This window comes from Eleutherodactylus coqui, unplaced genomic scaffold, assembly GCF_035609145.1.
Source record: "Eleutherodactylus coqui strain aEleCoq1 unplaced genomic scaffold, aEleCoq1.hap1 HAP1_SCAFFOLD_34, whole genome shotgun sequence".
In the NCBI taxonomy this organism is placed as follows: domain Eukaryota; kingdom Metazoa; phylum Chordata; class Amphibia; order Anura; family Eleutherodactylidae; genus Eleutherodactylus; species Eleutherodactylus coqui.
Genome location: NW_027101931.1, coordinates 498,267 through 570,355, shown reverse-complemented (window position 1 = coordinate 570,355; position 72,089 = coordinate 498,267). Strand labels below are relative to the sequence as shown.

At 42.9% G+C, this 72,089-nt stretch overlaps 1 protein-coding gene across 1 annotated transcript; it reads left to right on the top strand.

Annotated features, from left to right (window-relative positions):
- The first annotated feature begins 34,729 nt into the window (after positions 1–34,729).
- LOC136593668 (hormonally up-regulated neu tumor-associated kinase-like) lies at positions 34,730–70,995 on the top strand. Its single transcript, XM_066588657.1, has 10 exons — positions 34,730–34,851; positions 38,020–38,168; positions 57,580–57,650; positions 59,838–60,130; positions 61,011–61,066; positions 61,251–61,389; positions 61,491–61,604; positions 61,662–61,786; positions 70,503–70,698; positions 70,839–70,995. The coding sequence occupies exons 1-10, from the start codon at positions 34,730–34,732 to the stop codon at positions 70,993–70,995; spliced, it is 1,422 nt and encodes a 473-aa protein (XP_066444754.1).
- The last annotated feature ends 1,094 nt before the right edge of the window (positions 70,996–72,089 follow it).

Genomic DNA, 72,089 nt, shown 5'->3' with positions numbered 1-72,089 from the left:
GTAAGCCTATAACTGGAGCGCGTTGAAGGTTCGTTTTAGAGTCTTCAAGGGGGTGTAGGACTTGTCCACTCCTTCTGGGGATGCATCCAGCAAACTCATGGTGGGAACGGCTTTTCCAGCATCAGTTTCACAGGTCTCTCTGACACAGGGGATAACACAGCAGACTAGAACAGAAAAGGTAATCATCAGTTCACATACAACAGCAACGCCCGTCTGTGCCAGGATCCTTTACCACCCGCTCATCCATGGCGAGTGCTGGTCCCAAAAGTTAGCTCTTTTTAGTTAGCGCGGTCAGCTTCTTAATGGCAACTGCGTCTTTACCCGCGGGTCACGTGTCGTCTAGGATGTAGGTACCACAAGTCTCCCCTATCATCTTACAGACACTCCCCTTTTTAGCTAAAGTCATATCTAAGGCCATTCTAATTTTTAAAAAAAGTCATAGTCGAGGTAGGTCCTATTGGTTGACTAGTCCCTATAAGGCATCTCTAGTATAATTTATAAACCACTGCTAATTATAATAAAGCATAATTAATCCAGTCAACATTTATTTACCATAATGATCAGGAAAATGGACTTGAATCTAGTTTTAACTTCGTCTCTAATTTTTAAAATTTGTCAGGTACCCCCCTTGGCTATCCTATGACGTCAATGTATACGTGTAGATCAAAACTACCACCAGGGGTCTCTCTTCTCGCTCTAGTATAATGTTACAATACTAGTAGTGTGCACAGGTACGCACGGTGTGGGACTCCCTAATCTTCACCCACACCAATGGCCCTCCTGGAGATAGTCCTAATGGTGAACACGTCCAGGTCGCCTCACCCTGACCCTACACTACCTAGTGACAAGACTGGAAGGAACCGCCGTACCTATGCGGAAAACAAGGATAGACCAACATGACAGGATAACCACAGAACACAGACTGAGTTGGATCAAGATAAATTAACTATTGGGGGTAACCTCATTATCCTCAATGCTGTCTGACAGGATGTGGAGGAGCATAAGGGCTTTACTAAGGCACACTCCCTGTCCAATTACCCTCCAGGCGGGTCCTCTACCTCATGTCTCCACAAAGCCAGTAAACGTCTCCTAAGGACTGGACCTGATTCTGCATCCATTCCCCTCCTATCGTACTGTAGGAGGAGCAATACCCGTTGGTTAGTTCCCCCCAAAAAAATCTCCCTCCACCCTGCCTATTTGCCTGGCAGGTGTAGTTTCCAGGGTAGTCAGTAATACTCTCTCCGGTGCAAAACACTTAAGTAGTTATAGAGTATTCCTTCTTCCATTTCTCACGGACAGTGTAATTAGCGGAAATGTTCGTGAAGAGACTAATAAACCACTCTTCAGCATCTACAGGGAGATTTAGGGGGACCATCCCCGAGTGTAGTCGGGCACTACCGCACACGCAACAGTTAGACTTGTTGCTCCTGTTAGCATTGTACCTCATCAACTCCAACCAGAGATTCTGGTCAGAGTAGCCAGTCGCTACTGTCAAGGTGTCCACTAAAGGTAGGGTCAGCTATGATCATCATGTTCCTCAAGGTCTTTATCTTACGGCGGAGGGGGTTAATTATGGGCACGGGACTAAGTGAAGGCTTCCATTCGGGTGCATCTACCATACCCCTTATTTTAAACTTCCCTAAGGGATCTGTCCTCCCGTACCGGTATGTCCACAGACTATAAGTCCCTCCGTCCCCCGGGCTTGGATCTCCCATGGTTAGTGTAAAAACCGCATTAAAACCAAGCAGCATACTAAGTTCAGCCTTCCAATACCCGCTGTCCTTATTATTCTCAAGGAGGATTATACGACTAATTAGGGATTTCCCGCTCTTGTCTTTCTTATTTAAGGCACTTTGTTGTTTATAGGACCAGTCTATTCCTGCGTTACATCCCACTAATCCCCGATAACGGCAGTCTTCTCCCCAGGCGTTATCAGTGGCGCAAACATATTGTATTCCCCGGGTATATAAGTCCTATAACCAGCTGGACTGAGCTAAATCTGGCCTGCGGTGGGATCTTGCGCCTAGACACGGGACCACAGTACAATAGTCGAAGGAATATGCAGCTACTTGAGCATTGGACGAGTTATACTAGAAGGTAACCATACCCTCATATTCTTCCGACTAAGGATTCCAGTTGCCACCCCCCTCTCTCACTAGCCCTAACCAGAGTAATGTCTTTGTCACAACTAAGACTGGTCTCCCGGATCTGAAGCTTTCTTACAGTATGAAGCATGGATCCATGTAAGTCTTTCGGCTAGTTTCACAGCTGTGGCAGTAGTCAGAAGCACCTGGTAGGGGCCATTAAATCGGGGCTCAAGAGGGTGCTTCCTGAGGAACTTCTTGACGCACACCCAATCCCCAGGCTGCAAGATATGTGTCCCAGTGTCTGCCTCTGAGTCTGGAAGAGAACACCTGTGCATAGGCTTTGGTTAGTTCTTTAACAACGGAAATCACATACTCAGTCAACACATCAGATTGTAATTGTAACTACTGAGGATAGTAACGACCTAGCCTTGGGGCTAGCCCAAACAATTTCATAGGGAGATAATGTATAATCCCCCCTGGGTTCATATCTAACACTGTATAAGGCTATTGGATGACAGTCTTTCCAAAGTGGCGTCATTTTTAAGTATCTTACTTTTTGCGTGCCACTATGTCTCTCCACCTTTCCATTACTCTAAAGATGGTACAGTATGTAAAAGGCCTGGGATACACCCAGAGCAGACATGACATGTTACATTCACCTGCGAAGTTTGTACCTCTGTCTGACTCTGAATCACTTCTGGTACCCCATATTCACAGTTTACCTCGTTCATGAGCTTCTTTGGGGTTACCTACTTGTACGCCTTGGTAACAGGGTCAGCCTCTAACCTGCAAAGACATCAACAACAACAAGCACATATTCATACTTCCCAACAAGTGGGAGCTGAACGTAGTCAATTTGCAATCCCTGAAAATGGGTAGAGTGGTCTAGGCAAGTGTGATGTGGCAAATTTACTTCTGCCCTGACTCACCCATGGCATAGATCATGCTAAACCGGACAAATGATGCAGCAGCTACAGAGAACCTAGAAGTCGCCCAACCTCTTTCAAGCGTTGTCGTCATTGCTGCTTTACTAGGTGGGTCTTTCCGTCCATCAGCTGGGCCATCATGGGATACAGGAACTGTGGTAGGCAAGTGCTGTTGACTGTTCACCACACGCTGTCCTGTTTCTGCTGCTCCCATATTAGTCCATTTATCCTTTCCTTCCTTGCTGGCTTGTAACTGTAAAAGTCTTTAGCATATCAAAGTCCAAATTTTTGTCAATGTCCAAAGTTTTTACCACTGACTCATGCCGTCAGTATCTTTTTCTTCTTTCTTCCACGGCTTAAGGGCCGCTGCCTTTGCTGCGCTGTCAGCGAGGGTGTCGTCTCTCGCCTCTCCAGTGTAGGAATCGGTGCGAACTCTCAACTTTGTCAGGTAGCAGTAGGGCCTCCATGCGACTCTGTACCGCTGCACCATTCTCAATTGGTTGTCCTGCTAAGGTAAAAAACTGTCTGGCCTTCCATATTGGGCCGTAATCATGAGCTATGCCAAATGCATACCAGGAGTCACTGTAAAGGGTTGCCGGTCTTACCTCTCGCCACTCTACTCGCCTCAGTGAGGGCCTTCAATTCCGCTTCTTGTGCTGAGACATGCGGAGGCAGAACTTCTGCTTCTAGGACATCTTGTTGTGTGACCACTGCATATCCGATGTGGAGTCATCAATCCTCACCCTGGTACCATCTGCAAAAAGCTCAACATATGCATTATCAACAGAGGTTCTGATAACTGTTTGCATACCTGCAGTTTCTTACTGAATTAGTACTAAATAATCGTACTGATGTTCTATTTCACATGGCTCGGAATCTTGTTATCTTATTCCATTTATTTTTTTAAAAACCCAACAGCTGATCTACAACACCTAGATCATCTATGACCCAGATCATCTATGCCTCCCCCCTTTTGAACCGGAATACTCAATGGAAAAAAAGAGTAATTGCGTTCAAACTAGTAAACCAAGAGGCACAAAAACAAACACTTTGTAGGTCAAGGTGACATTGTATGCAGCGAAGTCTGAGCGAAAATCTCCTTACAAAAAAAAAAAAAATTTTTCTTTTCAGGTCGCAGTTAGCATTTTTTAACACAAGGGGGCGCAACACAAGTCAAATTTTACGTCACCCAGTGTAATAGTATTTCAGGGTATGGCCAGCGTTTAGCTTTTACTCTCCTGTCGGAATATAATTATAGCTTCAGTGTAGACTGACACTAGAATATACAAAAGACTTAAAGAAAAACTAAAGAATACGGATGAATTAACATCCTACTCTGGGCAATTCAGTCCCTCTTTCTTCACATAAAAAGTAAAATTACTTCATCAAATTGCGTGAAAAAGTTTGCTGGGTGACTATAGGGAAATTATTTCATCTGTAGGAGCCTTCCATAACATCATTGGTCTGAGTATCCATTGGAGAAGCAGGCAGTGGAAAACAGAGCCCCTGGGAACATGAGAGAGCGTCCCCTGTCATGTATTCCCGGCCTCTGCCCCCCCATGCATCAACTCCAATCTTCCATGCACTATAAATCAGCTTAGTCATCTACTATGTCCCAAGCTGCATCTTCACAAAGGTTTGTTTCCCTGAACTTATCACGCATCCAAAGTGGCCACATCTTGGAGCGTAACAAAGTCTGGTCAAACAAAACCTTACTTCAGACAATCATGATGTTAGCACTGGATACAGTGGCATTGGGGAATATAGGCCTCCCAAGTGCAGCAAAATGGCCGCCAGAGGCAGAAAAGGGGCGGGGCTACAGATCTCCCAGGTGAGGCAAAATGGCTCCCGGAAGAAGGGGCGGGGCCAGGGGCAGCAGCACTTCCAGGTGAGGCAAAATGGCCGCTGGAGGAGGAAGGGGCGGGGCCAGGTCCTGTCCCGGATGGGGAGGGACCGGAAGTAACATCACACACCCTGAAAGTGAGAACATGGGGGGAAGTAACTTCAGGGTGGGGGCAGGCCTCACTACATTTACTGCAGAGTCACACTATGTGGGGTTGTAAACATTGCAAGTGCGGCCGCCATTACAGGGAGGGGCTGTAGTCAACACAAAGGCATTACATTGTTCATAAGCAATACACATACCCCCCTACATGCTTTCTCCTCTTGAATCTCTTAACTACGTTATACCAAAAAACTAGCTAAAAACGCCTTTCTTTCTGCTAGGCTTCCTGCTCATCTTCTGAAAACTTTCTACAATCTATCTTACCATATTCATTTCTGCTTATCTGTCCATGACCTGACATTTCTTTCTGCAACTTTTCCTGGTCCTTTCCCATTGTTCAGTAAACTCTGCTCAACTCTATTCTCTAAACAACCTGCGTCTACGCCTAACCTTCTCATTCTATCCTATTCAAAGTTTCTGGACACAGTAGTGTTTCTCTTGTAAAATCTGCTTTCTTCAAATCCTTCCAATATAACCTCTCTTTCCCACTCACATTACAATGCACATTAATTCTACAAAACACAGGGAAAGACAAAGGAAACAGAAAGGGTTAATTGAGAAATGCTCTCAGTGGCTTAACTTCAGTCCACTCTCTTATCAGCACCCTCCCCCCCAATAATAAACACTGCACATTCTTTCTATAATACCAAACAGACGGGATTACTGGAGAATACCCACAACGGCTCAAGGTATATATCTCATCTACCTTTATATCAACCCTACTAGTAATCCGTCTGGACAGGACATTTTAGCTATACACAGAGACTGACGATTATTTTCAATGACCAAGAGTTTCTGGAGTCAGCCGTCACAAAGCACGGCTATACTTCACACGTATATACCTTTTCACATATGAGAACATAACACGCTCAATCATAAAAGGTAAATATACGTATCATAAATTTTCCTAACCTCACACTAGTTTACCTAGGAGCAAGTGTCTGGCGTGTTCCCTCAGACCTAAACAGCCGAGTCCGCCCTTCCGACACATTAACCCTCACAGAATTTATTTTTCTCCAGCAGGTTTCGGGGTATTTTGTAGCTTCCTAATTGTGTAGAAGCAGTATGCGCACACTGACCAGGTCAAACACGAGGTATCAGTCTCATGCTCAAAATGGCTCTCTGCCTAGAAACAGCCAGACAGGGCCTTTTATTGAAAAGGATAACACCTGCCCTTTATGGGCGTTTAACAGATTACATCAGTAACATTTATGATTCTCATTTGTCGGATCATATAGAATCCCCCCTCCTTCCTGCCCACCTTCTCTCAAGTCCAATGTATAAGCAAGTCTTTGTCTCACAAACATGTGCTCGAATCTGAAACTGAAAGTAGATATCTCTTTGTTCAAGAAGATTCTGTGTGGGGGATGGGGAGGACTGGGAAGACCCTCAAGCAATAACATATAACACTGTGATTTAACCCTTTCCTTATGCAGCAGAGTTTCACATTAGGCTGAAGTCACAAAACACACATAATGCGTCTAGTTTAGTGCAAATCGATAGACATTTTATACTAATTAATTATCATGTCTACTACACTATATTAAAAGAAAATGTACGTCATGACCGAACTTTTGTACAGTTCGCATTTGCTAGTTCACCGAATTTAAGCAAACGGTTTGGTTCAGTCCAAATTAGTTTAACTGAACCCAAATTTCACCAATACTACTAAAGCAGCTGTATATCTAATACTTTTGAGCTGCTTTTAAGGCAAAGTTAGTCGAGAGAAAGAAACAAAGGAAAAAAAGAGAAAGAAAGCAAAAAAGATTCCATCCTTTTTCCTTCTTTCTCCTCATTTTTTTGATTTTTTTGTTTCTTTTAGTGGGTGCAGCCAAGACGAATCACCCGAGGTTCAGGTTCTTACCTAACTGAACTTTTTGCTGAAACGGTTCAAATGTTTAGTTTGTGCAGCACTAATGTTTAATATATATGTTTTTCTGGGCTCAGTGCTGCATTAGGCACAGTACTGTGTCAATTTTAAGTAGAACATCGTTTTTAAAGAATGAGTCTATTTGATGCATTTGGCAGTGTGTTCTTCTGGGGCGAGGCAGAGAAATACTTTGCACAGGAAGCCTGTAAATGTTTTTTCCTCATGCATATAACACACTTCCATACTGATCTTCTCATTAAACAGAATTTTTAATGAAATGTATTATTATATTGAATACATTTTTAACCAAATGCAAGTACAGCATGAGAGTCCATTGGAAAATAATACAGTCTTTTTTGTGTATGTTCAACACCTTTTTCTTACAGCCCACAGTAACTCTTTCAACAATTTGCACTACAATAGCTCTTTGGTGGGATCAGACTAGATGGGCTAGCCTTTGTGCATCAATGAGCCCTGGTTGCCCATTCCCCTTTTGGTGGGTTCTATCCACTGTACACCAGGAACACCCCAAAAGACCCACCATTTTGGAGATGCTCTAGCGATCAGAATTTGGCCATTTGCAAAGTTGCACAGATCCTTATACTTGCCCAGCTTTTCTCCTTCCAACAAGCAAACATCAAAAAGTGACAGTATATTACTGCTTAAAGGGGTTGTCTCGCGAAATGAAGTGGGGTTATACCCTTCTGTATGGCCATATTAATGCACTTTGTAATGTACATCGTGCATTAAATATGAGCCATACAGAAGTTATTCACTTACCTGCTCCATTGCTAGCGTCCTCGTCTCCATGGTTCCGTCTAAATTCGCTGGCAGCTTGCTTTTTTAGACGCGCTTGCGCAGTCCGGTCTTCTCCTTTCAGCACGAGCCGCTTCAGTGTGCTCTCCGCTACAGGTCTTCTGCGCATGCGCAGACGAGCTGTCACTGCTCGGGAGCGCGCTGGAGCGGCCATTCTGTACCATCCTCTGTTAGAGGAAGGTGCAGAGCCGCCCAGCTGTCCCAAGAAGCCGCCCAGCTGTCCCGCCGTCCTGCCGCCTAGGTAAGTGATGGGCCAGGGGGGCTGCCGCTGCGCCGGGGGGGCTGCCACTGCGATGGGGGGGCTGCCACTGCGCCGGGGGGGGCTGTCGTCGCTGTGCCGGGGGGGCTACTGCTGCGATGAGGGGGCTGTCGCTGCGATGGGGGGGGGGCTGTCGCTGCGATGGGGGGGGCTGCCGCTGCGATGGGGGGGCTGTCGCTGCGATGGGGGGGCTGTCGCTGTGCCGGGGGGGCTGCCGCTGTGATGGGGGGGTTGCCGCTGTGATGGGGGGGCTGCCGCTGTGATGGGGGGGCTGCCGCTGTGATGGGGGGGGGCTGCCGCTGTGATGGGGGGGCTGTCGCTGCGATGGGGGGCTGTCGCTGTGCCGGGGGGGGCTGCCGCTGTGATGGGGGGGCTGTCGCTGCGATGGGGGGGCTGTCGCTGCGATGGGGGGGGCTGCGCCGGTTACCTGCTGCCTGGCGGTGGGTGACTGGTCGGCCGTGTTCACTCCAGGGGTCCGGTCGGCGGCTGCGGGGCGTCTGGTTGTAATGGAGACACAGCTGGTAGCGTCTCGGCAGCGCGCACGTCGGGCTACAGCAAGCGACGGGAAAAGAGCCGGCGGCCATCTTGGGAAAATTTTTATAAGTTGCTGAAACGCTGGAACGGTAAGTACAAACCAGCTAGAAAAGTCATTTACAGGGGGGCTTAGTAATGTATGCTTAATTAGGGGGACTGGGCAATAAAAAAAAATCCACTCCTGCCTCGAGACATCTCCTTTAAGGCTGGGACTACACGGTGAGTTTGGTGACTTTGAGCAGGATATCTTCTTGTCCATCTCTGTAGCACATCCTCATAGGTAACAGCATCATGGATGACATTACACAGCAGTACTGAGCAGTGCAGATGTGAATCCAGCTTTGGGGTGAGATTGAAAACACTTACTAAAATCTGCAGCTGCATCTCTGTATACGTTTCTCTTTCCCTCCCCCTCCTTATAGACTTCTGTGGGCAGCAAAAGGTGACATCAAGCAAAGACCCCCCACCACCATTACTTGCAATCCATCTTAGTGTCTCTGTCTCTAGAGATGGACTTTACATGACAAAAGACAGTTCTTAAAGGGGTTGTCTCGCGAAAGCAAGTGGGGTTAAGCACTTCTGTATGGCCATATTAATGCACTTTGTAATATACATCGTGCATTAAATATGAGCCATACAGAAGTTATTCACTTACCCACTCCGTTGCTGGCGTCCCCGTCTCCATGGCTCCGTCTAATTTTGGTGTCTTCTGGCTTTTTTAGACGGGTCTTCTGCTCTGAGGACGAGCCGCTTCAGCGTGCTCGCGCGATACAGCTTTCTATCTATTTCTCTCTCTCTGTCTCTCTCTTTCTCTCTCTATGTCTCTAACTTTTTCTCTATCTGTCTCTCTTTCTCTATCTATAAAACTGTCTCTCTCTTTTTCTCTATCGGTCTCTCTCACTCTCTTTGTCTCTCTCTCTCTCTTTGTGTCTCTTTCTCTCTCTTTGTGTCTCTATCTCTTTCTCTTTCTATCTGTCTCTATATTTTTCTCTTTCTATCTGTCTCTATCTCTCTCTCTCTCTCTATCTATTTCTCTCTCTCTGTCTCTCTCTTTTTCTCTATCTGTCTCTCTCTTTCTCTATCTATAAAACTGTCTCTCTTTTTCTCTATCGGTCTCTCTCACTCTCTTTGTCTCTCTCGTTTTGTGTCTCTCTCTCTTTGTGTCTCTTTCTCTCTCTTTGTGTCTCTATCTGTCTCTATCTCTTTCTCTCTCTCTATCTGTCTCTTTTTCTCTCTCTATATATATATATTTCTCTCTCTCTGTCTCTCTCTTTCTCTCTCTCTCTGTCTCTCTCTTTCTCTCTCTGTCTCTCTCTTTTTCTCTATCTGTCTCTCTTTATCTATAAAACTGTCTCTCTCTTTTTCTCTATCGGTCTCTCTCACTCTCTTTGTCTCTCTCGTTTGTGTGTCTCTCTCTTTGTGTCTCTATCTCTTTCTCTTTCTATCTGTCTGTATCTCTTTCTCTCTTTCTATCTGTCTCTAACTATTTCTCTTTCTATCTGTCTCTCTCTTTCTCTATTTGTCCATCTCTATTAGTTGGTTCACTAGCAGTATTACATGTTGCTTGTAATCCATGATGACAGTTCCTTTTTTACTATTATATATACACTGCCAAAATTTTGAATTTTTTTGGGGTGTGCATGGGTGTGTGTGTATGTATGCTTGTATAAGTTTGCGGGGATGCATGTATGGATGGATGGATGGATGGATGAGGCAGGATGAATGGATGAAAGAATGGGCGGGCGCGTGTATGGGCGAGGCAGGATGGATGAGGGTGTGTGTATGGATGCGTGTATATGTGTGTGTGGAGGAATGAATGGATGCATGTATATTTGTGCATGGATGGATGAATTTGTCTGTGTTTGTGTGGCTATCAATGGGTGGGTGGGTGTTATAGCTTAGCATCTAGGTAATTCTAATTCTTCTTGTATTTTAAAATGCAGAGCTTATACGACGTAGCGCAGCGGTGACCAGTGTCGATTTCCCAGGTTCACACTCGTGATCTTCTTCCAAAGTCACTGCAAGAGGGTGAGTATTTGCACCACATCTTCTTATTCCCACACACAGCAGATCACAGCTTCTTTAAAACACAACAGCACAATGCCAAACTGTGTGGTTCCTACCTGCACCACCTACTGGAAGAAGGGAGGTGAAAGTGTTAGTCTACATGTGTTTCCAATCAATTTGGAAAAAACGAGACTCTGGCTACTTCAGGCTCCTCACATCTTCGGTGACATCGAAGAGTGGGTTACAAAGATTACCGCACAAAAAGGTGCCGATGCTTCCCGGTTATGCAGCAAACATTTCAAGGAGGATTGCTACATACAAGTTGGCAACCGTAAAGAAATTGAAGCCCAATGCTGTGCCAAGCATTTTCCCAACAACGTTGGAAATTGAGACACGAGCCAACCAGTTAACGAAGAAAGGGGAACCTTCTTGAAAACGTCGAAGAAGTGTTGTGACACAGCAACGGGAAAGTTCAGCGGCAGAAACTTCGCGGGCAGAAACTTTCCATGAAGAAGCTCGCGCAGTGTCAGAAACAACTGCCGACGTATATTTACAAGGTTAAGAAACCCAGCTAGAAATTCCTATTTCAATTTTCATCGACGGTTCTGCTGTAGAAATAAAATTAATCCTCAATATTAAAAGAAATGTAGAAGAAAGAAGAACTGACCCAGAAGCAAGCAATGCAGAGAGGGGTAAATGCAAGTCCTGCCAAGCAGCTTCAAATAAATCTTGAACTACGACACAAATACAGTCAAGAAGTATTGGCATTCAATGCGATGCGATGGAAGCCAGTATACACCAGAATCCCGGTTTATTTAAAATTCCACTGGGTACTCCATGCTCTTCAACACCATAAAAATCAATATCAACATATCGGTAATATTGCCTTCCTAGAGAACCCCGGAGAAAGACCAATTTTTAAAATTGTAAATGATGGAGATAGAATCAATATGCAACCTTCCAGTAGCAATATTGATTCTACTTTGGATGAAAGCGTATCAACCTGTATTTCCGATGATCCCAACGACAGGAGCTTTAGATTCTCACAAGCATCGGAGAGTTCTGGCAGTGAAGATGTTACCATTCCGTCAGATTCAGATAACCCCCTTAACCAACCCTTTACCAGAATTTGAAAGCTTAGCACCCACAGACATGGATCCTTCGGCAGAAGATAAATACATGGTCTTTAAAAGCTCCTTGATGGCTTTATTTGCCATGATCCCTTGCCCATACAGAAAGCAATGCTTTCTGAAACTAACCCACGTCAGGATTTTTCCTAAGGGATCAATGGTTATTGTCAAATCTTTTTGTCAAAGAGGTCACACCTGCAATTTGTGGCAAAGTCAACCCCTAATCCACAACTGTCCGGCGGGGAATATTTTACTGGCGTCAAGTATACTTCTGAGTGGTTCCAATTTTGCAAAAGTAAGAAATATGCCTCAGATTTTAAAACTCCTTGGCATCTCGAAAGCGACTTTTTACCGGCACCAACACAATTTATTATTCCCAGTGATAGATAAGCATTGGATGCAGCATAGGGCAAATCTAATTGCACAGATGAAATCCTCACACGTGTGTATAGCTGGCGACGGGCAATCTGATAGCCCAGGATTTTCTGCAAAGTACACCGTATACACATTTTTGGAGGTTAGAAGCAAAAAAATTTGGGGCTTTACGGTGGAACAAGTTGTTCCACCAGCTACATCTGTTTCGCTGGAAACTACTGCATTCCAATAAAACACTCCGTGAATAAATCGCCGAGGGAGTCAACGTGCTAATTGTGGCAACCAATAGGCATGTCTCCATCCGGAAAGTTATGCGAGAGGAGTTCCCCGAAATAATTCACGAACTTGACGTATGGCATGTGGCCAAAGCAGTAGGCAAGAAATTGCTTGGGGCTTCAAAAACCGGTCACTGTGCAAACATAGCCCCATGGATATCCAGCATCAAAAATCATCTATGGTGGAGTTCGCATACCAGTAAAGAAAATCCCGATTTACTGGTCGAGAAATGGAAGTCGTTAACAAGCCATATAATAGACGTGCACGAGTGGGAGAACAATACCCAATATCACTGCTGCACTCACGCACTTCTGGAACCAGGCACTGCTTGGTTAGCCCCTAACAGTACAGCCCACGTCAAAGTGAAATCCGTTGTTCTAAATAAGAACTTACTGAAAGACATCCGGCACCTATCGCATTTTTGTCACACTGGTGATTTGGAGATTTTTCACGCCAGTGTACTGAAATACAGACCAAAACGTGTACATTTTTTTTATGATGGAATGGTGGCTAGAACGCAACTTGCTGTTCTAGACCACAATCACAACGTTGGTAGAATTCAGTCGATCAGAAGATCAACGGGATCAGAAGATGGGAGCGAAGACCAGATGCGGTACCGAGTAGAGTACTCAAAAGCACGAAAGGAGTGGATTTAGAAAGCTCTTTATGAACCGAAATCCATGGAATTTCTAAGTGACATCATTCGTGAAATCATGCAGTTCGCTAAAGGTGAGATGGCTATCTCATGGCATTCAATGGCCACAGAATTGCCCAGAAATATTGCACCAGTTGTGCGGCCAAGTGAACAGGAATTGCTTCAGAAATTCAAAAGTAGATTTCCAAGGTAAATAAAAAATTTTAGCTGGTCTATACAAAAGTGTAAAAAATTATCTAAAAATCATCTGTACTTTTTTACTGTACGTCTGTCTTTTCTCTATGCGTCTCTATTATTTACGTTTGCTTTTGTGTGGTTTACATGTGCGTTGCAGTCTTATTTCCATGTGTGTATGATTTTATTTATTTAAATTTGTGCTTACTCCTCCTTTTTTTTTCTCCCAGCGCTACAGCCCCTTTTGTAAATTTCATTTACATCACTTTTTCCGCTCTGCATTCATCTCTAGCACAAGCATTTTTGGAATAGATTATAAAAATGGTAAAATCTGTAATGTTACCATGATTAACCCTGAAATGGGGGCCTTACATCCCTTTTTCCTCTTTGCAATAATCTCCATAACATGCCTTTTTTTTTAATAGAATATATAACTGGTACAATGTGAAATGTTCCCCGTCTCATCCCATAAATCCTACGCATATTTTCGCCAGTGTTTTTAACTATTTTTAAATTTTTACTCCAACATTTTTTCGTCCTTTTATAGTAAAATTTTTAGTTAGGGACTTTTTAATTTTTTTAGATAGGTCTCGCAAGAGAATGAGGATCCTTGTCGTGGATTGCGAGCTTACGGTAAAATGACCAAATTAATGACACATGTATTTAAATGTATAGCAATAATATTTTTTAAATGTTTTTGCAAAAAAATTGTTAATTTGGTCATTTTATTAACCAATACCTCATTGCAATTTTTTTTTTGTGATGTAAATATATATATATATAATATATACACACACACACGTGTGTATATATGTATATGTGTGTGTGTGTATATATATATATATATACACACACACGTGTGTTTATATATATATATATATATATTACACACACGTGTGTATATATGTGTGTGTATATATATATATATATATATATATATATATATATATATATAGACACACACGTGTGTATAAATGTATATATATATATATATATACACACGCGTATATATGTATATATATATATATATGTATATACACACACGTGTGTGTATATACACACACGTATACACGAATACATATACGCGTATACACGCAAGCGTAAACTCGTACGCGTACACACGTATACTATATATATGTGTGTGTACACGCATTTATACACACATATATATATTTAGGTGAAAAACCTATTTATACAAACACAACATTGCTGTGGACAGTGAATTACAGGCATTACAGTACTTTCTGCTGAGAAAAAGGATGGTGCATTGATAATATCTTATGTTTTTCTATGTTGCCTTTTTCAATAAGTAAACTTTTTTTTTTTTCAATAAACTTTTTCCTTTTTAAAAATTATACTTGCATTGCCTTGTGTGTCTGGTAACATTTGGAGGACAACATCGTGTTCTCTGCAGCAGACACACTCTGCCACTGTGGGCATCCTAATGCACTGCCCGCAGTGACACCACTCTGTATTGGCAAGCCTGCCATATGGATCTTGAGTGGATCCCGACGCACCCTCTTCTGTTGCTCCCTGCGGATCATTTTGAAAGCACTGGACACTGCTTATGTCCGCCTGAGCATATAGGGAGTCTGCCAGTTGTTGTTGAACCTAAGAAGGGATTACATATGAAGAATACTGTATAAACACATACACACGTGCGTACGTGTGTGTATGCATATTCACATGTGCGTACGTGTGTATGCATAAACACGTACAAACGTGCGTGTGTATATATGCACACACACACACACACACGTAAGTACGTGTGACTGTATATAGACATACACACTTGGGCTCCCCCCTGTTCCCCGCTGCTACACCCCGCTCCGTCGAACCACCCGGCACCCCCCGAAGTACTCGAAAATCGTGGTGCTCGATCGAGTAATTACTCAAAACCAGTAGGTTCGCTCATCTCTATTACAAACCCATCAGAATTTTTAAAATTATAACACCTACCTCAGAATACTGCCGCCTTTCTGGAACATCCTCATTTTCATCGGAATCAGAAATGTATTCCTGCGAAAAAAAGATCAACATTAGTTTCATTATGTTTTTTGGCATGCTTTGCTGCAAAGCCATATTACTAAACAAATTCTATTTGCAGCAAAGTCTTACCTCTCCAACAGAATCGGATGAAGATTCAATTTCAAATTCAAGGTCTTCCTCCAGGTGGGACATGGTGGCGTGTGATTTTGACTAAATAAACAAAATCAAAGTACAAATAATTAATTGCAGTGCTATAACAGTTATGGAAAATGTAACTATTTCCCATTCCCATCTTACATATGTATAGTGTGGCCCACCTTAGAGATACAGGGCAACCCGCTGTCATATCAGCCAGGGTTGATATCCTGTATGGTGGGTCACCACCCATCTATGGCTGACATCTTTGGTATCGTTCACATGCGCAGGCTATTAGTCTATGCAGTCACTCCTCCCCAATTTGGGCTGGGTTGAGTGGGTGACTGCATATTAGCCTGCCAGGAACAAGCTGCTCCTCCACTTTATTGTCTGGCTGACTGCATATCTTCAGGGCTTAAGGCCATTGTGCCTGCCCTACGGCGATTGTGCCTGCCTTATGGCGATCGTGCCTATGGCGACCGTGTCTGCTTTGCAGACCTTCAGGTATTGTATTTTTGGCTTTTTCAGTGAATAATGTGTTTGTTTTTTTCTTTTTCCTTACCTCTGTGATTTTATGTAATTTATCGTGAGTTAGCATAGGTACTGACGGAAGCGGTGTGACCTCGACGCGGTCCGTCAGCCTATGCGTTTTGGCCAAAATGCAGTACCAACACCCGCATTTTATCAGTATGCATTAGTACTTTTGTATGTAGTTTGCTAGTTGGTGGGGGAGCCCAAGATGTCAGCCAGTGTGGCCCACCTTAGAGATACAGGGCAACCCGCTGTCATATCAGCCAGGGTTGATATCCTGTATGGTGGGTCACCACCCATCTATGGCTGACATCTTTGGTATCGTTCACATGCGCAGGCTATTAGTCTATGCAGTCACTCCTCCCCAATTTGGGCTGGGTTGAGTGGGTGACTGCATATTAGCCTGCCAGGAACAAGCTGCTCCTCCACTTTATTGTCTGGCTGACTGCATATCTTCAGGGCTTAAGGCCATTGTGCCTGCCCTACGGCGATTGTGCCTGCCTTATGGCGATCGTGCCTATGGCGACCGTGTCTGCTTTGCAGACCTTCAGGTATTGTATTTTTGGCTTTTTCAGTGAATAATGTGTTTGTTTTTTTCTTTTTCCTTACCTCTGTGATTTTACATATGTATATTGTAGGCAAATTGCAGGCAGATTGCAGGTAGATTGTTGGATGTAAAACAGACAGATTACAAGCAGTAAGTAGGCAGATTGTAGGATGGATTACAGACAGATTACAAGCAGTAAGTAGGCAGATTGTAGGATGGATTACAGACAGATTACAAGCAGTAAGTAGGCTGATTGTTTGCAGATTGTAAGCAGATTGTAGACAGATTACAATCAGTAAGTAGGCAGATTGCAGGCAGATTGTATGCAGATTGTAGGATGGATTACAGACAGATTCCAAGCAGTAAGTAGGCAGATTGCAGGCAGATTGTATGCAGATTGTAGGCAGATTACAAGCAGTAAGTAGGCAGATTGCAGGCAGATTGTATGCAAATTGTAGACAGATTACAATCAGTAAGTAGACAGATTGTATGCAGATTTTATGCAGATTGTAGGATGGATTACAGACAGATTCCAAGCAGTAAGTAGGCAGATTGTATGCAGATTGTAGGCAGATTACAAGCAGTAAATAGGCAGATTGTATGCAGATTGTAGGATGGATTACAGACAGATTGCAAGCAGTAAGTAGGCAGATTGTAGGCAGATTACAAGCAGTAAGTAGGCAGATTGCAGACAGATTGTATGCAGATTGTAGGATGGATTACAGACAGATTACAAGCAGTAAGTAGGCAGATTGTAGGCAGATTGTAGAATGGATTACAGACAGATTACAAGCAGTAAGTAGGCAGATCGTTTGACGGATTGCAGGCACATTACAGGCACATTGCAGGCAGATTACAGGCACATTGCAGGCAGATTGTATGCAGATTGTAGGCAGATTGTAGGATGGATTACAGACAGATTAGAAGCAGTAAGTAGGCAGATTGTATGCAGATTGCAGACAGATTACAAGCAGTAAGTAGGCATATTGCAGGCAAATTGTATGCAGATTGTAGGCAGATTGTAGGATGGATTACAGTCAGATTACAAGCAGTAAGTAGGCAGATTGTATGCATATTGTATGCAGATCGTTTGACGGATTACAGGCAGATTGCAGGCACATTGTATGCAGATTGTAGACAGATTACAAGCAGTAATAGGCTGATTGCAGGCAGATTGTAGGCGGATTGTAGGATGGATTACAGACAGATTACAAGCAGTAAGTAGGCAGATTGTAGGCAGATTATAGGCAGATTGTATGCAGATTGTAGGCAGATTGTAGGATGGATTACAGACAGATTACAAGCAGTAAGTAGGCAGATTGTATGCCGATCGTTTGACGGATTACAGGCAGATTGCAGGCAGATTATAGGCACATTGCAGGCAGATTGCAGGCAGATTACAGGCACATTGCAGGCAGATTGCAGGCAGATTGTATGCAGATTGTATGCAGATTGTTGGATGGATTACAGACAGATTACAAGCAGTAAGTAGGCAGGTTGCAGGCAGATTATTGTCAGTATATAGGCAGTATATAGGAGGTGCTGAGACAGTGCATCAACGGGGACTATATAGAGGGCTGGATGGAGGGGGTTATTTGCTGCGGGGAGCGGGTCGGGTGCTCTTACCTAGGCTTCTTTATGGAAAATGGCAGTGAGAAACATGTGCTGGCTGAATCCTCCCTTGCACGGCCTCTCAAATCTCTCCACCTCCCTACTGCTGGTCGTGCCGTCCAACCAATGGGGTGGCTGGAATAGGCATTACAAGCAGTAGAGTTCCCCGCCTCCCGCGATGACATCATCGACTGAATCACGTGACTGGCGTCTCGGGAGCGCACACGTCGGGCTCCATCAAGCGCGGTGCACCATGGGAGAAAACCGCGGTGCACCTTGGGAAAGGACCGGCGGCCATCTTTGGAAGAAATTTTATAAGTTGCTGAAACGCTGGAACGGTGAGTAGAAACCATCATTAAAAGTCATTTACACTTGTGCATAGTAATGTTTGCTTTAGAAGGGGGACTGGGCAAAAAAAAAATTTCACTTCTGCCTCGGGACAACCCCTTTAATGGACTTCATTAACTACAACGGGGTCCATACAGCTTCCATTTGGCCGTCAGGCATTTTACAGGACAAAACAGTGTTGCCATTTGCCATATGCCCTTCCCCTAGCCAAAGACCGCCTTATCAGTATCGCTGCAGCAGCAGTGACCAGGTTGTCTTCATTATGACTGACCCCCTCAGACTGGACAAGGGGAGGAGAAGAATGGGTATGTCAGGCATGATATCCAGGAGGACACAGTTCTTCAAGGAAATTGGAATCTTTATTGGCTGGGCAAGGCATTTCAGTGCTGCATCAGCACCCTCCTCTGGCCATTCACAGAAAACTTAAAGTTAATAAACACATTTAAAGAGCCAGGATTATCAGACACTTGTGATAGCGTAATGACATCTGACAGCTGTCACACGAGTAGAATACACACAGAATCGATCATGAATGCAATAAAAAAAATATATATACATATATATATATATATATATACACACACTGACTGCTGTATGAATAAAGTAATTAATGCAGTAATGGAGGTGATTGCAAAGTGTCAAAATAGGAAAGAACTGTACTGAGCAACAACAAGCTGCTAAACATACAAAGATAATGCATTCTAGCGAAGCAGACCAGAGAGAATATTAATCCCTTAACAATACAGGGTGTATAGTTATGTCCTGCAGATTCGGGGTATGGATGAACAGCGATCACAGATTATTTACCTCGCACGGTGAATGTCATCAGAAAAGAAAATAACGCCAGAATTGCGCTTTTTTGGTTGCTCTTTCTCTAAGAAAATATGTAATAAAGCGATCAAAAATTCGTATTTACTCCAATATGGTACGAATAGAAACTACAGCAAGTCCCGCAAAAAAATGAGCCCTAACAAAACAACGCTGACGGAAAATAAAAAAGTTCTGGCTGTCAGAAGATGGCAGAATAAAATAATTAAAAAACATTAACTATCTTTGGAAAAAAGTAGTATAGGATAAAAAACCCTATATCCATAGAATAAAGTTATCATGTCATTTTTGTAGCAGTCTGTATGCCATAGAAATCGAGTTGTGACCCACTTACTTTTCCTATTTAGGACCGTATATTTCCTATTTAGGACCTGAAGAATGCGTGTGCCAAATTTCATGTTTGTACTGCATCCGGAAGTTAGAGAATTAGATTTGGTACATTACATAGGGGTGCCAATACTTTTGCACTTAGCATTGAGTAAACGAGTTGTGATCACTTTACTTTCCTATTTAGAACGTAAAGAATGGTCATGCCAAATTTCATGTTTGTACGACATTGGAAAGTTAGAGAATTAGATTTTGTACATTACACAGGTGTGTCAAGACTTTTGCACTGAGCATTGAATAATCGAGTTGTGACCCCTTTATCTTTCCTATTTGAGACCTGAAGAATGGTTATGCCACATTTCATAGAATTAGTGGTGAGTCAGTCAGTTAGTGAAGGCTTTCACCTTTATATAGATAGAAGCAAAGAAGGGAGAGGAGGACATGATGAAAACCATTATATATGTTACAGAACAAGAGAAGGGAGAGGGGGAATATGATGGAAGCCTTTATATATGTTACAGGAATAAGAAGAGAGAGGAGACATGGTGGAAACCTTTATATATGTTACAGGAAGAAGAAGCGAGAGGAGACATGATGGAAACCTTTATATATGTTACAGGAAGAAGAAGGGAGAGGGGGACATGATGAAAACCATTATATATGTTACAGAACGAGAGAAGGGAGAGGGGGAATATGATGGAAACCTTTATATATGTTACAGGAATAAGAAGAGACAGGAGACATGGTGGAAACCTTTATATATGTTACAGGAAGAAGAAGAGAGAGGAGACATGATGGAAACCTTTATATATGTTACAGGAAGAAGAAGGGAGAGGGGGACATGATGGAAACCTTTATATATGTTACAGGAAGAAGAAGGGAGAGGGGGACATGATGCAAATCTTTATATATGTTCCAGGAAGAAGAAGAGAGAGGAGACATGATGGAAACCTTTATATATGTTACAGGAAGAAGAAAAGAGAGGAGACATGATGCAAATCTTTATATATGTTACAGGAAGAAGAAGGGACAGGGGGGCATGATGGAAACCTTTATATATGTTACAGGAAGAAGAAGAGAGAGGAGACATGATGGAAACCTTTATATATGTTACAGGAAGAAGAAGGGAGAGGGGGACATGATGCAAATCTTTATATATGTTACAGGAAGAAGAAGGGATAGGGGGGCATGATGGAAACCTTTATATATGTTCCAGAAAGAAGATGGGAGAGGGGGAATGTGATGAAAACCCTTATATATGTTACAGGAGAACATAAAGGAAGAGGGTGACATGATGGAAACCTTTATATGTTACAGGAGAAGAGAAGGGAGAGGGGGGACATGATGGAAAACTTATACTATATATGGTAAAGGTATAACGAAGTGATTAATTGTTATTTATCCCCAATAAACCCTATCAACAATAGTCTCTTTATACTGCATGTACCAACTCTGGAGTACCCATGTGGATCACTGTATTTCCGGATATGGGGTGCTGACGGAGGTTCATCCGGGACCTATGCACCTCCTTGGTAGAGTAAGTATTCTACTTTACTCTTCCCACTTCTGATTACTGTATGACGATTGTCTTTGAGTGCTTTCTGCCATACTAAGGTTTACGAGGGAAGTGCTTTTATTGGGACCTTTCCCACGGGACAGAATTAGTCTGCGTGGAGATTTCTATGTTACAATGTTGTCCCTATGGGGCTTGAATTCTCAACCTGTTAAAATCTGTGTTTCTTTGCTTTAAAACTGCTCTCGCTCACAACCTGAAGGTTGCAACTTCAATCCCCGCTTGGTTCAGGTAGCCGGCTCAAGGTCGACTCAGCCTTCCATCCTTCCGAGGTCGGTAAAATGAGTACCCAATTTGGTGGGGGGTAATAAATAAAAAAATTACCTGAAAGCGCTGCGGAATAAGTTGGCGCTATACAAATAACAAGATTTATTTCATTTTATTTTGCAGTGGAAAAGCTTTCTGCTGTGGAATTAAGGACGTCTTGTGGAATCGTTGTTGCGGACGTCTAATGTACAAAAGATTTAATTCTGCAATAAAATTTTGTAGGAAAAAAAAGCAATAAATTCAACGAGAGGTTCTGCAGAACGCTGTTAAAAACTCAATAAAATCTGCACCAATGGTCTTGGGGAAAATTTCCATCTTGTGTGAAGCTAAGCAGTAGAACAAGGGAGTGCAATCCGAGACAGATTGGAGAAAAATCAGAAGCAACATCAAGAAATATAATTTTACTGAAAGTGTAGTCAATTCTTGGAACAAACTTCTAGCAGATGTGGTTGAAAAATCAACAATAGATGAATTCAAGCTGTCTGGGAGAAGCACCTATTTTGATATCTATCTATCAGAACTAAATAAAAAAAAGGTTCTCCTGCACTTAGAGGTCAAACCCACAAAATGGAACTAATGATGTAACAAGTGATATCAAGTTAAGAGCAAGTTAGGAGGTATGTGGGTCGATAAATTGGTTTGCAGTATAGGGATGCCTAAATTGAGTTGTTTGAAATTTTTATGGTGGTGTCCAAAAAGTTGATTTCTGTGTGTGTGTCCCCTCCCTTCTGCATTTCTATGCTATATTTGTGCCCCGTCCAAACCAGTTTCATTAGCCTGATGAAGGGTCGATAGAAGAACTTGAAAGCTTGCTGTAACATCATGTATTTTTGTTAGTCATAAAAAGGTATCATACCTACATGCAGATTTTGTATGTCTGCTTATATCACACGAGCAGACATACAAAAATTACTGATAAACGAACAATCAAAATCCTAGCATAAGCCTACCAAAGGATGAAGGGATCAGGAACAGGCTCGGGTGGCCATTCACTAACAGACGGGTAGAATAAACAAACAAGAACCAGGAGTCCAACAACCAGTGGACCGGTGGATTTGACATAGGACAGAAAACAGACATAAGCCAGATTGACAGAATGACACGTAGGACTTATCCATACAGGCCTAATACAGATACACATGTGTGACAGACAAGGAGAGGAACAGAACACAAACAACACACACAGAGATCCGTTGTTAAACTGTTTCCTTTACTTTCTTTTCTTTGTATAACAATTCATCCTTCACTATTCTGCTTCCTGTAATCTAGTCACTCCTTCCTCAATACGTGTGCATTCTGTGAAGTCCAGCTAACACAAGAACTCAGGAACTCAGACAGAACACAGAAAACTGTGAACTGGACTCATGGACAGAGATACCGCAAACACAGACGAGGGGCCCAAATGACACGCATAATTCCACCTGGAACATGCACATTCTTTTCATTCTTCCCAACTGACACATGTGAATACTGTAAGTGGCCGAACAGGGCTATGAACAAATATCTCCTTATCTGTGTTAGGCCTTAGTCAGACGGGCGTTTTTTCGCGCGATTTGCGGATCGCATGACGGATGCGCATCCGCAAATCAAGTGACCGGGTGCCCGAAAATCGTCCGAAAATCTGCTCCTAGCCGCGTTTCATTAGAAACGGGCCGGAGCTGTCCAGTGCATTGCATTCAATGGAGCCGGCAATACAGCCCGCTCCATTGAAAACAATGCGCTGCGGGCGAGTGTGGGATGAATTGTCGGGAAGGGCTTAAATATATAAGCCCTTCCCTGCAATTCATCCAGAAAAGTGTTAAAATAAAAAATATATACATACTCACCTGCTCCCGGCAGCCGGAGTTCCGCGCGGCCGTCCTGCAGTGGGTGTGAAGGGGGTGTGAGTCAGACCTGCCCCCTGATTGGCTCAGCGCTGAGCCAATCAGAGGCATGTCTCACTCACACCCATTCATGAATTCATGAATGGATGTGAGTCAGACCTGCCCCTGATTGGCTCAGCGCTGAGAGGCAGCAGTCACTCACCCATTCATGAATTCATGAATGGGTGTGTGAGTGAAACCTGCCTCTGATTGGTCAGGGCTGTGACCAATCAGAGGCAGATCATTCAGCAGGCGGGGATTTTAAAGCTTGCAGCAGAAAGGTGAGTATACAATTTTTTTTATTTTAACACATTTTAGGATGAATTGCAGGGAAGGGCTTATATATTTAAGCCCTTCCCGACAATTCACCCGGCGCACGCCGGCAGCCCATTGCTTTCAATGGAGCGGCTGTATTGCCGGCTCCATTGAATTCAATGGGCAAACATCGTTCTTCTCTGTCACAGCTGTTACAGCTGTGGCAGAGAGGAATGATTTGTCTTCTATATGTTCTCAATGGGGTCGGCGCTTAATGTGCATTCTGAGGCCTTAGTCAGACGGGCGTTTTTAGCCGCGATTTGCGCATGCGCATGCGTCCGTCGATTTTATAAAACCATTGCTTTGCAATGGTATCGGACACATGAGCGCTTTTTATGCGCTCATCCGATAAATTATAGAACAGAAATCGCAGATCGCACCTATCTGCGATCTGCGATTCCTGTTCTCTTCTCTATATGCGCTCAATGGGGCCGGCGGCAGCAGCGCCGACCCCATTGAGAACATATAGAAGACAAATCATTCTTCTCTGCCACAGCTGTAACAGCTGTGGCAGAGAAGAACGATTTTTGCCCATTGAATTCAATGGAGCCGGCAATACAGCCGCTCCATTGAAAGCAATGGGCTGCCGGCGTGCGCGGGGTGAATTGTCGGGAAGGGCTTAAATATATAAGCCCTTCCCTGCAATTCATCCTAAAATGTGTTAAAATAAAAAAAAATTGGATACTCACCTTTCCGCTGCAGCCGGAGTCCAGCCGCGGCCGCTGTCAGTTCTCCTGAACTGCTTCTCGGCACTATTCAGCCGGCGGGGCTTTAAAATCCCCGCCTGCTGAATGATCTGCCTCTGATTGGTCACAGCCCTGACCAATCAGAGGCAGGTTTCACTCACACACCCATTCATGAATTCATGAATGGGTGAGTGACTGCTGCCTCTCAGTGCTGAGCCAATCAGGGGCAGGTCTGACTCACATCCATTCATGAATTCATGAATGGGTGTGAGTGAGACATGCCTCTGATTGGCTCAGCTCTGAGCCAATCAGGGGGCAGGTCTGACTCACACCCCCATCACACCTACTGCAGGACGGCCGTGCGGAGCTCCGGCTGCCGGGAGAAGGTGAGTATATATATATTTTTTATTTTTACACATTTTAGGATGAATTGCAGGGAAGGGCTTATATATTTAAGCCCTTCCCGACAATTCATCCCGGGCTCGCCCGCAGCGCATTGCTTTAAATGGAGCTGGCTCTATTGCCGTCTCCATTGAATGCAATGCGCTGGACAGCTCCGGCCCGTTTCTAATGAAACACGGCTAGGAGCAGATTTTCGGGCGATTTGCGGGCGACTTGCGCGCACCAGTCACGTGATTTGCGGATGCGCATTCGTCATGCGATCGGCAAATCGCGTGAAAAAACGCCCGTGTGACTAAGGCCTAAGCACCAAAAGACATCGGTGTTTAATGAACTACAAGGAAACAAGATGTTGTGCGGTGTATAATGTTACCAATTATTGTACAAGAAGAGAAGGACAAAGAATGTTCTTATTTGATTAATCAATAATATGTATGAGAAAAAAACATGGATATTTAAAGAAAAGTATACAATTAAAATGAACACAGAATGCATGACAATGTCATGAACTTATAAACCATATAAAGCAAAAAAATCACAAACCATGATAGAAAAAAACATACTACCATAAACAATAAACAAATATGTGCGAATGAAATAATGAACCCCTGAATGAAATAATGAACCCCCTGCTTGAATTTAGTATTTAAGACTGTTAAAGGACATATAATAAATGACTGAATGCCTGTCAGAATATTAAACAGCTGGTTAATAATATATCAAGTTTAGGGTATAGGAATAAGTAGTTAAATTATTGAAAAACTAATGCATCATAATTCCAATAAGAAGATGAAATAAAAGTAACCACAAACGGACCGTAGGGATGAGAGACGTATATAGGTGGGAATGTGTGTGTGTATATATATATATATATGTCACATGGTTAAGAGCAATATTATCTACAAAAATGTAATATATGTATACATTATTTAATAGTAATGGTGTTGTAATAATCAAATAGTAATATATAATGTATACTTCAAACTTTCTAAAACTTAAAGGGGTTGTCCCGCGCCGAAACGGGTTTTTTTTTTTTTCAATAGCCCCCCCGTTCGGCGCGAGACAAACCCGATGCAGGGGTTAAAAAAGAAAACCGGAGAGTGCTTACCTGAATCCCCGCGCTCCGGTGACTTCTTACTTACCTGGTGAAGATGGCCGCCGGGATCTTCACCCTCGGTGGACCGCAGGGCTTCTGTGCGGTCCATTGCCGATTCCAGCCACCTGATTGGCTGGAATAGGCACGTGACGGGGCGGAGCTACAAGGAGCCGCTCTCCGGCACGAGCGGCCCCATTCAGAAAAGAAGAAGACCGGATTGCGCAAGCGCGTCTAATCCGGCGATTAGACGCTGAAAATTAGACGGCACCATGGAGACGAGCACGCTAGCAACGGAACAGGTAAGTGAATAACTTCTGTATGGCTCATAATTAATGCACAATGTACATTACAAAGTGCATTAATATGGCCATACAGAAGTGTAAAGACCCACTTGCTTTCGCGGGACAACCCCTTTAATTTAAACCATGGGGTTTCAAAGTATTCAGACAAAAATCCAAACATCTCCTTGGGTTTTAGGTGTGATAAATGGAGTGATTCGCATTTTAGCAGCGTCCTTGTTGTGATGGTAAAAAAAAATGCTTGGACACACTTAAATATGAAGACCTGCAGTTTAAAAATTGCTTTATAATTTTTTTTCTTTATTATTTTTGGGCCCACTCTGTAACATTTTATTAGGGGGGCATCGACAAGAGGGAGCTAAGATGTTCTTGAGGTTGCTGTTTTTTTGAAAGACGACCTTCAGTTTATGTAGGATCTATTCCTGTAAAAAAGGATCCCCCCTCAGAATGCCTCAATGCTTATTTACATTTTTTTTTCAAAAGATGATGTTGGGAGCTACAGTGGGTTATAACGAGGGGTTTAAAGTCAAAAGATCCTCTTTTGATACACCTATTAAACCACTGGTCCAATTTTCCCTATCACAGAGGGGACTTAAAATAAAAGAATGAATTTTATTAGGAAAATTGTTAAAATTGGAACACACTGGGGCACAACAAATAACAAACACAAAGAAAAACGTAGTGTGGTGGGATATAGGACACATATAACACGATCCCTGGGGATAATTTGTCAGCCAACGCAGATCTTGGTCCGATGCGAGAGTATCGGTTGCAACTTTTTGGACCACAACGTCCAAGGCGTAATGGCCTGACAAATAAACCCTTAATTGGAATCCACAAAGGTCTTGTCAATAATAGTTGGATGAATAGAAGACTATTGTGGTTTCGAATTAAATGGAGGAAATAAATATTTCCAGCTGCTAATTAGTCTCAGGAAAGTTAGTGGTGTTCAACAGCCCAGGCACCGTCACCGAGTCTAATGCATGCAAACTTGTTAAAAAAAAAATTTTTCTCTTCACAATTGATGGGTGTTTTTTTAGTTTCGGTATTCCGAATCTCTGAGTGTCAGAGTCAGAATTGAACCAAAAGTGATAGAGTTATGGAGATTTGGTACTGTTGTTTCTGCCAAATCCCTTTTTAACCAAAAAGTCTCACAAAGAAATATGAGACTCGGTGTATTCTTGAGGGTCAACTAACTCAGATTTTGGTTCAAGACCCGTGGCTCCAAATTCCTCTATTTTATTACTCTGTTACTCGACGCGTTTCACCACAAAATTACGTGGATCATCAGGAGCATACTGGAGTTAGAAAAAAGTTTTTTCCATCATGTGGAGAAAGTTAAAAAGTCTAAATAGACTTGAATGAAGAAAAATGAGTGTCCCAACGGACAGGGACAACTGTTTTAGCAGTTTTGGCCGCGTGTTCCTACTATCGTAAATTTGAAGATTGGTCCCTCTTCACTTTAAAGGACCAGGAACAGAGACCTTCTCCGTATTATGCTTACCTTCAGAATCTCCTGCTAAAACAGTTGTCCCTGTCCGTTAGGACACTCATTTTTCTTCATTCAAGTCTATTTAGACTTTTTAACTTTCTCCACATGATGGAAAAAACTTTTTTCTAACTCCAGTATGCTCCTGATGATCCACGTAATTTTGTGGTGAAACGCGTCAAGTAACAGAGTAATAAAATAGAGGAATTTGGAGCCACGGGTCTTGAACCAAAATCTGAGTTAGTTGACCCTCAAGAATACACCGAGTCTCATATTTCTTTGTGAGACTTTTTGGTTAAAAAGGGATTTGGCAGAAACAACAGTACCAAATCTCCATAACTCTATCACTTTTGGTTCAATTCCGACTCTGACACTCAGAGATTCGGAATACCGAAACTAAAAAAACACCCATCAATTGTGAAGAGAAAAAATTTTTTTTAACAAGTTTGCATGCATTAGACTCGGTGACGGTGTCTAGGCTGTTGAACACCACTAACTTTCCTGAGACTAATTAGCAGCTGGAAATATTTATTTCCTCCATTTAATTCGAAACCACAATAGTCTTCTATTCATCCAACTATTATTGACAAGACCTTTGTGGATTCCAATTAAGGGTTTATTTGTCAGGCCATTACGCATTGGACGTTGTGGTCCAAAAAGTTGCAACCGATACTCTCGCATCGGACCAAGATCTGCGTTGGCTGACAAATTATCCCCAGGGATCGTGTTATATGTGTCCTATATCCCACCACACTACGTTTTTCTTTGTGTTTGTTATTTGTTGTGCCCCAGTGTGTTCCAATTTTAACAATTTTCCTAATAAAATTCATTCTTTTATTTTAAGTCCCCTCTGTGATAGGGCTTTATATATAATTTTGGAGACTTTTTCGACTGCCTCCTCTGTGAATATACTGGTCCAATTTTGGCTCAAAACCGTACTATAGACAGACTCGACCAGAGTATTGGGATACCCTTTTTCCCTAAAACGTCTAATTAGAACTTCAGATTGATCTTTAGAATATTCAGCAGTCATACAATTTCTGCGTATTCTTCTAAATTGTTCATACAGGATATTTACTTTCCATTCTTTAGCGTAAAATCCAAGTAGGTGTTTGAGTCTACTGGTTTAAAAAAAGTGCCCTAGTTAAAATGGAACCATTTTTGATATAAATTGCCAAGTCTAAAGAGGTAATTCTGTCTCTATTAAAAGTCCCAGTGAACTCAAGCCCCCATGAGTTTTGGTTTAGGGAATGTGCAAAGTCAGACGATCGATCTCACCCGCATCCCAAATGATCAGAACATCATCAATGAATCTTGTAAAATATTATACGGCGGTCATGTATTTCCAACTCAAAAGCACCCATATACAAATTGGCATAACTTGGGGCAAATTTAGTCCCCTTGGCTGTTCTTTTCGTTTGAAGATAAAATTGTTTATTGTAGATTATTGCGTAAAATGAAATGAATAGATTTTAAAACAACTTCGGATGATTTGGCATCAAAGCATCTGAATCTAAAAGAGGCATATTGCCTCGATCCCCTTCATATCTGGTATATTGGAGTAAAGAAATGTATTTTGTCAAGCACTCATATAATAAAGCTTCCTCTGCCAGTTCATGTAAAGTGATAGTGATTTCTCCTGTAGGTTTATTGTCTAATTTTTTTGGGTAGTTTATATCTTTAAGAATTACAAAAGCCTCTAAATCATAAAATTCATCGTCTTTAATTACAATGCTTCCTCCTTTGTATCTATCTATCATCTACAAGCCTTCCCTCTACAGGCTCATGACAACACTTGTATATCTTCCCCTCCTATTTGCCTGGTACTTAATAAAAAAAAACATAGGACAACTTCTTATATTGGTTTGTGTTGTCTCTGACAATCGAGTCCTGACTCTACTATCTGGGGATGTTATATCTGTGAAGTTACCATCCAGACAGCCACCCTGCAAGGAAGGCCCTCGCTCCCTGTATACATTATACAATGGCCTGGAGGAAAGTGAGCGCTGCAAGGAGACACCTTAACCCTGACCTTGCCAGTGAAAGGGAAAGACCTTCCTTTAATGTGAAGACCCTTACTAATATTTTAATGGAGGTAAGGAGGAGACTCGCATCAGGAAAGCAGTAGGTAAGATCTGATCTGGAAGTCATTGTTGCGCTGCCGGCCCCATTGAAAGCAGTGGTTTTGTGGCAACCCCCGCAGCATGATTTTTGGGGAAGGGCTTGAAATATAAGCCCTTCCCTGAAAATCATCCCTAGCTGGTTAAAAAAAAAAAATCTTTGCTCACCTCTCCGCCGCTCAGACGTGTCCTCTGGCTGGCTCCCCTGCACTGCTGTCCAGCACTTTCAGCAGGTGGGGATTTAAAAAGCCCCACCTCCTGAAAGGGATGTGCTGATTGGCTGAGCACTCAGCCAATTGCAGGCAGCGATATTCTCCTTATGTTTTCAATTGGGCTAGCGCTGCTGCCGCTGGCCCCATTGAAAACAGTGGTGACATCGCACTGTGAGGTGAGTGTTTTCACTCACTCTCGCAGCGCAAGAAAAAAAAACGCCAGTGGGTGTGAGCCCTTATTCTTATTTTTGCTTTGTGCTATTACTCGATAAAACCTAGAACTCTAATATTGGAAAAGATAGGGAGACCTTTTGACCCCAAAAGGTTGCTCCTCATGGATATCCAACAGGATATGTGTTCCATTGGATCAAGGGATAGGGGACCATAATTGTGATCCTCTCATAACAAACTCAGCTATAAGCTTCCTGATGATTTGAGTAATCAAAAGAAATGTGTCAAACCATGGACCTTGTAAACCTCTAATACATCAATTATACACTAGAACCCCATTCAATCTAAGCCTAACAGGAAAGTACACCTACTATTTAATTTGGCTGATCTCTTTTACCGGACATAGGATTAAGGATCAGTCAACCGAGCAATGCTACTCCTGTATTATGATATAATGGTCAGTCTAGTAACTAGAAAAAATTTTTATTTATTGGAGTATTGTTCTTCTGGTATGGCAGACTGCATACGACCGGATTTGCATTGCGTAAACCAGATTATGCAGCAAATACCTTACATAGCAGGCTATGGAAAAGCAGATTTCCCTGCCCATGAGCAAAAATCACCTAGTGACGGCGCAGTATAATCTGTACTGCTCATGTGCACTGGTGCGACCGCAGCACATCCACAGTACAGAATCACCGGCTGGGCACAGGGTCGGATGCCCCTGCAAGATCCAGCATGTGGAATCCGACCTAGACGTGCGCAGGCGGCCTATATTAGACTGATCTTGGCTGTAAGGACTTGAACCTCTAGTATATCGATTAGAGATGAGCGAACGTGTTCTTAACGAACACTTACGCACCCGGACACCGGCTTTACCGAGGACTTCCGTGTCCGCGCGTAAAGATTCGGGGGGCGCCGGGGGGCGGGGAAAGGCGCGGCGGCGCGGGCGGCAGCAGCGGGGAACAGGGGGGAGCCCTCTCTCTCTCCCTCTCCCCCCCACTCCCCGCCGCACCCCCCCGCGCTGCCACGGCGACCCCCGAACTTTTTTCGCCCGAGCACGGAATTGCTCGCAAAGTTCGGTGTTCGGGCGAAAAGGGGCGGAGCCGAACACGTTCGCTCATCTTTAATATCGATATGTTTCATAACGGTCTAGGAAGTAGCTACTTTGTGGTTGTTGCTAACTGAATATCCATCTGTAGTGATACAGTAATCATCATATGGGTGTATGATAGCTCAGTGAGTATATCTAATAAAAGACCTAAATTCATTTGACAGGTGGTCGACCTACATTTATGTAACTTCTCTCTTCTTAGTATTAGGGGGGCAGTTATACAAACAGGCAAGACATTTTCTCAGTCTGCCTCTTTTTGTCTGGACTATTCTTGATCACACCCTCATTGGTGGAGAACACAGCCTTTTTTATATGTATGTGTGTTTGCTCTCAGACCAATATACATATTTTTAAGTTGCATATAAATAAAAGTTACATTTTAAGGATTCTACCCAGTGAAGGGTTCTCACGGGCATATGGGCACTATGCAGCACAACGTATTTGTGCTATGAATGAGGTTGGTTTGTGTGCATACTGGCACATTTTACTGTATTTTTGTGCACGCAGAGCATTCATTTGCATACAGCAGACAAACCCGCCTAATGAGTTCCAGATGTGGGTACTTGTGGGTTATCTGTCACCACGTTTTTAATTAATTTCACAAATTGTTCACAAATACATATGTCTTACAAAAACACTATTTATTTCTTAAACTCTTCTCCAAAACATAAATATTTATAATATTATTCAGGTGGTATAAACGCGGCAATAGCCTGCAAGATAGCATCGAATGGGTCGACTCCAAAAAGTGGTGACAGATAACCCACAAGTACCCAGATGTGTTATTTTTTCATGAAATTGTACCGTTTATTGTAAGCACATTCTCGCATCTCCCATACACTTCTTTGGGGGACTTTGGTGCACAAATGCGCACAAAATAGACTAACTCCTATTTTATTGCACGCACGAGATACGCGCACACAAAAATGGAAAATGTGTATGAACCCATTGATATCAGTGGGCTCTATTCTCTGCGTATTGTGTACGCACATTTTGCATCTATAACTATGCCAGTGTGAAGGAAGCCTATAAGTACTGCATTACCTTAGCATTATCATGACGTACAAACAAGTCACATAGAAGAGAAACTGTAAGCTTTGCTCTATACTCGTGTGTTCATACTCTGCAATACAGATCCTTTATTTTCTTGCTGCTGGATCATTGGACAGATCTGTTTATTTGCATATTGTTGGTTGGTCACAGTTATAAAATTGCAGCATCCGAGGAGCGGGTACACAGCCGAGGAGATGGCGGGGTAGATAAAGGCTTCTGTCACGGTGGCTCTACCATCTCCTCTCCTGAGGGTAGCTTGGGACCCGTCCAAATTACTGCTGGGGGAGGTCTCAGGGAAAGGGTAACTAGCGGTTACCTTAAAGTCTGTTGTCACTCGTTAGTCGTTACACCACCGTTCCATTCTCTGCGGTGAATCTTGAAGTGAGTATAAAGTAGTCCGCGCACAGGGATAACTTTTTGTCCGTAATGTCCTTTTACTTAACTCCAATAAAGTTCCAATACAACAATAACAGTTTGACACAATTTACACTCTCAGAGGATGGCGTGTCAAGTAGGCTTTCTCGGAAAAATCCGGACAAACCACAGTCCCAGTTATCTGTGTGATCCTCCTCCTGCGACTCACCACTCGCACTTCAGGTGCTTTCCTGCTTTCCTCTCTCTCGTTCCCAGTGCTTAGTGGTAGCACTTCCGCATCCTGGTTGAAGCAGTCCCAGGTCAAGCTGATGGATAATTTTTTGCCTCTTCCATTCTGGAACAAACAGACCAGACAGTGTCTGTGTGGCTCACTCATTTGCAGACTTTTCAAGACTAACTAGCTTGCATTCCACCTTGCAATCACATATATAAGACATAGTCACATGACATACAACAAGATACATTCCTTAGAAATAATAATAAAAATAAACTTTATTTGTATAGCACCAACATATTCCGCAGCGCTAACCTAGATGTTAACTCATTCAGTGCTGCAGAGGTGCAATAAACATCAAATGCATACAACATAGAAGACACTGACAATACCATTGCACATGACAAACATACCATTATGGAGGGGCCCCGTTAACTCTGGGCCACTACAGAATGCTCTGAATGAATTATTGTGAAGGTTGATAGAAGCCGGTGGCAGTAAACCTCTCTAGGAAACGTGAATATTTGATGTTTCTGAGCTACAGGCTGTAAATGTGTTTTAAAGCTCCAGAACAAAGTACAAAAAACTGAAAATTATATAATAACCACCACATGCCTCACCGTCTCCAATATAACACAATGCAACAACACCGCATGCAATTAATTGTGATCTTAACCCCTTAAGAACGCTGCCTTTTTTTTTCATTTTTGTTTTTTCTTCCCCAGTTTCAAAAAGTCCTAACTCTTTTATTTATCCATCAACATAGCTGTCTCAGGGCTTGTTGTTTTGCTGTCAAATTATATATTTTAATGGTACTATTTAAGGTGCCATATAATGTACTGAAAAACTATTTAAAAATTCTAAGTGGAGTGAAATGGAAGAAAAACACAATTTTGCCACATTTTGGGGGGTCTTGTTTCTACAGTGTACACACTGCAGGCAAAAATGACAAGATGGTTTCTTCTACGGGTTAGTATGATTGTGACTGTATAAAATGTCTTTATTTTTCTTTCTTTGCTGTACCACTTTTAAAAATTAAATATCTTTAGAAAAATGAAATTATTTTTGCAACCATAGCTGTTTTATTTTCTTATCGACATAGTGGTGGGAGGGCTTGTTTTTTGTGTCCTGTGGTTTCTATTAATACCAATTTGGAGTACATACAACATTTTGATTGCTTTTTATTAAATTTTCTCCTGGAGACAGGGTGACCAGAAAAGCGCAAGTTTGACTTTTGTATTTTTTTCTGAGGATGTTCATTATGCGGTCCAAATAATGTGTTACTTTGATAAACTGGACTTTTACAGATGCAGCAATACCAAATATGCTTTTTTTATTTTGATTTTTTTCATTATAAGGCCTCGGTAACACAGGCGCTTTTTGCCGCGATTTGCGGATCGCATGATGGATGCGTATCCGCAAATCGCGTGACCGGGGCCGAAAAATCTGCTTCTAGCTGCGTTTCCTTTGAAACAGGCCCGAGCAGTGGAGAGCTGTCCAGCCCATTGAATTCAATGGAGCCGACAATATAGCCGGCTCCATTGAAAGCAATGGGGCTGCGGGCGATCTCAGGATGAATTTTCGGGAAGGGCTTAAAAATATAAGCCCTTCCCTGAAAATCATCCAAAAATGTGTAAAAAGTAAAAAAATATATATACTCACCTTGTCCCGGCAGACGGAGTTCAGCCGCGGCCGGCTGGCAGTTCTCCTGAACTGATGTGAGTAGTATTCAGCAGGCGAGGATTTAAAATCCCCGCCTGCTGAATGAGCTGCCTCTGATTGGTCACAGCCCTCACCAATCAGAGGCAGCTCTCACTCACCCATTCATGAATTCATGAATGGGTAAGTGAGTGCTGCCTCTGATTGGCTCAGCGCAGGGACCAATCAGAGGCTGCTCTCAGCTATTGAATGACAGCCTGACACGGATTTGTTCGGCCAGGGGATTCCTCTTTCCGGCTCCGCGAATGGAGCAGAAAAATGGAACCCCCTCACAGGTGTAAAAGCAGCCTAAAGTACAGCTCGTAATCAAGGACCCTGTCTTCAGCCGAGAATACATGTACTTCAAGACCCGCTCCCAGAGATATGAAGGAGCCATTAGGAACAGTTTACACATGCAGAAGAAAATCAAAGAAATGGGATGGGATGAAAATGGCCGAGAGGTTAAATATATTTACAGGTTATTTACCCACATCCATGTGTCATGATGTTAAAGGGATGGCTGATGCAGTAACTAAAAGGGAACATGGATATTAATATTGTAATTATTAAGCAGCTAATCCTCCAATCTAATCAAGTACCGAGCTTCGTAGGCAGTCAGTGGAGTCTTGGCCACTGCCAGCAATAAAGTGACCTTGCTGGGTCTACTCATTGTTGGGTCAAGGAAAGCGATAAGTGAAGATTTTGCCAGAGTTTCATACCAGACGCAGAAGGCAGAAAATATACACCATGTCTGACCTTCTGATTCTGGTATAAAACTTTGGCAACTTCTTCATGTGAATTTTCCCTTTGATTATGTTGCAAACTTGCTGCATTTTTCACATTTTGCTTTAAAAAACCAAAAACGTCTCACAACACATTTGCTTGAACATTTTTTTTTGCATGAAGTCCATTCCCAGTAGATCAGAAGATCCCTCTTAGGGCTCCTACCCATTTAAGTTCTTTTAATGCTGTGATATCGCAGTGTTTTTTTATCATGATTTTCAATGGGACTTTCTAATGTTAAAAACGCATTGCAAGTTGGTGCTTTGCAATTTTTGTGCGATGCGTTTTTAACATTAGAAAGTCCCATTGACAATCACGTTAAAAAATATATATAGACAGTGAGCAGGTTCCCACTTGTAAATGGTCAATCATTCATCTTTGAGTGACTGCCTGATCACAGTGAATGGAGGTAAGAAATCTATGGTGCGCTCTACCTTCATTCAATGAACGACTATAACTACAGTGTGAATGCACAGAAGCGATAGTGGTACTGACCACTGTCAGGCACTTAAGCGCCCAGCAGTTGTCCCATCTAAAAGTACTCTTAGACTTGGGGTTGCCACCTTTTTCACCCAAAAACACTGGCCAATGAATAAACTCACAGCTGGCTGTTACCATTCTTATATTATGGCACTATGCTCCAAGGCCTGTCCTAAGAGTCCAAAGCCTTGAATTGTGTGAAAACTGATGATGGCCCCATAACGAGGCACCAGCCACCTGAAAGTCCTGGGCCCCAAGGCAAAACTTATATGCCATTTCTAATACTAATTTCTTCCTATGTGGCAAAGTTTGGATTTGATTGCCACCTCTACACCCCCTATAGCAGTGGTGGCGAACCTATGGCACTTGTGCCAGAGGTGGCACGCAGAGTCCTCACTGCTGGCACGCGCTGCCAATGGCGGCTCACCACTTGTGAGTACCAGCAGGGGCCATGGCTGCCCAGTAATCTTGTATTATATCGCCACCAGAAGTTAGGGGTGGCGACATAATACAGGGGTTTGAAATGGTGTAAACCCCACAGCTTTTGATAGGCTGGGGGCGTGTGTGGCCTTACCAGGGGAAGCATCGGCAGCGGACGGAGCAGAGGGAGCAGTGGCAGACTGAGCAGAGGGAGCAGCGGCGGACCGAGCAGAGAGAGCAGCGGCAGACCGAGCAGAGAGAGCAGCGGCGGACCGAGCAGAGAGAGCAGCAGGGACGCTGAAGGGAGCGGCGTCGGCAGCAGGAGACAGAGTACCGGCGGCATAAGCACAGCCATTGCCAGTGGAGGGAGCGGCGGTGGCAGCTGGAGAGCAGGACACAGAGCGGCTGCAGCACAGACTGGGGGTATGCTGTGGGGTGTCGATATTACTTTGGGGGACGCTGTGGGGTGTCACTATTATGCGGGGGGGCTGCTGTGGGGTGTCACTATTATGCGGGGAGCCATTGTGGGGTGTTGCTATTACTCGGGGGCTCGTTGTGGTGTGTCGCTATTATGCGTGGGGCCACTTTGGGGTGTCGCTATTATGTGGGGGGCCACTGTGGTGTGTCGCTATTATGCGGGGGGCTGCTGTGGGGTGTCGCTATTACTACTGGGGCCGCTGTGGGGTGTCACTATTACGCGGGGGTGCGCTGTGGGGTTTCGCTTATTACGCGGGGGTACGCTGTGGGGTGTCACTATTACGCGGGGGTGCGCTGTGGGGTGTCACTATTACGCTGGGTGGCACTGTGGGGTGTCAGTATTACGCGGCGGTGCGCTGTGGGGTGTCAGTATTGCGTGGGGGAGCCCTGTGGTCTGTCACTATTACGCAGGGGACCGCTGTGGGGTGTGCCTATTATGCGGGGGGGCGCTGGGGGGTGTCACTATTACGTGGGGGTGGCTGTGGGGTGTCACTACTATACTGGGGGCAGCTGTGGGGGATCACTATTACCGCTGGGGTATGCTTACATGTGGCAGAAATGGGCAGGGCTGTTTTAAAATAGACAGCATGCAGATTTTGACTGCTTTTTGGATGCGGAAATGCTGCAGAATTTTCCACAGAAATTTCCTCTGAGGACATTCTGCAGCATTTCCTCATCTAAAAAGAAGTGCAAATCCACACCCTGTCTATTTTTGAAGCGGTCCTGTCCTTTTTCAGAATGATGGGGGTAAAATCATACGTCGTGATTAGCCCCGCCCCCTGACGTGTTGGCACTTTGCTATAAATAAGTGGGTTTTGGGTTGCAGTTTGGGCACTCGGTCTCTAAAAGGTTCGTCATTACTGCTCTATAGCTTCACTCTTGAAGTATGAGAAACTATTTCTTCAAGTCATGTTGGAATCGTAGATTCTGTGCCACCAAAAATTTGAGCTTCTAACATGTTTGAATATTTGAAGATTGGAAAAATACAATAGTTAGCCTGGAGTCCATGTAGATAGAGGAGATTATATCACTTAACACACATAGTTTTCAAATAAATAGGTGATGGGGTTTTAATATAAGAAAACCTCAAGGCCATTAATAACCGCATTATAAAACAAAGATATTAAATTGGGAGTTCAGTAATACGGCTGGGATGACTTTCACCAATTATCAAAAGCTGCGCTGATCCATTTGTAATGAGAATTTGTGGATAATCGGATTATAACGGAAGGGCCGCGTCTCCATGTTTGTCTTTAACGTTCTCTAAATTACCTCACTATGTTTTATGCTTTACATAAAAAATATGAAATAAATATGTAAGTACTTTAATTTTTTTTTCTACTGACTTTGAGTTATTTGATACCATTTCATCTACTGATTTCCATAGCTTTACTGTAAGAACACTACTGTGTTGGTACGAGGTCTCTCGATATCAGAGTTTCCAGCCGTGTTACTTTGTTTTTCTATTCAGTTCTTTCGATTTTAGGGCGCTAAATGGAGAAACTGATGTTGTACACAATGTCTTTATGAAAATGATCAATGTCCTGGGCACGGAGGAGCAGATTGCCAAGTGGATGAGCCTTGCAATGGATTATAAGATCCTAGGAATTTATGCACAGACTGAACTAGGACATGGTAAGTCCATTCTATCCTGAAGTGACATAAAGCATGCCTTAGAAATAAGACTCATTATTGGTGTGTTTGAATATGACAGTTATGCCTACAATCTATGATCAGATTGATGTGGTGGAGCAGAAGCTGCCATGTGCTCCGAAAAAAATGACACTGATGTGCCAAAAGTCATGGGATAAGTGCTAATATCATGTAGGACCTCCTCTTTGCCTGGCAAAGTGCAGTAATTTGACGTGGCATAGATTCCTGAAGTGGACAAAAATCGTCTGGAGATATGTTGAGTCATCTAGATAGCCATGGTATTTGTAGGTGCAGGATCTCAGGTCCAAATGCACATCTGTATCACATCCCATAAGTCGTTGATTGGGCTCATGTCGGGCAAACATGCAAGCCACAACATTTGTAGGAACTCTCCAGAATGTGCCTCAAACCAATTCTGGACAACTTGAGCCCGATGGTATGGTGCATTGTCCTGCTGGAATATCCCATCATTGTGGGGATACATGAAGTTCAAAAAGGGCTGCAAATGTTCACCAAGCAGTGAAATGTTGTGGGCACCATTCAATCATGTGTTTAGGTGGACCAGTGGACTTAATCCATGTCTTAAACACACCCCACATCAGAAAGGAACCACCACTAGCCTGCACAATGCCTTGTTGACAACTAGGGTCCATGGCTTCATGGGTTTTGTGCCACACATGAACCCTATTATCAGCCTGAATCAATAGGTACTGGTGTCTCTTCAGCTCCCATATCCCATGGAAGCTAAAGAACTCTGCACTGACCTGCGGGATATGCCTGTGGACCATCCTGCATTGAATGTGGATGTGATTTCTGATGGGGTCAATTATATGTTCGCACTGACAATTCTAGCCAGACGCCACTGGTTACAAACATTAGGCACCCATGGGCAGCCACTGCGTTGTCCATTGCGGGTGGTAATGCGTTCTATGGTATATTCCCAATGCACACAGGGACACTGTGAATTGAGGAATGTAACATTGTACAAATTATACATGATAAAAACTATTTCCATTTTATGATCAAAATTAATGAATTTTGCAGGCTAACGTCTAAAGCTGGGAAAAGCAAAAATGTTAACATGACAGATGCATAATTAATGGTAACTGAAAAAATCCCCATAGATCAAAACCGGATCTACATGCGGTGTCACAGGTAAACTATCACTAAAGGGCATTATCACTGAAATATAACTTTAACTGGATCTACATGCAGTGTCACGGGTAAACTATCACTTAAGGGCATTATCACTGAAATATAACTTTAATTGACTATCAAATAAAATAGGTACTATGCAATCTTTAGCACAAAAGACAAAATAGGAACAAAGAATCACAACCACACAACACACATATTAGTGGCAGAGGGGCAATAACCCTCTAATGTTAGGCCCTAATGGCCAAACACTTTTTCAGTTTTTTTAATTGCTAAATTTCTAGAGCTATAACTTTTACATTTTTCAATTGACACAGCTGTATGATGGCTCCTTTCATGCGGGACAAGTTGTATTTTTTAATTACATAATTTTGGGGTACAAATAGTTTATTGTATAATTTTTTATTGTTTTTTTGGGGGGGATTGAAAAAAAAAGAAATTCCAACCTTGTTTTTTGGATTTCATATCTCCGGCAATCAGCATGCCTTCTCCTGATTGTGGACTCGTATTTCTAATGCTATAGCTTTTCTGTCAATTATCTACAAATTTATTGATATTTTAATATTCCTCTATTTTGTTTTTGGAACAGGAGTATGTACAGTTGTTTTTTTCTCTGTACAAGCGCCATTCTCAGGTCTTGCGCACTCCAGTGAGATCTGGAGCCGCTTGTTGATGACATAGGCACATCATCCAATGTACTCAGAAAGAGGATAGGAAGAATCCAATGGCTGGATGTTCTTAAGGAGGTAAATGTCCAAGAAGGTTGGGAAATACTGCGAAATGAGATTTTCAAAGCACAATCGTTAACAATCCCTAAAAGAAGGAAGAATAGGAAGCAGGATGGACGAACACAGAACTTGCACACGTTAAAAAGGAAGAAAAAAATGTTTAGCAGATGGAAAGAGGGGGAAATATCTAAAGAAGAACATAATGCGGTCTGTAGAAACTGTAGGGCATGTGTCAGAAAAGTTAAAGCTAATAATGAATTGAGGCTTGCAACAGAAGCCAAAAGCAATAAAAAAAGGATTTGGGGGGTATGTCAAAAGCAGAAGAAAAGTCAAAGATGCTATTGGATGCTTATAGATGAAAATGGTGAATAGGTTAAAAATTATGTTGAGAAGGACGAACTTTTAAATACCTATTTTGTATGTGTTTTCTCTCAGAAAGTGTATGGAACATCAACTGATCTTCCCTGTGCTATTGGGGGAATAAAAGAATGCAGCCTATCTGTAAGCAGAGAGATGGTGAGGGAACACTTAGCTAATTTAAATTAATTCAAGTCTCAAGGTCTAGATGAATTACATCCTGGGATACTAAAGGAAGCAGTGGAGGTAATTGCTGAACCTCTCGCCATAATCTTTGAAAATTCCTGAAGATCAGGTGAAGGCCCAAAAGATTGTAAAACGGCAAATGTTGTCACTATCTTCAAAAAAGGGAAGAAGATGGATCCAGGAAACTACAGGCCTGTGAGCCTGACTTCTATACTGGGTAAGATATTTGAACAAATTATTAAACAGCATGTATGCAAGTACTTGGATGAAAATAGAGCAAGTAACTAGAGCCAGCATGGGTTTGTAACAAACAAACCCATGCCCTGGATAAAGCGGCGCCCCCCAGGATCCAAGCCATCAATGTAGAACACGGCAATCCTGGTTCACGCCTCAAACTTGCTTCATCCAGCGGTGCTCTAGAAGTGCTGAACGGCTGTGGAGGAAGTTGAAAACGTTCGTGGACGTTCTCCACTACAAATTCATGCTCAAAACCTACAACCTTGCCCTCCATCATGCTAAACAAGTCTACTTCACCTCTCTCATTTCCTCATTATCCCACAACCCTAAACGGCTCTTTGATACTTTCACTCCCTTCTCAGCCCTAAACCACAGCCCCCTGTGACAGATCTCTGTGCTGTAAAGTTTGCTGCCTACTTCAAAAAGAAAATTGATGACATCCGTCAAGAAATAACTTCCCAATCCCAGACTAGCCCTGACCCTAGTCTTGTCAGCACTGCATCTAGCACCTGCTCACTGTCTGTACTCAGACCCATGACAGAGGAAGAAGTCTCCAAATTGCTCTTCTCTGCTCGCCCCACCACCTGCGCTAACGACCCTCTCCCCTCACACCTCCTCCGATCCCTCTCCCCAGTGGTCATCTCCCATCTCACCACTATATTCAACCTCTCTCTGACCTCTGGTTTCTTTCCCTCTTCTTTCAAACACGCCATCATATCCCCGCTAAAGAAGCCGACTCTTGATGCGACTGATGCTGCCAACTACCGACCCATCTCAAACCTTCCCTTCATCTCCAAACTACTAGAACGCCTGGTTTACTCCCACCTTGTAAGCTATCTATCAGAGAACTCTCTCCTCGACCCCCTATAGTTTGGCTTCCGACTCCAACACTCAACAGAAACTGCCCTTACAAGGGTATCACACAACCTACTGACAGCCAAATCGAGGGGCAATTACTCCCTACTGATCCTCCTTGAGCTCTCTGCAGCATTTGACACTGTCAACCACAAACTCCTTCTCAGTATGCTTCGCTCCATCGTCCTCAAAGACACTGCTCTCTCCTGGTTCTCCTCCTACCTATCTGACCGCTCTTTCAGCGTCTCCTTTGCTGGCTCTACCTCTCCTTCTCTTCCCCTTGCTATTGGTGTCCCCCAAGGCTCGGTCCTCGGCCCCCTCCATTTCTCTATCTACACAGCCCCTGTTGGACAAACCATCAGGAGATTTGGCCTCCAATACCACCTCTATGCTGACGACACCCAGCTATACACCTCTTCCCATGACATCTCTGCACCTTTTGTCCAAAGCATCACTGACTGTCTGTCCGCTGTCTCTAACACTATGTCCTCTCTCTACCTAAAACTAAACCTCTCTAAAACTGACTTACTGGTATTTCCATCCTCCACTAACTGACCTCATCCATATTTGACTCCGATCTCTCATTTACCCCATACATCCAATCTCTTGCCCGAACATGTCAGCTGCACCTCAAGAACATCGTAAGAGTCTGCTCTTTTCTCACTGTAGACACGCTAAAACTCTTATTGTTACACTCACGGCTCGATTACTGCAACTCGTTGCTGATCGGCCTCCCCTGCACCAGACTCTACCCTCTTCAATCCATCCTGAATGCAGCAGCCAGGCTCATATTCCTGTCCAGCCGCTACTCAGATGCCTCTGCGCTGTGCCGGTCACTGCATGGGTTGCCCGTTAAATTTGGAATTTAATTTAAACTTACTACCTTCATCCACAAAGCCCTCCACAGTGCAGCACCCCCCTATATTGCCTCCCTCATCCCAATCCATCACCCAGCCCGGGCTCTCCGCTCTGCTAAGGAAACTAGACTCCTCTAATTTGAACTTCTCACTCCCGCCTCCAAGACTTCTCCAGAGCAGCACCGATCCTGTGGAACGGATTACCAAAGGCTACCCGGGCAATCCAGGACTCGAAAAACTTCAGGCGTGCTCTAAAAACATACCTCTTCAGGAAGGCATACCGCATTCCCTAAACAAACTCCTCCGTATGCCACCTGACAACGTGCTCCCTGACCTACTGACTGCAATCCCTGCTACAAATATCTGAAGGGTTGTCACACAGCATAGGGATCAGCCCTATTCTCATTTGCACAAGGAAAGACTTGACGCAATGGGATGAAACTGAAAGTGAGGAGACACAATTAGATATTAGAAAAAACTTTCTGATAGTGAGGGTGATCAATGAGTGGAACAGGTTACCACGGGAGGTGGCGAGTTCTCCTTCAATGGAAGTGTTCAAACAAAGGCTGGACAAATATCTGTCTGGGAGGATTTAGTGAATCCTGCACTTAGCAGGGGGTTGGGCCCGATGACCCTGGAGGTCCCTTCCAACTCTACGATTCTATGATTTTATGATTAGGTGCCTACTGTCAGCGCATCAATACACAGGGGTATGAAGTGGAAGTTGCTGCTCTGATGACTTTTATTACTTAATTGCAGGCACTGCTCTCATTAACATCAATGGGAAATTCACTTCCAATTGCAAGTGTTCTCCACTATACAGGGGTCAGAGCAGCAGCTTACGTTCCATACACCTGTGTGTTGTGCTGCTAGCGAGCATCCAATGAGTCCTAAGCAGCAGAATCTAGTCGATCAACTGAAAATAGGTCACCAATAATATTTCCCTGGAAAACCCCTTTTACATCTGAATTGATTCTTCTAGATTTTCACTTTCAAATTTCCATAGGACAGGCACTTTATTGAATTTAAGTGGATAGGTCAAGGGGAGCACATTATTCTTTGAAAACCACAAAGATTGGTGACAATTATAGATCCCAAACTGCTAACTATAGCTGTTGTAAATTAGCCAATTCTTGGGTCCAACTAGAAGAGGCCTGAAGCACAGCTGATTTACAGTGATTGGCTGGGAGCACACACGTTGGACTCCACTAATCCAGATGTGCCACCAATGTCTATGATGAGAAAACCCATATCATGTTGGCTATTTTCAGTTACCTCTTATAGACTGTAATGTAGAGAAAAGTAGTGTGTCTATCACCTACTCCCCTTCCTGGCTTCCATTGGCTATTTGGAGTAATAATAATAATCTTTATTTATATAGGGATAATATAATTTGTTGCACTTTATTAATTGGGGAAAACCTTAACAAAAAGGTCATAACATCCAGTATTAAACCAATGAACATCTTGAACCATCGGTGTGAGGGCCCTGCTCGCAAGAGCTTGCAGACTATAAAGAAGTATACACATAGGATACTATACATACATAAAGCTGTGTGAGTGGATCACCAGCGTGTTTATGAATAAATCTGCATGGATGAATAATGCATGGATGTGGTGTGTGGGGGATGCAATGGGAAGAACGGTCACAGGTTTTCAAGGGAGAGTGTAGAGGCAGTGTAGATTAAGAAGAGTTTAGCTTAGGAAATATGGTAGGCCTCCATAAAAAGATGTGTTTCTAGGGCATGCTTAAAGCTGTCCTTTTAAAAAATAAAAGAACTTTGACTAAAAGGAAACCAATGTGGCTCGACAAGACGGTAAGGGGGCAATAAATGAAAAAAAGAAAGCGTTCAAACTACTAAAGCAAGAAGGCAGCGGAGAAGCACTAAAATCGTACTGGGAAAAAAACAAAATATGCAAAGATAGGATGAAAATTGCTAAGGAGGAGGCAGAAAGACTGATCGCCAAAGAGAGCAAAAACAATCTGAAACTATTTTTCAACTATATTAACAGCAAGAGGATTTGCACCGAGAGCACTGGCCCTTTAACAAATAATGCAGGAGAAATCTTTGAAGATGATGAAGGGAAGGCAAATCTATTGAATAGTTTCTTTTCATGTGTATTCTCAAACGAAAAGGAAATGCCTCATGAGATGCAGGGGAATAAAATAAACCCCTCACAAAATATCTCATACCTAACGCAGGAGGAAGTGCGGAACAGGTTAAAGAAGATTAAAATCGATAAATCGCTAGGCCCAGATGGAATACACCCAAGGGTACTAAGAAAGCTAAGTGATGAGATAGCTAGGCCGCTATATCTAATATTTCTGGATACTATCAAGACCGGGGTTGTACCATTGGATTGGCGCATTGCCAACGTGGTTCCAATTTACAAAAAGGGGACCAAAAGTGAGCCTGGAAACTACAGACTGGTAAGTGTCACTTCAATAACGGGAAAAATAGTCAAAGGGTTTCTGAGAGACGCCATTGAAGAATACCTCAAGGAGAACAAGGGAATAACTCCTCACCAGCATGGATTCATGAAGGGTCGATCATGTCAGACAAATCTGATTAGCTTCTACAATGAAGTAAGGTCTAGGCTGGACCTGGGAGAGTCTATTGATCTCGTATATCTGGACTTCTCTAAAGCATTTGACACTGTGTCGCATAATAGGCTAATATATAAAATGAGACAGCTCGGATTGGGTGAAAACGTGTGTATTTGCGTAAAGAATTGGCTCAATGATAGAAAGCAGAGGGTGGTACTAAATGGTTTGTACTCTGATTGGGCCACCCTTGCTAGCGGGGTATGACACAGGGTTCAGTATTAGGCCCCATTCTGTTTAATATATTTATTAACAACCTGATAGCGGGGCTGCACAGTAAAATATCAATATTTGCAGATGACACAAAATAATACAATATAATGAATGCAACGGAGGACAAGGTACGGCTACAAACAGACCTGGAAAAGCTGGGGGCTTGGGCAGAAAAATGGCAAATGAAGTTCAATGTTGAAAAATGAAAGGTTATGCACATGGGCAGCAAAAACGGATGTCACCAATATACACTAAATGGGGTACCGCTAGGGAAAAGTGATATGGAAAAAAACCTGGGGGTACTAGTGGACTGTAGACTAAACTGGAGTAACCAATGCCAGTCAGCTGCTGCAAAAGCTAATAAAGTCTTGGGGTGCATTAAAAGAGGTATAGGGGTGAAGGACGAGAACATTATCCTTCTACTATATAAGGCATTTATCAGGCCCCATATGGAATACTGCGCATAGTTCTGGTCACCGGTGCTCAGGAAAGATGTTACAGTACTGGAGGGGGTTCAAAGATGAGCAACTAAACTAATACATGGAATGAAGGGACTGGAATACCCAGAAAGACTATCCAAATTGGGATTATTTACTCTAGAAAAAAGACGGCTAAGGGGTGATCAAATAACTATGTATAAATACATGAGGGGACTATACAAGGATCTCTCCCATGATCTGTTTATACCCAGGACTGCGACGGTAACGAGAGGGCATCTGCTACGTTTAGAGGAAAGCAGGTTTCATCACCAACACAGAAAGGGGTTCTTTACTGTAAGAGCAGTTAGACTGTGGAACTCTCTGTCTGAGGATGTGGTGATGGCAAAATCCATAGAGGAGTTTAAAAGAGGACTTGATGTCTTTCTGGAGCGGAAGGATATTACAGGATATAAATCTTAGGTTAATTGTTAATCCGGGTATACAGGCAGGTAGCAACTATTAGGGGTTGATCCAGGGATTAGTCTAATTGCCATTAGGGAGTCGGGAAGGAATTTTTTCCCCAAAAGGGCTAATTGGCTTCTGCTCGTGGTTTTTTTTTTGCCTTCCTCTGGATCAACAAAACAGGAGGATAAACAGGCTGGACTAGATGGACATTGTCTTCATTCAACCTTACAAACTATGTTACTATGTTACTATGTTGGGAATTAACCTGATTGTCTGGGATAGTGCATTCCAGAAAACTGGTGCGGCTCGTGCAAAATCTTGGAGGCGGGAGTAGGAGGTTTGAATTAGAGAGAAATTTACTTTAAGTTCTTAGCAGAGTGGAGAGCATAGATAGGGGAAGTAGACCGAGATGAGGGAAGAGATTCAGAGTGATGCATCGGACTTTATGATATGTTGTATTTACTTTGCTCTGGCACAAAATAAAACTGACAGGTGCCAGATTTAAAGAGATCTGAAGTCTCGTGAGCTGTTTTGTACACCTGTGGTGCCCATTTCCTAACAGAGAGGTTGACGATCCAGAGGCGAAAGAACTCCACTTGCCACACCACATACAAATAAAGTTTTGTCATAAACCGTGGTAGATGTTGACCACTCAAACTCCTGGGAATGTAAAGTGAGGCTATGCAGACTGCCGCAGGATTAAGTTTACTACCATGGATGGAAATGTTAATTATCCGTACATACCATGCCTAAGCATAGTAAAGATACTGCTATGTGAAGGGTACCATTCTTAGGCTATAGAAGATTCCCTTACCATTGCGTATATAACTATGATGTCAGATACTGAAAGGCCATATGTCCTGTCACACATGGGGTCTATCAACAGGATATTTGCACCTCAGAAAAAAGGGCGCAAATACTCCGACTCACAATACAACTCAATGTATGAAGGCAGAGGAGCTATAATGCGTCTCCTGCTTTACAGATGACGAATGATTGTCCACCGGGCAGCTAGAGTTCTGTTGGCTTTCTATACTCTGCTCCCCTCCCTTGCCGCCTAAAAAGGCCTGGAAGCTGAGGGGAAGGGGCTCAATTTTCAGTGCTGTAAGCGAGACATGCATGGAGAGAAGGTTCCACCCCCTGCCTAGAGGTGAGGCCAGTAGCACTCATGGTTGGGAGCAAGGGCTAGGCTGGATACCTAGAGGATTCATGCAATTTTCACCCACACCCCATCCGTCAGGAGTTTTGCCTCCAGTTGTGGTATACCAGCCTAGAGCTGGAGGCTTGAGTTAAGCCTAGGCCAAAGGCGTCTCCATCTTCAAATAGCCACATGGGCAGAGGGAGACCCCTAGTTGCATCCTTTAGGGGTCTAGAGGCTAGGGGCTCGCTGGAGCATAACGTGGCCAGACTGAGAGGAGATGGTGAAGGAAAGTGCAGGGATGACGGGTAATTGCACTCCCTCCCTGCATACTAATGGGACCCCAGATATTGCCCCCTGCCCGCAAAGGTACATCATCACTGCACTGATGGGGGAGGGAGGAGCATGCCAGCAACTACAGTCATTGGAGCGGTGGTGGATAGATCTAAGAGGGAAGGTGAGAAGGGGAAGAGGAGTGGAGGGACGATGGTGCAATATTCACCTACTTCCATCTACTCACGTATCTTAATCCTCTTTCCTTCAGCTCTCTCTGCCACCAGCAATGTCACTGCTTCAGTGATGTTGCATTGAGAAGTCACTGTAATTGGGGGTAGGAGTCAGGCACACTCAGATGACCCTATTGCTGATTGGAAGCAGAGTCGTTAGTGATGTCTGGTCTACTTTACCTTCTGGGAGGAGGGGATAACAGTGTATCTGGCAGCACTGTTTGACCTCTCCCCACTTGTTAGCCAGTCCCTGATGCCCAGCTAGAAGAAGGGAGAAAAATAATGAAAAATAGAAATCCTGCAAAGCAGGAGGTCTGCCTCCTTCAGACACTAAGCTAAAACTGATTTATCCAATGGATAACAGTGATCACATAAAAGTAAACAAAAAGTGAAATAAAGCTAAAGTTTCAACTCCCCTCATGGATTGGATCAATGAGGGGTGCTAAAACCCACTCACCTCCGTCCTCCTTGATGTCCCACATGTTAAATGCTTGGCACATGCATAGAAGGCAGGGGAGCCTGGGAGAATTAAAATCTCCCTGCTCCCAGCTAGTACCATCAACTGCATTTGCACCAGAGACATGTTTTAGCCCACGTACCTGTTGAACTGTTCTGTTTGGATTTACAAGTAAAGTAACACTGCCGTCCATTCCTGACTTTGTTTCAAACTACCCCCTGTGTGTGTGGACTATTAATCCATCATCCGGATTCACCTCAGAGGAAGGAATGGTAGTGTCACCCATGACAACGAACTGCAAGTTAAAACCACACTGCGGTTTCCCGAGACCTCCCCTTAGTAGTAACTTGGACGATTCCTGTGTTACCTTTACAGGGGAGGAGATGGTAGAACTACCATGACAAGTTACAACCCTGCCATCTCCTCGGCTGTGGGCTCACTTCTTGCACACTGCATCAGTACTCTCCAATAAGTAACCTGAGATGAATCTATGGAGGCATTAGCTTGCACTGAATAGACTGGAACAGGGCAAATTATCACAAGATAAATTCTGTTCCTCCAGACTATTACATATGCAGTATATCCCTATCTAGGTCCATTTGCAGCTGTACATGTCCTTCTTTGTATTAATCACATTGTATGATTTTGTATCGTATGCAAAAATCGATATTTTACTGTGCAGTTCCTCTATCAGGTCATTGATAAATTTATTGAATAGAATGGGGCCTACTACTGAACTCTGTGGCACCCCACTAGCAACGGTGGCCCAATCAGAGTATGAACCATTTATTATCACTCTCTGCTTTCTATCACTGAGCCAGTTCTTTATCCAACTACACACAATTTTGCCCAGTCTGAGCTGTCTTATTTTATATACCAGCCTATTATTCAGCCAGGTGTCAAATGCTTTAGAAGGAATTAGATATGCAACATCAATAGAGTCTCCCTGGTCCAGCCTAGAACTTACTTCATTGTAGAAGCTGATCAAATTGGTCTGACATGATCAACCCCTCATGAACCCATGCTGATGAGGAGTTATGCAGTTGTTTTTCTTGAGGTGTTCCAGGATGGCATCTCTCAGAAACCCCTTGAATATTTTTCCAATTATTGAAGTGAGGCTTACCGGCCTGTAGTTACCAGGCTCTCTTCTTGACCCCTTTTTGTATAATGGAACCACATTAACAATACACCTATCGAGTGGTACAACCCAGGTCTCAATAGTGTCCCTAAATATAAGAAATAGCAGTCTGTCTATGACGTCACTTAGTTCCCTTAGAACCTTTGGGTGTATTCCATCTGGGCTTGACGATTTGTCGATTTTAATCTTTTTGAACCATCTCTTTCTTGTGAGGGGTACATTTTATCCTCCTGAATCTCATGTGAAATTTCTTTTACCTTCGTGAATACACTTGAGAAAAAAAACATTTAATAGATTTGCCTTTCCCCTTCATCTTCTATGATTTCTCCTGCATTATTTGTTAAAGGGCCAGTGCTTCCAGTCCAATCCTTTTACCATTTATATAATTGAAAAATACTTTGGGGTTATGTTTGCTCTGTTTGCAATCAGTCTTTCTGCCTCCTTTATTGCAGTTTTTATCTTTTCCTTACATCATTTGTTTTCTTCCTGTATGTTTTTAGCGGTTTCTCACTGTCTTCTTGTTTTAATAATTTTAGTTTTCTTTTCTGCTTATTGCCCCCCTTACCGTCTTGTTGAGCCACATTCTACTTATAGTTCTTTTATTCTTAAAGGGTATGAACTGCTCACATGAGGTATTTAGGATGTTTTTAAACTTCTCCAATTTGTCGTCTGTACTTTTATTTTTGAGGACGCAGTCCCAATTAATGTTACCGATAGTAGTTCTGATCAAATTTTGCTTTACTAAAGTTTTGTTTTTTTGTCGCTTCCTGATAAGACTTCCTATTGAATGACAGCTGGAAATTAACTATTAATAATAAATCCAGAGCGTCGCTCCCTCTAGCAGGCTCCCATACAAGTTGGGTAAGGTAGCTATTAGAGATGAGCGAGGGTACTCGCCAAGGCAAACTACTCAAGCGAGTAGTGCCTTATGCGAGTAACTGGTGGTTCGGGTACCGTCGGGGGGCGGCGACGGAGAGTGGGGAGGAACGGAGGGGGGAGATCTCACTCTCCCCCCCCCCCCCCGGCTCTCCCCCCTGCTCACTCCCGCAACTCACTGCACTCCACCGCCGGCACCTGAATCTTCTGAGATGAGCGGGTAGGTACTCGCGTAAGACACTACACTGCTCATCTCTAGTAGCTATGTTTATTTGTTCTCAATAACTTATCACCCTTGTGAGATTCACAGGTTTTGTTTTCCCATATCATATCTGGATAATTAAAGTATGACAAACCATCTAATAGAAGCCCATAGAGCAGTACTATGCTATCAGGAATATTTTCCCATTTAAACTGAGCCATTTGCCACTGCGCTTTCCCATCCTCGTGACCATTGTGTGTGTCAGTAGTACTCCACAAATTAGATACTTAACTTCAGTACTGTGGATAGGAGATGCGTTATTTTCATGGGACTGCTCCTGTAATGTTACCAAAACCCTTGTTTTCTGTTGCACAATGTAATAGTATAAATTCCCATTTATGTATGTATATATCTGAGCGCATCTATTCAAGAAGTAAAATAATGAATAAACTAATAGCCTCTGGTATATTTCATGACTGTCGTCAATACTGGTTGGTGTTACCTATATCTGTGGATGTGAATAAGTGTCCTTCTCACCTGTGATCACCTCATGACATCATTAGCCCTTGTTCATACATTCCTTGCTGAAGCAAGCGGAAGTAGCAACTATAATGGCTTTTACTCTGTGCCTGAAATATCCAAGATTTTTATTAAAGAAGGATTTAAAAAAATATAAATTTTATTAATTTTCACAGTGGAAATAAAGTACATTATAAACAAGCACAGAGATTCCGATACATACAGATGTGCATATCTGTCCACAATATTGACAAACATTGAATGAACATTTCCATTAATTAAAGAAGGATTAAAAACAATGCAAATGGATAGCAGACCCAGGTCCATGCATGTGCACTCACGAACCTGGGGTCTACTAGCCATTTTCATTGTTTTTAATCCAACTTGAATAAATATCTCAAATTTTATCCTGGAGTATCCAGTTTCTCACTTGTGTTAAAGGTATACTATTGGCATCTTACCGATATGCCAAAAGTCATGGGATAGGAACTATTATCATATAGGACACCCTCTATGATAATTGTTTGGATATTTGTTTGTGCATGATCTAGGGTGTGAATGGATTTATCCTCCACATACATGCTCCATTGAGCTCATGATGGGCACATGTGCAGGCCTTTCTATTCATAGGAACTCTCACAAGCGCTCCTCAAACTAATTCTGGAAAACTTGAGCCTCATGGCATGGTGCATTATCCTGCTAAAATATCCTATCATCTTGGGGCTACATGAAATCCATAAAGGACTGCAAATGGTCACCAAGCAGGGAAATGTAGCAGGCACTGTTCAATGATGTGTTTACATGGATCAGTGGACCCAACCCATGCCATGAGAACACACCGTACACCAGTATGCAACCACTTCTTGACAACTGGGGTCCATTGCTTCAAGGGGTCTGCACCACACACGAACCTGACCATTAGCCTGAAACAACTGGTAGGGAGGAAATGGTTGAGGAAGTACGGGTGGTTGGGACCTTAGGAGGCATTGATTATGCTATTCTTGAATTTTGGATAACAAGGGGTTGATAATGAAAAAACGTTATCATGCGCTCTTATTAGGAACACTGCAATATCTCCTTCAAATGAAGTAAGTCTTCAAAAAAGGGAAGAAGGTGGATCCAGGAAACTACAGGCCTTTGAGCCTGACTTCTATACTGAGTAAGGTGTTTGAGCAAATTACTAAACAGCGTATGTGCAAGTACTTGGATGAGAATGGAGTAATTAACCAGAGCCAGCATGGATTTGTAAAAAAAACAAGTCATGCCAGACAAATCTAATTTCCTTTATGACAGAATCACTGACTGGAAATGTGGTGGATATAGTAAATCTTGAATTTGGTGAAGCATTTGACAAAATGTGTCATATCATCCTTATTGATAAAAATGACCAAATAATAGGATTGACAAAGCAAATGTTAGGTGGATTTCCCACTGGCTGCGTGGTCATACTCAGAGAGTGGTCATAAATAGCTGCTCATTCAATTAGGTGAATGTGTCAAGTAGGGTACGACAAAGCTAGCTCTGTCCTGGGCCCAGTGTTGTTCAACCTTTTTATAAATTATCTGGAAGAGGAGATTGATGGGAAACTGATCAAATTTGCAGATGAAACAAAGCTGTGTTGGATAGAAGAGAGAGAGAGGGGATTCAAAAAGATCTAGAAAAGCAGGAACAGTGGGAAACGATTAAAAGAATGATATTTAATGAGTAGAAATGCAAGGTCCTACATCTAGGCAAAAAAAAAGAATAAAAGCACCTACAGAATGGGAGTTAACAGGGCCCCTCCATAATGTATGTATGCATTTGTCTTGTGTCTATGTGTTGTCAGTGTCTTATATGTTGCATGAATGTGATGTGTATTGCATAGCTGCAGCACTGAGTGGGTTAACTGTCTGGTATGTGAAGTGTCTGGAAAATGAATCTTGTTGTTTGTCATGTGATTGTGCTATGTATATGTGTTTGCAAGGTGTTTTGCAAGGAGTCTCTTCTAGTCTTGCAAGAGAGAGGAGTGTGTGGAGTTCTGCATGTGAATCACACAGACACCATCTGTTCTGTGTGGGCCGGAATGGAAGAGGCTGAGAGATATCCAACAGTCTTCCCTGGGCCTACTTTACCCGGGAGATGCCAGTGTTACCCCTAAAACACTGTGAGTGAAACAAGAGAGAGAAACCGCCAAGCAGCGCTGAGTGATTTCTGCTTCCAAATGTGAGTGTTGATAGGTAGAGAGCTAGAGTGAAGAAGAGTGACGGGAAACAGAATTCCACAGATAACTTTGGACTGTGGATTCTTCTGTGATCCTGTGATTTCCTCCCTTGTGTTATACACCATTCCCTGCTGCCGCGTGAATCTACTGTTTTTGGACTGTGAATAATTTCTCAAGAAAACGAGCACGGCAGACTGTTCCCGACTTTGCTCCTTAAACGTTTTCCTGTGTTTGGACCATTTATTTAATCATCTGGGTTCACCACGGAGGAAGGAACGGTGGTGTCACAAGTGACAGGACTCGTAAGATAATCTACTTTTGGTTTACCCCCGTGAAAGTTTCCCCAGCGGTAACTTAGATGGGCCCCATGCTACCCCCAGGGGAGGAGATGTTAGAGCCAATTGACAGGGACTAACTCTTCCCCGCTATCTTTTCGCCTGTGGGTCCACTCCTCGGATGCTGCAGGAGGAATTGAACTAAGCAGCACATGTGAAAAAGACTTGGGTATACTAATAGAGCATAGACTGAATATGAGTCAACAGCGTATTGCAGCAGCAAAAAAAAGGCAAACAAAATTCTGGGATGTATTAAGAGAAGCCTAAAGTCTAGATCATATGAGGTAATTATCCCCCTCTAGTCTTCCTTAGCAAGAACTTATTTGGAATACTGTGTCCAGTTGTGGGCACCCAGAATTAAAAGAAGACATAGACAAACAGATCAGAGAAGAGCTACCAGGATGATGAGTGGTCTGCAAATTGTCCTGTGAAGAACAGTTGTAGGATCCGGTAATGTTTAGCTTGCAAAAAAGAAGGCTAAGAGGAGACTTAATAGCAGTCTACAAATATCTGAAGAGCTGTCACAGTGCAGAGGGATCAGCCCTATTCTCATTTGCACAAGGGATGAAACGGAAAGGGAGGAGACACAGATTAGATATTAGAAAAAACTTTTTGATAGTGATGGTGATCAAGGTGGTGAGTTCTCCTTCAATGGAAGTCTTCAAACAGAGGCTGGTCAGACATCTGTCTGGGATGATTTAGTGATCCTTCATTGAGCAGGGGGTCGGACCCAATGTCCCTGGAGGTCCCTTCCAACTCTACCATTCCATGATTCTATGACTCATTGGGCCATGATATGTTGCCAGTCTTCTAGGGTTCAGTTAGCAACTTAACAAGCCCAGGTGCGGTGTTGTGCCCAGTGTTGTGTTAACAGAGGCACTCTGGTGCGTCTTCTACTCCACTATTTCATGGAAGCTAAAGAACACAACACTGACCCCCCAGTCAGTGGATGAAATTTAACAAAAAGAAACTGATTTGTCAACATATTTTGAAGTCTCATTATTCTGTTATCAGTGGAGCTGAGTGAGAGATTTTGTTTGAGGGAGGGATGAGTTGAGGTTTCCATTGATACCATTTTTGGGTAGATGCAACTTTTTGATCACACAGTTTTCCATATTTAGGAAGCAAAGTGACTAAAAAACAGCTATTCTGGTATTGTTTTCCTGTTTTTTTGTTTTTCGCTTCTATGGTATTCACTATGTGGAACAAATAGCCTAAAACGGTTAATGTTTAGGTCATTACAGATCCAGAGTCCAATTCTGTACTTTTTTTATTGTATGTTTTAATTTTTTCCACTAATAAACAACTTGATAATGTAAAATAGACTTTTTTCATCTTGATTTTTTTCCTAAAATCTTTCTGTCTTTGCCACTAATAAAGATTATGGTATAAATTGGAGTTGAATGTTTTTCTATTTAGTGCCCACTTTCTTTTTGAAGTGGCTGCGTAGTCCAGGGTTTTAAGCCCCATTTAGACACGATTATTGCTGAAAATATGCTCAAAAGACAACTTTTGAGCTCTAATTGTTGCATGTAAATGTGCCCATCTTTCAGTTTTCTGTTGGACGATGGATTTCAGTTTGGCTTGAAATCCGTAGTTCAGCAGAACAGCTGATAAGACGGACCGCACGCTGTGCTCTGCTGGTGAGTGCTGATAACAGCTGATTACATTGTCTCAACTGTTCTCAGCTGTCAGCCCTGCAGAACAAAGAGAATTTATTCAGAGAACAGTGTGCGGTCCCCTAAATAAATTCAACTCCCAGTGGCACACACGCTACTAATGGGCACTAATAGGCATTAGTACCAATTAGTAGATTATGCAAAATGATCAATCAAAAGCCATCTTTTGAGCGATCATCGTTGTGTCTAAATGCACCTTCACAAAGCAGGCACTTCAGCACATGGCACAAGCTGCTGGATCTTGGAAATATTGTTTGCATGTAAACGCAGTATTTTAACTAAGGGTGAATGCAGACAGGCGGAAATTCCGCAGCGATATTTTCCGCAGAATTTCCACCCGTGCACTCTGGCATAGTATTGCATACATGCACACAATCCTGCAATCCTATGCGGGCAGCCGCAATCTGACCTTGTGAAAAGTCGCGTGGTAAACAAATTGCGGCATGCCCTATTTCTGTGTGAGCCTCGCAGAGGCCTGCACAGAAACATCACTGGTGACGCGCTGGCTCTGCTCTCTTATGTGCGCTATGCGCCAGCCGCACATAGTAGTGCAGAGACAAGACGGCAGGAGGAGGTGAGCCACGGATCACTGCAGGAGCACGGGTCGCATCCCGCTGTGGGAGTTCTCGCAGCAGGATCTGACCCAGCCGTCTGCATTCAGCAGCGAAAGACAAACCAATAATGAAAATATATAGCTGAGTTGCTTATTTTTAAACTTGTATAAGTACGTATGTGCAAAAAAATGAATCTCAGAAAACCTCTTTAATGTATTTTAACATCAAATGTAGAGATATTGAAGTCCGATTATGGAACAAAGATTAAAAAGTAAAAAAATATTAAAGAGAAAAGGAAAATAAAAATGTTAAAACTTCACCTTTCCCACTTCATTATGTACAAAAATAATATATATTTATAAATATATATCATTACAAATCTTGTGATGCCGAGTTTGTAATAACACACAAAGAAAAGTTAGTACATTATTTTGCCCGCACAAAAAACATGGCAAAAATAGCTAATTTTGTAAATCTCGCCTCAGAATAAATTAAATAGAAAGTGATCAAAAAGCCATATGGGTCACCAAATGGTACGGACAAAAATTAGAATTTGTCTTGCAAAAATTAAAAGCCTCAAACTGCACAGCTGAGCAAAGAAAAATAAATGTGGGGGGTCTATGAATGCGATTATACAAAAAAACATTTTTAAAAAAGGGTGAAAAAAGCAGTAAAATATTTTTTAAACTACATAAGTTTCATATTGATGGAATCGTACTGACCAGCAGAATTAATTTTACATATTGTTGATACTGCATGGTGAACACCGTAAGACAAAAAAGGGTCCTGAAAATAGAACAAATGAGGACTAGAGCTCATCCCGCAAGGAAACAAGCCTCATAGAGCTCCTCGAATGTAAAAACAAATCATTCATAAAGAAAAGTGTTTTCAGTTTACAAAAATAGCAAATTAAAAAAAACTGTATAAACTTCGTATCACCAGAAGCATGCTGACCCAAAGAATAATGTCATCCCATTATTTATTCTGCATGCTGAATGCCGAGAAAAGGAAATTAAAGAAACAATAGTGATTTTTTTTCTCTCAAACTCACCCCCAACATATTATATCTACCCCAATATGATGTAATAAAAAATACAACTTATCCCGCAAAAAATGAGCCCTAGTAATGGCTCTAGGAATGTCACAATGAAAAAAACTGACATATCAGATCGTCCTTGGGACATAAAATGGGCCCGTGACTAAGGGGTTAAGTTACCAGACAGCCATGGTGGGCGTCTCATGGGTTCTGCACCGATACGCTGGAAGAACTTACACTATAATACATGTGAATGGGGTTTTAGAGCCGCACTCAGATATTGTACAGAAATAAAACAACACAAATTTCAGGGTATTGGGGATTTTGTCTGCGGATTTTAATATTTGACTGCAATGAATAGCGCCGCACGCAGCAATATTATGCCACCAAACAATGGAAACATTGCAGAAACCTAAAGGGCCGCCATTATAAAACAATGGTGTCTTACAGTCACTATAAATGAATGCCATGATGGTAAAGACAGCCTAAGCAGTACATGTATCAGTGCTGTATACGCAGTATGCCATGATCTGTATGGCATCACTACCATGATGATGTCACAATCCAGACAGCGGTTAACATTCTAGCAGCCGCTTGGCTGGCCAGACATTGTGGACGGTGGGACGCAGTGGCATCCTGGTGACACTGTGCTCGCACTTTTCACATTTCCTACATAGGATTGATAACTTTTATCGAGAGAAAAACTCATCTGGTGAAAAAAACCTTTATTGAGAGAAAAGCTCATCAGGTAAGAACTTTTATTATTAAGTACCTGAAGCAAAAGCTGGAGTAATTGCCAATAGTCCAAAATATGGGGTGCTGGCAAATGCATTATTTAGGGGGTGGGAATGTACAAGTCAATGTTATAATTGTATCCCCTCCTATAAGGTAACACTATGGTGTCCGTGTAATGAGATAGTTGATGTTATTTAATTCCTCTGTCAGTGGTTGTAATATGATAGCAGATTGCCGTATATAATTCACCTCATATTATTAGGTAGCTCAGTGACTGGATGTGTACAGATGTAGCAAAGTTCAACTTGACACTTAGGCCGGGTTCACATGGTCATATTTGCATTATGTATAATGCGCGCAAAACCAGCGCACATGACACGCAGTGAATAGAACCCAGTGATTACAACGGGTTTGTCCCCATATGCGTATTTTGTACGGGCATGTTGGTAGCACAAACAAATATGTGACATGTCCTATTTTCTGCACAGTGCAAGAGCATAAATGCGCCAGACATATGCAGGAAACCTGCAAGTTTGCAGCACATATGCACAAAATCCATATTATGGAGCGACCTCGGCTTCCGATCGTGCGTCATATTGACCCAACACCCAGAGGACATAAATGTCCATCCTGGGGCGTGAAGGGGATAAGGAGCACTTTGGCTCCTAGGGCTGATACTGGGGGCTACTAGATGTGCCCAGGGGCCTGTGTTCAGTAAATGATCCACTTTCTTTACTTTCCAGAGCTTTCTTTACCTCCGCTCCCCCTTTGGGGGCGAGGGGACGGATTGTCCTCCTCCATTTTGGAAGAGAGAAAGTGCCTGACCTGCATACTGAGGTAAGACCACCATCATCATGTATACAATCTGCACTGTTTGCTGGGAAAAATTCACATTTTTTCTGTCTTGTAATTGATATCAGTTCCTGAGTGGGCAAGTAATGGTCTCATTTGCTGCAACATCAACATTTGGCCGGGACCAGATTTCAGCTCTGTTTTCGGCCATAATACATGGGTCAGGAAGGGTATATTTTAGTGAAAAAACTTATAAGGCCACGTGTGCTCCTCTGGGAATTTTGCAAATATGGGAGATGGAACAATACCTCTGCATCGCCCCCTATTGGAAGGCACCATTCCTGCAAGTCAATGTAGACTTTTTAGACAAGCCTTATAATAATGACTAGGAATTGTTAACTAAGCCAGAATACCATACACAGACAGCTGCTTCTGGGTTTTTGACCTACTGTACACTAATGAGGGGCAAAAACCATGAAACAGCTGTCTGGATGATGGTGAAATCACTGAAGAGTACAAGAGGGTCCAAGACGCCTTTTTTGAGCAATACAATATTAGGTGTTATAGCCACTAATTACTCCAGAAGGGTCATGATCCGGGGATTATTCCGATTGCCAGGCTGGGCTCAGCAAGTGATTTTTTCCCCTTTAATGGGGAAAATTGGCTTTTACCTCATTTTTTTTGCCCTTCTCTGGATCAACATTAGAAGTGTAATGTTTGGTCAATGTATAGGTGTTATTTGTGCACCAGCCTGTATGCTATAGTTAATTAGGCACTGAATAATATGGTTATATGGACATATGTATAGGCTTATAACTCAGGACAGGCATTATTGCCTCATTAAAACTCTATGTTTTTTGGGACTAACATGCAAAGAAATCTTTTCTTCTTTAGCAGAAACATGCCTGTCAAGGACGGCACAAGAGGTGGGCAGCCCAGTCTGCCACACTACCCCCATAGGCTGCGAGTGGGGGAATATTATATCGGAAAAACCATAAACCAAGGTTCCTTCGGGAAAGTAGTTGAAGGCCTGCACTATCCAACCGGCCACAAGGTACAGTTTTTATTTCTATCTATTATAAGAAGACTATTGTATCATCATTTATTACCTTACAATCAACGACACAGACCAATACCCACACGGGTATAGCAGAGCTGAATTGTTTTAATGCAGAAGAGCTGTTAATCATGCGCCAGTGTGCCAACATGTGCCATCATATTGCTAGATGGTATCTCTGAGGTTCATAGGACGGCATGTAAACCCTCAGTTATCTGAGTGATCAAGGTGAAGAACTGAATGGCTATAATGATGAATTCACCTCTGCTATATCCTAGTATAGTTAATATATAAAGTTTGGGTTCATTTCCGCTTGCTAACTGCACATCATGTATCCTGTCTGTAATATAGGTCGCAGTAAAAATCATTAATAAGGCCAAATCCCTGAAGACCCCGACTGCCATAAAGAACCTGCAGCGGGAGATCAAGATCCAGAAAATGATTCAGCACACAAACATCGTGCCTTTATATGAAGCTTATGAGACCGGCAGTTCATATTATCTGGTAATGGAGCTCTGCGAGGGCGGTGACCTCCTTGATAAGTTATCTGAAAAAAATAAAATTGAAGAACGGGAAGCCAAAAGTTACATCAGGCAAATTGTCACCGCCGTAGAGCATCTCCACAAAAAGGGGATTGTGCACAGGTAAAACATCTTTATGCACTGTATATTACATACATTCACATTCTATATACATTGTATTACTTATTGTGCTCTGATACTGAATTCTACGATTCTAGCTTTACATTTCTGGAGGCTTCAGAGCTGAAATCTCCTGTCCTTTTTTACTAAGGCAATGTTCTTTCAAAGCTTCCTCCAGTGATTGACATTTTTGAAAGTGGCGTTATTGCAATGATCTGGTCTATGAAGCATAACCGCCTCACTGCGTTATATAGGGACTCAGCTAAGCTGTTATGGAGGAGTCCGCCAGCAAGATTCTTGTCGGTTTCCAACATAAACCAGCAAAACTGTGACTGCGGCTCTGGGTTGTAAAATTCAGGACTAGAGCCGGATACATAATGCAATGCAGTTACTTCATGGCGAATTGAAAATGCCATACATATAATAAAGTAGGGGCTTCTCCACACGACCGTATTTGCACAGCAAAAAGCATAGAATAGAACCAATTGATATCAATAGGTTTGCGTTTTGCACGCCCGTTAAAAAGTAGGACCTGCTCTATTTTCCTGTATTCTGCACAACAAAGATCCAATAGCGGCCTACGTCAGGTGTGCAAATACGAAAGGGGAAGTGTGAAACACCGCGTAAAAGGAAAAGAACACATCTGGACCTCATTGGGCTAATTAGCCTTTTAATCCATGGAAAGGGTGTGTCGTGTGTGAAATGGCCCTGCATGCCCAAAAAGTTCAGCACTCTGCGCAGACACACCTCGTTCATGCGCTGCAGCGAGCAGTTTTTGCAAACACTCATGTGCAGCCGCCCTAAAGATCATTTCCATTACCTTGTACTTAGCTTGTAATTTATTATTACTGAACTGATTTACGATTTCCTTTGTTATTCATAGAGACATCAAATTGGAAAATATCTTGCTGGATGAGGATAATCAAATCAAACTTGTGGGTAAGTAACTTTCCTGCTGATGCCCCGCACAGCGCCTTCCATGAATGCTTCAGTGAAGACTCCTAGGCATAGAAAGAGCAGAATTGTAGATAAATTAGATACAATTCCTTCTAGATTTGTGTAGGATGTGAATCTATATAGAATTAGGAATCACTTCTTATGAATATTTATTTATAATTTACAGATTTTGGCCTAAGCAACACCATCAGCTATTATGGCTTATGCCCCCAGCCTCTTAGAACCCAGTGCGGGACAAGAGCTTATGCGGCCCCAGAACTACTTATGGGCAAACCGTACGATGCGAAAGTTGACGTCTGGTCAATGTAAGTAGACTTAGCTGGTTTTATAAGGACTCCTCAGGCCCCGCAGGCTTCTCCCTGCCCAGTTCGCCTAGACGGACATGTCTCTTTCTATGCACAAACAGGGAGAGACCTGGCAGAGTAGATGATCCGGGCAAGAAGAAGCCAGTACCGTCCTTCGGCAGCAGAAAACTGATGATGGATTCTATTAAAAGCTTCCATTTAGCCCAATTGTACAAGTACAACAATATGGATAATTTCTAACTTACCTCTTTGATTTGTATTCTCTATTTCAGTGGAGTCACCGTCTACGCAATGCTGACTGGCCAGTTCCCTTATAATTCAGAGCTAAACATCGGAAATAACTTTGTCAACCAACTGAAAGACAGGCAAATAGTATTCCCAACAGAACTGTCTAAAGGTAACATTCAGTGTATGACAGGGGGCTGTTACCATCAAACATGCGACATAAAGCATTGCCTTCAGAACTTGTCTCTGTAGTGTCTAGAATAGAGATGAGTGAGTATACTCGCTAAAGGCAATTGTTCGAGTGAGCATTGCTTTTAGCGAGTATCTCCCCAGCTCGAGACAGAAGGTTCGGGTGCCGGCGCGGGGGAGCGGTGAGTGGCGGCTGTCAGCAGGAGGAAGCAGGGGGGAGAGAGGGAGAGAGAAATCTCCCCTCCTTTCCACCCCGCTCTCCCCCGCAGCTCCGTGCCCGCTGCCGCCACCCGAACCTTCCGTCTCGAGCGGGGGAGATACTCGCTAAAGGCAATGCTCGCTCATCTATAGTCTAGAACAAGAATATATACTCAGATTTATTTTGTAAATGTAATTTTAAATCAGGAGCTGTAAACTTTATAAGGAAACTCCTGCAGCCAGACCCGCGAAAAAGACCTACTCTGAAGACACTCCTCAAAGACAAATGGCTGAATGACAAGCGTTCCATCTAAATAAAGGTAATCATTTGTTCCTGTTGTTTTTATATCTTTATCATATTTTGCAGCTATACAGATATCGTCATCGCTCAAATCTCTCCCTTTCTCTTTTCTCCACGGCAGCGTATTTCTGCCAAGTTTTCCCGACTGGCCGATATATGCGACCATCTGATGCACTGAATCCCAATGCATCAGTTCAGATGGATGATTCTCCTGTCTGTAAAAAAGGCCGGCCACAAAAAATTGAGCATATAGTGTGCATTCTGGCCGGCTATTTTTACACCGGTCAAAAACGACAGTTCTGGAACTATCTTCCAGCCGGAATAAGGCAGCCAGTCCCTCAGACTTCTATGGGAGCTGCCGAAAAAAGGGAGGTGGGAGGGACTTTATCAGAGGCTCTGCTAAACTCCCTCCCTCTTCTCTCCCCCTCTCCTCCCCTTGCCGGCTTCCAGCAAGGGGAGGGGGCAGGAAATTAGCACACTAGCGCCCGCCCCCTCCTGCCTTCTACCTTGCTGACAGCCAGAGAGGGGTGGAGAGGGAGCAGGAGTTTAATATACTTGTACAAACTTGAACTTGTAGTTTGCTGTTTTCAGTTGGATGAAGACTGATAAAACTTTAAAAATCTTTTAGCAAAACCAAATCTACTTATGTGCCACATGATTTATTGTGAAGAGCTCTGAATTCACATGGGCGAGAGCGTGTTCCACCCAACATTCTCGGACAGAAGTCGCATCGCACAACACACGGACTCCCCGTTGTCTGTGTGCCGAGCAGGAGACGCACATCTGCATGAGAATAGAACATGCTGTGATTTTTCCGTCTTACAGCATCGCTGCCAGAGAAAAGTCTCCAATGTAAATATACCCATCAGAAATAACGGGCTGTATTTTCGAGGATATTTTGTGCGTTTTACAATGCACAAAACTCGCACGATTTTCTCCCTCTGAGAGTACCTTCACACGGGTATCTCTTTTATAAGGGTGGCTTATTATAATGTTATCGTGATGATATAACAGATGGCTTTGTTACTTGCATCTACTCAGGTATTCTTATGTTTCATTGTTCTTCTAGGGTCCAGTCTACACCTGAAACTGGCCTGATGATCCCAAGAGGAAAACATAGTCATCTTGAAAAAGATGAAAACAGCGGAACATTTCGTTCTACTTCCTAACTTCCCTTTACCCTTTCTTTACCCTTTCCCCTTTCTTCCTACCCTTTCCCCCTTTTACCATTGATATATTAATAATTAAAAAAATTGAAAAATTAAAAAAGAGTTCCTCTACTTAAAACAAATCCTTAGTTTGTGTTTCTTCCAATTCTTCTGTTCTCTGTCTGATGAGTTTAGGGCGTCTTTACAAAGGACAACTGTCTTTCAAATAATATCTCAAAACAGAAAATGTAAGCAATCATTGCGCCGTATAAATAAGGCCACCAGCAGGATGATGAGATAGAATTTGTTCACTGGTCACTTGGTTTCAGCTCACCTAAAAATAGTCCCTGATTGGTTGCTTATCATCTGGTATAAGCGGTTAATCATTCGTCTTCCAACAACGAGCCAATAATTTTGCAGAGAGACGCGCTTCAGCACCCGCAAAATGAACAAATCAAGAACATTTGTTCTGTGTAAAAGCGCAAAAACAATAGTTATTCTTATGCTAAAACCATACACAAGTGACTGTTTCCAGCTGCTATTAGAATGACAGTTGGCCCATGTAAAGGCACCCTTGGAGTACAATCATTAGCAAGTTGCAAAGCAGGGTAGGGTGATAGATATGGAGAAGATATAGGGTGGTGCAGCGCTGTGGAGAGTTTTATGGATGAGAGCAAGGAGTTTATATTGTAACCTACAGTGGATGGCAACCAGAACAATGACTGGTACAGGGTGGAGGCATCAATACAGTGCTGGCACAGGGTGAAGCACATTATATGGGTCTTGTTATTAAAAAAGAAAAAAAAACTTGTCTATTCCTCCGCAGGCCATCTTCTTACAGCATCTTCTACAGTCCCTGGGTCACCTCACTGCAAACCATCCAGATCCTCTTCATCTTGTTATGATGTGTCCTTTGCCAGCATTCTTCTTCCTGCTGGGCAATGTTCGCTACTTCAGTAGTGACGTAACGTTAACTGCCTAGCAGGGAATGCCGAGCTATTGCAGAGACTGTGCATGCTCTCTGTTTCTCTGCAAAAGTATAGAAACTTGCGCGACAAGACAGCGAAGAATCGGTTAGACTAGTAGAGAGAAGGCAGCACTCAAGCTTGATAAAGACCATTCAAGTTGGTCAAAACGTGGCTTAGTGGACCGAATAAAAATACATCTGCACATATGATTTTCTACCAAGAAGTTTCCTGAGTACTGCATGCTCTCTACTTGTCTTGATGATTACTGGTTAATTCTTTGGAGTCGGAGTCTGGACAACAAGCGTGCACCTTTCCAGCTTCCCCACTGACTGTGGATCGATGGGAAACTGCAAGAGCCAAGAAAAGATCAGTGAGGAGAAGATGTGGTAAGTAGGCTGCCTGGGGAGGAATAGGTAAGCATTGTTTTTTTTTTCTAGTGACAGAACCCCTTTAACTAAATATTCACCGTGCTGAGAGAAAAAGAAAACACCCATTTACATGCAATATTATCGCTCAAAATTTGTTCAAACAACTGAAAATGAGTGATAATCGCTACATGTAAATACTGCCATCATGCACTTTTTGTCTAAACAATGATTATAAGGTGAGAGAGAAAAAGAATCTCTCAACAGACTGCATGCTGTGTTCTCCACAGGAGCCAGAGATTACATTGTATTCTACTGGCAGCCCTGATGAGAGCAGTACAGCTGTGTGCACAGCTGGGTGTGTGAGTAATCACATGCTGGGCTTTGCAAACAGCTCCTGGAGGCCCCTTTACCTGCAAATCAAGATTATAAAGTGTTAATGGACATTAGTGTCCATTAACACTCTATGCATAAAGATCGCTAAAAATTTCAAACGTTTGAAAAATTATCTTTCCGTGTAAATGGCCCTTAAGCGAGCCTCTGTGACTTCTGCAAGAGCTAATTGGCAAAAAGAGTTTCAATTAAAGGGGTTCTGTCATTAAAAAGAAAAAATTCAGTACTTACCTATTCGTTCCCTGTCAGTATACTTACCAGATCTTCACCTCCCTGATCTTCTCCTGTCTCCTGCAGTACAGGGGAGTCACCTCCCCTCCAGCTGGCTGATTCCTCTACTTCCTGTGTCAAAGCATACATTCACAGGCAGTCTCCTTCCTGACAGCCAATGTACACTACGTCACAGTTCACAGGCCAGCAGGGGAAATGCCGAGCTTCTGCAAAGACTACTCATGCATGTAATCTCGGCAATAGATTGGGCTTCCTTCCTAGTCAGTGAAGGCTATGTCATGGTCATGTGACCTTCACTGAAGAATGTGAGCAATGCCGGCTTCATAACAAACCGGCACGGCAGGAGGAGACGTGACCCTGGTGACTGCAGAAGATGAGCAAGGAGAAGATGCTGTAAGAAGACCGCCTGTGGAGGAATAGGTGAGTATAGGATTTATTTATTTTTTTATGAGAAAACCCCTTTAAGGAAATGAGATGGAAGCGTGGGTTAAACAGGTGCCTTGCCCATTAATTAAAAGCACACAAAGTCTTTTCAAGAAAGACTGGTTCATGCAAACAACTTTCAGAAGACCTCACAATGCATAATACAGAGACACATAAGGTTGGAAAAAGCTACAGAAATTGCAAAGTATCTTGGTGTACATCAATCCATGGTTAGAGAAATTATCTACAAATGAAGAAAATTCATATCAGCCAGCATAAAAAAATGTGACTTCAATGACAGCAATGGAGCATTTTGGATTTGTTGCAGATTTGATGTAAATTCGATGTCAAATCCGCTGCAAATATCTGCAGTGTGAATATAATGTTAGGGGTGGGTGTCCTGTTAAGATTTCTCCAAGAGCACAATGGGTAATCCTAAAAGTGGTGACAAAGAAGCCAAGAGTAACAGCAAAAGGCCTAGAGAAGATTCCAGAAAATGCTAAATAAACTCTGTCCATGTGTCCACTAATAGAAAACCAAGTGAACACAAATGGTATTCATGGAAGGACACCATGAGGGAAGCCACTGTTATCCAAAAAAACATTGTTACTCATCTAGCTTTCCTGAGACACCTGGATGCTCCACAATGGTTCTGGGAAAATGTTCTATGGAAAGAGAAGACAAAACTGGAACTTTGTAGCACAAATACACAATGCAATGTCTTGAGGAGAAAGAACCCTCACACCGACCCCAGAACCTCATCCTAGCTGAACCTCATAAGGCTTAAACAGCCATTAAATTCAAGAGTGTGTGTGAATGGGCCTTGTGTGCACAAAAATTACAGTAATATGTGCAGAAGCGCAAGCAACACACTGATTATGATCCTACTCAAACCTCGTTCATGTACAATTACGCAGCACAAACGTTCGTGTGATGCCGCCATTACTGAGAGAATCTGGGCTGGGAAGTCATATAGGGGTCTGTTCTGGGGTTTGCATTTCTTCAGGGGGTTTGGTCCCTAAATACCATTTACCATGTACCGTTCCTCCGTTGTGCATGGGAAGGATGATTTGTGTTTAACTAAGCTATAATTAACTAAGCTATTAATATGAGCAAAATGACAACCATTTTAGAGCTGTCAATGTCAGTATTTGGAATGATATAGAATTTTATAACAGACTTCATGTATCAAAAGAGCTTAGATAAAGAGAAGTGACTATGCAGGCTGTGATGACCAAAGTTCTGATTTTGTATCTGGTACTATGGAAATAAGTTGCGAGATCTGATTGTGTAGTGGCAAAGAATTAATAGGACCCCTATAAAATGTCTGCTGTATATTGTCTGTATTGTCTTGTACATTGTCTTGGAATGGGAAATGAATCAGCAGAATGTGTATTACAGTTTGCAGGAATGAAAAGGTTAGTGTCTGCAAATGAGCTGTCTCTGTCTGCAAATGTATCATTTTATGTTGTGAGTTTGGAAGTCAGGTGACCATGCTTCATATATGTGATTGCAAAGATGATGTGCAAGTCAGTCAGTGTTTTGGCCAGGAGCGGAGTCATACACATAACTGAGACTGTGGGCCCGATATTCATCCTGTGATTTCCTCCCTGTTGCACCATAAACTGCATCTGCACCAGTGACTTGTTTTGACCTATCTACCTGCTGAACTGTTCTGTTTGGATTTACAGGTAAAGTAACACTGCCATCCTTTCTTGGCTTTGTTTCAAACGACCCTCTGTGTGTGTGGACTATTATTCCATCATCCGGATTCACCGCAGAGGAAGGAACGGTGGCGTCACCTGTGGCAACAAACTGTAGGTTAAAACCGCGGTTTCCCGTGACCTCCCCCTAGTAGTAACTTGGACAGGTCCCATGCTACCCTTACAGGGAAGGAAATGGTAGAACTAACGTGATAAGTGACAACTGTGTCCCCCTCACTTCTAGGTAGCTCACTGCACTTGCTTTGGACACCCTGAACGCTTTTTACAAGACCTCTTGTATCTCAATTGGTTTAGTTGTCTTTGTACAAGAGCGCCCTATAGAAACATATAGCTGCTGCACACTACTTATGCTCTTACCCAAACTACATCCGTGTTTCTAAAGACCCATTAACATTGGACAACTGTCAGCTACATGTTCTGCAGGAGCGGGTGACGTCACCGCTAGTTGTTCGCACTCCTGCAGAACGTTTAGACAGGTAGATCATCATTGAGAATCGCTCACTTGTTGGTAACTCCTTGCTCAGTGCTTCCCATTCTATGTGACACATTGAGCGGGGAGCGTTTAGACGCGGCGATAAGTGAACGAAACAGCGAGGATTTTTATGCTGGCTGAAAGTGAGAAACAAACGAATAGTAAATGATGGTTTGCATTTAGATACAATTTGATTAAATGAAATTTGCATGATAATTGTCCCATGTAAATGGGGCATAAGTGACTGTGTAAGGGGGTACGGTTTAATTTAATTGTTGTATTGTTGATATTTTTGGGGGGTCAATGCAAGCGGGTTACCCTCCAGGTGGGAGATGGTAGTGCCACCGTGACGAGGCCCTAACCTAAACCCCGCTGTCTCCTAGGCCAAGACGCGCTCCTCGGACGCTGCAAAAACTCTGATCGCTATGGTAATGCATTGCAGTACTTCTGACTGGAGCTCCTTCACATAAGAGGACAGCGGGAAATAGATTTTATCACTAGGTAATTAAGGAATTGCTGTGCATGCAATTTCTTTCTGTAAAAGCATGTGCCCTATTCTTTTGCCTAATTTAGCAGAATTGTCGCTGTAACCCCTTAATAACCGCCCTTACATCTTTTGATGGCAGCTGCATCAGAAGCTTGGCTGGGCTCTTGTGCCAGGGGGAGCGGGTGCTTGGATAACAGCCTGGTACTTGTAACACCGAGTATCGAAGAAACCTCCGATTTCAGGTGTTTAACCCCCTCACACGTCATGGTCAGTGTGATTGCGGCATTTAAAAGGTTCCCTCTGTCACTCATCAGACCACCCTGATGTGATCGTGAGGTCCTGATGGGTTGGTTGAATACAGCCTCTGGGTCTGCCAGCTACGGTGGCCTATGAAGTTTAGTCTCTTGGCTGAGCTTCATACTGTGTTTCCCCGATAGTAAAAATATAAGCCCTCCCCCAAAAATAAGCCCTAGCAAAACTACATTGAAAAACTGTGTTTGGATCCTTCGTGCTGGGCTGTGGTTCTACTGCAGGCTTCCGTGTACTCCTGAACGCCTACAAAGTATTCTCTTTCTGGTAGCGGGGATGGAATACCCCGCCTTCAGCAAGCGATTGCTCTGATTGGTTCATCGAGCGCCATGTCAGCCAATCAGAACCGGCGCTCAATGAACCAATCACAGCCATTCAATTATGTCATTCAATGGTTAATCGAGTGCCAGCTCTGATTAACATACACTCATTGTAAAAAAACACACACCTAGAAGGAGTTGTCAGAATCGAATGTAACTTTCTCTGTGTGATTGTAATATCGATATAAGTAAGTGATTACAATATCAGAGCAAAGGGATAACTTATTATGGAATCCGAACATTTGAAGGGAGTCTCTAGTACCCCGTTGTACCACCTCTAGCTTGGATGCAAGATGTGATATGGGTGGGCATGTAGGCTCTAGTACCCTGTTGGGCCATCTCTAGCTTGGATGCAAGATGTGATATGGGCAGGCATGTAGGCTGCAGTACCATGTTGTAGTGTCTCTAGTTTGGATGCAAGATGTGATACGGGTGGGCATGGAGGCTCTAGTAACCTGTGGGGCTGCCTCTAGCTTGGATGCAAGATGTGATACAGGAGGGCATGGAGGCTCTAGTACCCTGTTGAGCCGCCTTTAGCTTGGATACAAGATGTGATATAGGCGGCCATGGTGGCTCTCGTACCCTATTGTACTGCTTCTAGCTTGGATGTAAGATGTGATACAGGAGGGCATGGAGGCATACAGGTTCTGTATGGTATCCTGTGGTAAATCACTCCACTTTTGCTGTATGACTGATAGAGAGTAGGAGAGGAGAGAGAGAGTGTTGCCTGGAGCAGAATCTCACAGATAACTGAGACTGTGGATTGATTGGATTACCTCAAGAGTCCTCCTTGTCACATCACCTTCTGAAAATGTAAAGTATTCTTCTTCTGGATTGTCACTGTTGTTGTTGGAACTTTGTTGGACTTAAGTAAACAGGCATTACAGACTGTCCCCATTTTCCTCAGAAAGTTATCCATGTGCATGGACTACTTTATTTCCGTCTCAAGGTTCACCACACAGGGAGGAACGGTGGCATCATGAGTAAGAAGAACTGTAAGGTAACCCTAGTTACCCTTTCCCTTTAACCTCAGTTAGAAGTCTTTTAGAAATGAATGTACGGTACGTGTTTTTGCAATGTATACAGAGAATGTGAAATTAATTTTTTTTTCCAGTCTCCAAGACTGCCCTAGGGGGATTTTCACACAGGATGGAAATGCTGCAGAATTTCCAGATGGAAAATCTGCAGCATTTACACTACAAGCCATGTAGATGAGATTTAAGAAACCTAAAAATGCTAATGTAAACCCAGCATTAGTGAGTTATGTATACACGGTGAACACAATACATTAGGTTTCCCATTGAGTGCATCCAGTCAATGGGGTTATATGTCTTTTAGGCTCATTCACACTTTTTATCAGTGAAGGTTTTCATCTCGGCTCTGAATTCACTCACCGATCAGCCTGATGTTAAAGCCGTTCTGAAGCGGCTCTGTGATCTGTATGCTTTACATGGAATAGTCACAAGTGCTGGTGACTTCTTACAACATGGGTACCTATCAGGGAAACAGCTGGACGTGGTCACTACAGCTTACCTGAGCCTCCTGGCTGAGCTCTGGTGGGTAACCATGAGGTTTGGTGCAGGTTGGCACCTGAAGTGCAGTGACTAGAGTTGCATCCTATTGATATTAATAGACTGAAATTTAGGAGAAACTTAAATTTACTCAACTCTAAAACATTTTCTTTTTCTATTTGTAGGAAAGATGCAGTTCTACTGGTTGATGCTTTTGATTTCACAGATGAACAGTTGTTATCGGCTCTTGGGATGTATGATGGGAATGTGTATCATAGCCTGCTGGAATGGGCTCAAAAAAACCCTGAGAACAAGAAGGTGAAATCTGAGCGAGATGACTAGTCACATTCCAGACCTAGTTTCTTTTAAAGAGGTTGTACCAGAATCACAAGTTCCACAGGATAGAGGATAACTTGCTTATTGGTCAGCGTCTCACTGCTGAAAAGTAACCAATCAGCTTGCTTCTATGATTTAGTAGAGATCATCTAAAAATGAAAGATGAAGAAAGCATATTAGAAAAAAGTTAAATGAACCCATCAAGTTGTGTACAGTAATGTCCAACTCTTCCTGTCACTGTCACTTAAAGAAGGATGGGGAACATTGTTCTCAAGGGTGATAAGCCCAATGAGAATACATGCATGCTTAACTCGTGTGGGGAAGTCAGGGTTAATAGGTGTTGACTAAAGATGAGCGAGTATACTCGCTAAAGGCAATTGCTCGAGCGAGCATTGCCTTTAGCGAGTATCTCACCGCTCGAGACGGAAGGTTCAGGTGCCGGCGCGAAGGAGCGGTCAGCAGGAGGGAGCGGGGGGGGGGGGGGGGAGAGGGAGAGAGAGATCTCCTCTCCGTTCCGCCCCGCTCTCCCCCACAGTTCCCTGCCCGCTGACGGCACCCGAACCTTCCGTCTCGAGCGGGCAGGTACTCACTAAAGGCAATGCTCGCTCGAGCAATTGCCTTTAGCGAGTATACTTGCTCATCTCTATTGTTGACTAATTGAGTTGACAGCTAATATAAGGTATGTGAGTAGCTTTAGGGACAGAATTGCCAGAGACCCAGAGAACAGGAAGACTCGCTGTGTCCTATTTGCCACAATAAGGGTGGCTCTATCACACTTGTTCTCAGAGGCGTAACTTGAAGTTCCTGGGCCCCAATGCAAAACCTGTAACAGGGCCCCCACCTATCATGCTTTATTCATAGTACTGGGCTCCCTATATGGAGAAGAGAGTAGTTATGGGCCCCCCAAGGCTCCTGGGCCTGGGTGCAACCGCATCCTCTATAGTTACGCCCCTGCTTGTTCTAACAGCTCCATGTGCAAAAGGAAAATAACAACATAGTGTGTAAGGCCAAAAGATGCATGTCCAACCACTTCAGCTTATTTTCCCCCAATGTCCATCCAGAGGAAGCCAAAAAAAAAAATCAATGAGGTAGAAGCCTAT

Excerpts from the sequence above, each read along its gene's own strand:
- LOC136593668 (XM_066588657.1), top strand. The coding sequence starts at position 34,730 with ATGTACTTCAAGACCCGCTCCCAGAGATATGAAGGAGCCATTAGGAAC. Across the intron at positions 38,169-57,579 it reads ACAGACTGAACTAGGACATG|GATTGATAACTTTTATCGAG; the intron begins GTAAGTCCATTC and ends TTTCCTACATAG. Across the intron at positions 61,067-61,250 it reads TAATCAAATCAAACTTGTGG|ATTTTGGCCTAAGCAACACC; the intron begins GTAAGTAACTTT and ends TATAATTTACAG.